This window comes from Peromyscus leucopus, chromosome X (genome assembly GCF_004664715.2).
Source record: "Peromyscus leucopus breed LL Stock chromosome X, UCI_PerLeu_2.1, whole genome shotgun sequence".
NCBI classification, from domain to species: Eukaryota; Metazoa; Chordata; class Mammalia; order Rodentia; family Cricetidae; genus Peromyscus; species Peromyscus leucopus.
The window spans coordinates 2338647-2399594 of NC_051083.1; the positions used below are offsets into that span (position 1 = coordinate 2338647).

General features: G+C 44.5%; 1 protein-coding gene across 1 annotated transcript; it reads right to left on the reverse strand.

Annotated features, from left to right (window-relative positions):
- Positions 1–27929: 27929 nt before the first annotated feature.
- Edem1 (ER degradation enhancing alpha-mannosidase like protein 1) lies at positions 27930–60368 on the reverse strand. Its single transcript, XM_028867582.2, has 12 exons — positions 59728–60368; positions 51156–51228; positions 46039–46142; positions 44649–44820; positions 42939–43122; positions 40924–41098; positions 38643–38763; positions 37953–38123; positions 36328–36401; positions 34725–34821; positions 32897–33100; positions 27930–31823 (listed from the first exon to the last, which is right to left on the reverse strand). Exons 1-12 carry the CDS (start codon positions 60207–60209, stop codon positions 31734–31736), a joined length of 1947 nt encoding a protein of 648 aa, XP_028723415.1. The 5' UTR covers positions 60210–60368; the 3' UTR covers positions 27930–31733.
- Positions 60369–60948: the final 580 nt, after the last annotated feature.

Sequence of the window (60948 nt, forward strand, 5' to 3'; positions counted from 1 at the left end):
CCTCCCCATTTCCTGAGCATCAGTTCAGGCCTGTAATTACAAAAATGTAGAATCTGGTACTTGAGAGTTTGCTTAAAGTTATTCCCAATTAAGGATGCTCTACTTGAAAGTTCTAGTGATGAAAACCCCACCTTAATACTGCTTTAGCCTTCTGTCACACTCGTTAAAATTACGATTCGTTCTATAAATGTGCCCTGCATGTGTATGATGTGCTTGGCCCTAGGTGTAACACAGAAAGCCAGAGAAGGGCCCTAGCATTGTACAATTATGGGTGTAACATGGAAAGACAGATGACAAACATGTGCATAGCACCCATGTAAGATCAGAGCAGAACGGTCTAAGGAGTAACGGGAAGGCGCCTTAGAGCCTTTCGCACATGAGGCGATCCAAGAAGTCCTCCTTAGGAAGCTGCCATTCAAGCTGAGATCGGAGAACAGACTAAACAGAGCAGAGAAGGATGTGAGGCAGGACAAGGGCCTTCTGTAGGGAAATGGGATCAACCTCCACTTGCACTGGGTCGCTCACTCTGGGCCAGCTGTTTCACCGCTTGTTTCCGTTCAGCCCACAACTCCCCAAGGAAGGTGCAGTCTTGCTAGGAGATAGCAGAGGCTCAGAGAGTTGGAGCAAATTAGTCAGGACCAACACTGCTTAATACTGAGTCATAACAGCACCTAGCTTTGTTCATCAAAATAACTCAACATCCAAACCAGGAAATAGACCAGACCAGAAAGCGGGGGTGAGGAGTAAGGCTTCCAGTCCAGAGAAAAGGCCAGCAGCCACTATGATAATTCTGGGTAAGTCTCTTCCCAAGGAGACTCACAGTAGCTACAATATGCTCTAGGATTGCCTTACACCAGGCACAGTGCCCAGCCCTTCACATGCATAATTCTCATGGTGTGCCACAGACCAACACTATAGTCTCTGCCTTCCTCTTCTTACTCATGACCTTCTCTTCCCTCTGCCATGTCAAGCACTCAAGGAAACTCCCATTTTTCTATCTTGACTCCTGACTCCAAAAGGGAGTGGCAAGTGTGATTACAAGCCTTGAACCTGTGATGTGTGGGCACCAGTTAAAGTGAATTAAACCTAAAGAAAACAGCAGCTGGCAGTGGAGATAAAGCCATGTCTTCAGGAATCCAGATGTGAGTGTCCTAGTGTGGTGATATATTTGTAATCTAAGAAATAAAGCTTGCCTGAAGATCAGAGGACAGAGCCAGCCACAGAGTTAGCATAGAGGTCAGGCAGTGGTGGCACACACCTTTAATCCTAGGACTCAGGAGGCAGAGGCAGAGACTCATCTGATATTCTGTGAGTTCAAGGCCCCATTGGGCTATATGAGATTAATCTAGTCTAAAAGAGAAACAGAGCCAGGCATTTGGTGGCACACACCTTTAACTCCAGCACTTGGGAGTCACACACCTTTAATCCCAGCACTAGGAAGATTGGGACAGGAAGAGATATGGCTGGGAGAATAATAATAAGAAAAGAAAGGAATATAAGGCAGGAGGAGACAGGAACTGGTTCTTTCAGGCTGAGGAGTTGGTGAGGTAAGAGGTGGTGGCTATGGCTTGCTCTGCTTCTCTGATCTTTCAGATTTTACCCTGATATCTGGCTTAGTTTTTTTTATTATTATTATAAGACCATTTAAAATCCATGCAACATCCTAGGAAATCTGGACTAGGTGTATTCTGTGTAATATGAGAAAACAGAACTGAAGCGAGGGAGCAAAGTAGAGGCAGTGGGTGCCCCACAGTTTCCCAGATGTGTCTTAACCCCAAGTTGTTCTAAGGGCTGGTTGTCAATATGAGCCTGTGTGATTCCCACTGGGGATGGATGCTGCCAAGAGTTTTCCCTCTGTCCCTTTTTATCAAGTCTATACTTTTAGATATATTGTGACTGGTATACCAGCTGTTCTGCTCACACAGGTAGACTTAACCACTAATGAGCAAAGAATGTTGTCAGCAGACAAATAGAACCCTAGGGGACCCTGATTGTCCCCAGTCAGGCAGAAAAAGATGCATCCGACATCACGGCCAGGGAAGAACTTTGAGTTTCTGTCTGCTGCTTTCTTTATTCCCTGAGGCTTTCCCTCGCTTAGATAACTTGCAGGTCAGTTCTCTCTACCCACTTTGGATTCCTATTTGCCTCCTTCCCTTTGACTCAAGGAAAGTCGGAAGCAGAAAGAATGGAAGGCCATGGCAAAATGGAGATGTGAACAAAACATTACCCCCAGATCAAATATTTATGCTGCAGCCCGTTTGCTGAATGATTGTAATATCATAGGCTAATAAATCAGCTGGGAAAGGGGGAGGAAAAGCGATCAATATAAATAGCATAATTTGCCTTTCGTCAGGGGCTGCTAGAAGCTTGATTTTTGTCATTGCTGTTATAAACCGAACAATGATCATTTCTGATGATATTTTTCTCATTTAAAAACACATTTTCTTTCCCTGCCCCAAGCCACTCAGAGGTGCCCTGCTAGTAGGTAGGATGCTGTGAGGGATGCATTGAATTTCTTACTTTGTGTCCTGTAAAAGGAAACGTGTAGTTGCTGAAGTTGTGTCTGTTTTTCAGTGGCTCCTGCTATTTTTATATGATTAAGAAATTGATTGAAACTCAAACAGGCAGGAGCGTTTCAAAGAACTATTTTCAAATTACAGATTTCAGTAAATGAGACATACAAAAAATTAACAGCAGCCAACTTGCCGTTATTTCTCATTCCTAGCCAACCATCTCCCTCGCTTCCCCCAAGTCCAAATGGGCAGCAAAGAAGAAATAAAATGTAGATAGAGAAGAACAATGCTCACGATCGTTTTCAAATAGAACCACAATTCTGTTGTTTCAATTTGGACTTTTTAGACTTTTGAAAGCCTTTTAGAGAAACCAGAAGAACCTATAACTCAGAGCATCAACGGCTGCTTTTCTTCCACCCCAAGCCCTTCTTTGTAAATTTTCACTTTTGCTTTTGGAACAGTTCATTCCCACAGGTGAAACTATCTCTGCCTAATGTCAGCATAGCAGTAGTTTCATTAGGTCCCTTAGGGAGGGAAGCAAAGATGAACCTTGGCTCATCAAAGCTTTGCTCCCTCCCTCCCCTTCCCCCTTGTTCCCTTACAGACCTTGTTGGGCACGGTTGATCTTTATGACTCCAAATTTGCTCAAGGAAAGTGATTTTTCAGAAGCAACATCTACATAAATTTATAGAGGAAAAATATAAAATACTAGTGAACTACAGCTCCCTCTAAACACCTCATACTGCCTCTGGGTTGTGCATATGAATGTGTATGTGCATGCACATGTACACTGTGTACATACACACACATTTACTTGTGTATAGCATGGTTTACAGGTCAGGGCTAGCAAGATGACTCAGCAGATAAAAGAGCTTGCAGCCAAGACTGATACCCTGAACTTGATCTCTGAACCCCATATGGTGGAAGGAGAGAACTGACTCTCAAAAATTGCCCTTTGACTTCTACAATAAACAAATAAACATTTTAAAAAATCAATTAAAAAGAAAAGAGATTGTGAGCCAAGCTTGGTGATCTATACCTGAAATCCTAGCACTTGAGGGGCAGAGGCAGGAGGACATTCACAAGTTCAAGGCCATCCTGGTCAATATATCGAGTTACGGGCCAGCCAAGAATATACAGTGTCTCAAAACTGAAAAATAATGGTGGCCCACGCCTTTCATCCCAGTACTCGGGAGGCAGGGGCAGGTAGATCTCTGTGAGTTTGAAGCCAGCCTGGTCTACAAAGTGAGTTCCAGGACAGGCTCCAAAGGTACACAGAGAAACCCTGTCTCAAAATAGCAACAACAAAAAAATTGAAAAATGATTATGTTTAACTTTCAACCTATATTTCATTCCTTCTCACTCCAGGTTCCTTGACCTTCTGGAAGGAGTAGCACCTCAGAACCTGCATTCTTGAGGATTCTATTTTTCATGTTTATTGTTATAACATTTGTGATGGTATATACAAAACCCAAACAAAATTAAACCAGAAAAAAAAAAGCCCTAGCATGGAGAGGTAAAGTGGGCATGGATTTGGCCCCTACTTTAGGAGGTATTGGCAATCGGGGGACTTGTATTTTAAGCAAACTCACCAGGTGGCTCCAAAGCTCTAACATTGGTGAAACAAGGCAACACTATCAAATGCTGGAGACAGAGCATTCAGTAAAGCTGTAGATGACATCATCATCGCTGTCAAGGAGACAGAGGCACTGGAGCACATCATGTCCCTGTCAGAAACGTGAGAGCTTCCAACTCTGTATGTAAACTGAATGTTTACCAAACGGCCTGTAGAGGGCTACGGCATAGATGAGACTCAGCTCCTGACAAAACCAGTAACTTGCAACAAGATACTATCAGAATATAATAAAAAAAAAATATGGGTGAACTTAGTCAAATTGGGGGGCACACCATCGCCAAATGTCCTCTTTCCTTCTTCTAAGTGACCTCATCCTCCTGCCTAAACCCATACTTCACACAAGTACATACCACACACCACATACATATATGTATGTATGCATATACACAGAAGCTCCCACCCTATATATACACCATATTCTTCCTACAGACACATCACACAGAGAGAAATTGCCAAATTTAGAAAATACTAAACACAGGACACCCAACTAAAAGAGTTTCAGGAAAACATATTTCAGACACACCTAAATAGTTTAACATCAATTTGACATAAGTTATAGTCATCTGAAAGAAGGGAAGGAACCTCAATAGAGAAAATGCCTCCATAAGATTTGGCTATAGCAAAGCCTGTAAGACACTTTCTTAATTAGTAATTGATGGGGAAGGCTGAGCCCATGGTGGGTGGTACCATCCCTGGGCTGGTGGTCACAGGTTCTATTAAAAAAAAAAAAACAGGATAAGCAAGCCATGGGGAACAAGCCAGTAAGCAGCACCCCTCCATGGCCTCTGCATCAGTCCTGGCTTCAGGTTCCTGCTCTGTTTGAGTTCCTGTCCTAACTTCCTTTAGTAATGAACAGTGATGTGGAAGTGGAAGCCAAATAAACCCTCTCCTCCCCAAGCTGCTTTGGTCATGGCGTTTCATCACAGCAGTGGTAACCCTAACTAAAACACAACCCTAAAAATAAACACTTTACCTGAAATTCTAATTTAAATAAGAATCCTATACTTTATTTGACGACTTCCACCTCTCTCTCTACTTGACCTTCATATTGACCTGCATACTGCATTGCTGGAAGCCCTACAAGCGAGGAGAGTTCTGAGTCACTACATTTTTTTTCCTTTCTGTATCATTTCTGTAAGTGTGTATAATATATGTGTACTGCATCTATAATTGGATATTTAAATGTTCAGAAATGTTTCGGATGTGTATTTAGTAGTGTTAAGCCACCAGCATTCCTGGGAACGTGCTCCCTCCAAAACCAATTTATGAGCTGACCCATAGAGCATCAGGGGTCTGAGTAAGTGCAGGAGATCACGGGAGAAAAAGAGGAGGGGCAAGAACAGAGGCACAAAAGAAAGGGCAACTGTGAACGGATGCTGAGGAAAGCAATCAGGGAAACACGGGCCGTGCTAAGGGCTTTGATGTTTTTATGAGGAAATTAATTACAATAATAGCTACCGGGATGATATTTTGATGTCACGTGTGTGTGCTGCAAAAGAGTCTCATGGTGGGAAGGGATGCCCTCCCCCAGATTCAGAGGGTATCTTTCCCTAATTTCTCTATAAAGATTTCACAGGAGCTAAAGGTTTCACAGGAGCGAACAATTGCCTCAGTTAGTACTTAAGATTAATTGTTACACGCTGGCTAGTGTGCTGATAGACTCAAGATTATCAACTCCCTGTGGGGAGCTCCCTATTAGAGACATAACAGTACTCAAGGAAATTTGGCCAACAGCAGGTCACCTGGGGTGTACTCTAATTCACACATTACAAGCTGTCACTCTTTATTCGGCCTAGATATTCTCACACCACATTCATGAGGCAGATGGAGGATTCTGTTTTCTAAACATGGCTTCACGTTGGTCTTCTACAGTGTATCTCCCCCATCAGTAGGTCAAGTCGAGGCCCCATGGTGGTAAATAAAAGCAACAGGGTTGAGCAGGGGTGGTGGAGATGGCATGGGAACCTGGGTCAAGAGAGACGAGGCAGTTTCTGCTTTGTTTCCTGGACCGCTTGCAGTACTCAGCCAGGACTTACGGAGTCTGGCTATCATGAAACCACCACATGGTGAGGAAACCAAGCTGCATTGAGAGGCCAGGGGTAGACGCAGAACTACCTTCAACCCGACACTAGAAACGTGCAGGGATGAACCTACCCCGTGGACTTCAGCCCTCTGAAATTGCATGGCTATCAACTGTTACGGCTTCTTAACTGAAAACTCTTGACATTCTACAGCAAAAACAAGCCATCGTCAGACAGACATGCCCAGTTTCCTTGCCCGAGACACACAAGGCCCAAGAGCACAAGTCACTAGGTATTGAAGTAACTTCTTATACAGTCACTGTGTCCAGAACAACACAGAATGTCACATGAATGTGCTAAGGTCTAACAAATTCTATCAAAGCCAGGAGAACTAAGTGGCAAACAGGTTGACTATCATCCTGAAATCTACCATACTGAGGGAATCTCCATCTCTGGCTTAAACAGTACTTTAAGATTAAACAATACCAATACATAACTTATGCAACCAAAACAACAACAAAAGGAAATTAGTACGAACTCATTTTTCCTACTCTACTGCAGCCCTCTTGGAAATATGAGACTCTGCTATGCTATGAACATTTCTGAACCTCGTGGCTTGCATAGCCCACTCAGCAAAGTAGACTAGACAGAAAAACCTGCACGTAAAATTGGACTACTGTCTTCCATGGAGAGCAGTCTGATGCCTTCCTGAGCTTTTTCCTAGGTAGACATTATGATGCCATGGTGTTAGCCAATCACAAGTCTCTTGGGCCTTACTTGGATGGCAGAGAATTTCCTTGCATGTCCGTATAACATGCAGAAGAACATTCATAGCAAGTAAGTATAGTTTTTTTCTTTCTTACAAATCAGTTCTATGTATAGTCAAAGTTTTTAAAAAGTAAAAACAGGACCACACTACACATACAGGTATGATTTCTAAATGATGGAATGTTCATCAGAGGCTTACACATGTTAAACACACTCTTATTTGAAGCCGACAAATATGCAGCCCATCTCTAAGAAGGGAAACAGGATCTATGGGGCCGTCTTGCAAAGATCATTAGGAAATGCCCCAAATCCATTAGTTTTATCTATTGCCCAGGTAATGAAAAGGCATGGCATACTATTGTCAATGGTCAAAACCTAGGCAAGGGGTGGGGAGGAATGTTTGCATATATTTAAATAAGCACTTGATAGAGTTTAATAAGGTCATCTCTATACCTTCATCCTTCATGAGTCTCACAATTTGTAACATTCATTACCCCCATGAAAAATACCTGAACCAATTGGAGCAATTGTACACTACTATTTAGAAACAAAATCAACAGTACTTAGTTTTTAATCGTGATATACATTCAACTGTTTGGATCTTAAATGTTCTCAAAAGGCCCATGCTTACAAGCTTAGAGTGACACTGTTAAGTTCTTTAGACTTTAAGAGGTGGAGTCGAACAAGATAATTTAGATCATGGGGCTGGGGTCTGATAAAATTGTAGGATCCCAGCCCTTTCCTCTCGCTCTTCACTTGCTGGCCTTGAGGTGAGCAGTTCTGCTACATGCTCCCACCATGGTATGCCTACTCTCCACTGACCTAAACATGACCTTTCTTCCCAGTCATGGAAGACATCTAAAACCATGTTTGGGGAAGTGCTGTACTATGTTCATTTAATCAGCAACTACTCCACTAACACTTTTTCCCTGAGTCTCCCTGCTTCCGGAATTCTTTCATCCTGCCTCTGTTTGCTTGCTTCACTAGGACATCTGCCACAGAGCTGTCAGGAAGTCAATGGAGGTGGAACTGGAACTGAGACCCGGTGCTCTTTCTGCAGCATCGGGCTGAGAGGCGGCCCGAGGACTCGGGTTGTGTAAATATAAGCCACTGGGGAACCTTCTGAAGTGCTGAGAAATATCTTGATCTTCGTACTGTTGATTTCTGTTACTCTGCACCATGCCACTGTCATCTTTTAACCACTGCATGGTTAGACCCCGGGATAAACCTTGCCTCCTCAGTCATGCTAAAAACAACAAGAATATTCTCTTCCTTCCCAGAAGTAGACAGTTCGGAGCAAATTTTATTTGGATTCTGGAAATGATTATCTTGTTGTTTATATTAAGTTGTCTATTGCTAATCCAAACACAGCAATTATATTTCAGATCTATTCTTTCTTCTTGGACTGCTGGGGGGGGTGGGGGGTGGGGGGAAGAGTTCTAAGCCACACCAAGAGTCACCAGCAAAGACTTCAATGATTTGTTAAGGATGTCTTGCAAGAGATCAGGAAGCAAAGCCAAGTGCCACAGATTTGCCATCCTGGCTCTGAACGAAGGTATGGTGGAAGCTACTAGTGTCTAGAAACAATAAGACCATTTTTAAAAGGCATGAAAGTCAGTCATAAATTAGCAGGGGAAATTTAAACAGATTCTTTTTTTGTGATATTGTTTTTTTGTGTACCATCAACCCTTGAGGAAAAAAAGTGTGAAAAATGAGTCTGCTTTATTACATTGCCAGGTCCTACAGCTGATTCCAGTGGGATTAGAGTTAATAAACCTCTGAGATGGAAGATTGAGTTGTATTTGCTGCAATCCCCATTTTATTTCGTTACAGATAATATGTACTCACCAAAAGTAACTTTATTATTCTTCAGACATCTTTTCTCTAACTCAGAATCGGACGATTCCATCTGTGAAATGTGTGTACTGCATGCCCTGTACCTTCAGGAATTGGGGAAAAAAAATCCCTGAGTGCTAGCATCCACCTCTCTGGGTGGAAATACATCTCCATCCCCATGACCAAATTAACATGAGCAAGTTAGTGACAGCTGTTTCCAAACACTCAGTCACTCCTTTACATTGAAGAAGGCTGGGTAATGAGGCAGCTGTGGACCTTGTTTGTTCAAGACACTAAGAAGCAGCCCTAGGTCCAACACTGACTTCTCTCCCCACACAGTCAGAGCCTTCCAGGTGCGTGATTTGCCCAGGCAATGCAGCCGTACACAAAGCATTTCAAGAGGCCTGGTTTCTAGACCAGCATCCAAGTGCCCTTTCTGTAACAATAAAAATATCCAATAAACTTACCTATCAGAGTTAAGGTGGCATAGCTCAGCTTGCCTAGCAAGTACAAGGCCCTGAGTTATAGCCTCGCTTTGGAAAAATAACTGAACAGTCCAGGACAGTAGCCACATGTCTCCTGGAAACTCATAATGTGGCCATGCCACAGAGGAAATAAAACTTTTCACTTGAATCTTAGTATAAATTTAAGTAGCTTGATCTGATGATGTAAGCTGTTTGCTGGACTGTGACCTGCCTCATGCAAAGGTCCATGTGTTAATCAGGAGAAGTAGGATTGTGACCTGTCACCCACAAGGAGCCGTAGCTGTCAGCAATAAATGTGGAAGCAGATGTTTTACTAGTTGAACTTTAAGGGCACTGTAGCTCTCAGGGAGGCAGGTGCAGGGAGATCCAACTGCATGCTTAGCAACAGTGGTGGTATTCCAGGCTGCTGAGTTTATGGGGGTGGTCATTTGTCAGGCAGCAATAGATCACTAACACAGACTGTTGTAGAGGTTGGAAGGGGAGGCAGAATCATTTACCTGGGTCATTACAAACTAGCTGTGAACATGATTTTTCATGAATGAGTCATAATCTCTTAACCTAGTTCCTCTGTGATCAGCAATTTCTGGCTGCATTTTTTATTTCCTGTGACGAATAATGCTACTTAGATTTACATATGAACTTTGATCTACACCAGTATTCACTCATTAATAAGTTTTGTTCTAGAAATAAACTTATCAGAATACTTATAAGTTTGTTTGTTTATTTGTTTGTTTGTTTGAAGTGGTGCTGGGGCTGAGAACCCCTGGATCCTTGTGTCCTTCAAGGTTGTCAGGGTTGCAGTGATGTGGTAGAGACTGTTCTTGCCTGGAGAAAGCACTTCCTGCCCCACCTCCTCCAGCCAGAAACTCATTTGTCCACGAACTTGCTCCCTCACCCCCATTCCTGTTTTGTGTATTATTAAAACCAAACCTTGTGAGTGTCTGGGCTGAGAAAATTTTACTTCTTTCTTGTTGAAATCGGTTTTCAAAATGATGGGTGTGGGTTTTTTTTTTTTTTAAGTGTAATGTAAATTAGCCTCAAAAATGACTGATTCCTCCCCCATTTTGAGAAAAGCGAAAGGGTTGCCCAAGGAAAGTGTCATCTATTTGCATACAATCTGAGTCAGAAAGAAAATCCTTATCAGTATTGTATGATATATGTCCTTAGCCAGTGCCAGGAAACAGGAATTTAACATAATGAATACCATCAACTCCATGAATGCAGTGTATTTGTATTTCATTGAGGAAAGGGGGGAAATGTCTCTCCTCAACCATCTGTTCTCATAAACAGAGAAAAAGCATAAAGAACAAAGCAGCCTCTTGTTCACCATTGGGAATTTAGTCACATATTTCTTAAACACAAATCATAAACACCGTTAGGCTACAGTAAGAGAAACTTAGGATTACTATTGTTGTTTATTGTTATTATTGTTCTCTAGGATCCACTCACCTCTTCTTGAACACTTGCATTAGGTTAAGGGCTACTGGACCTGCCTTGCAGACTCTCTCCTCTTGCTGCATGAACCCCTCAACCTGCCTTTTTCACAGAGACTCTTGCTGGCTCAGCCCAAAGGTGGCAGAGATGGGTAATGGATATGTGTTTCCTGGATTGAACATTATAGGCACTGTGTTTTAAGGAATGAAAATAGGGACCAACGAAAATGCAATCTAGAGATTCACCAAACTAAAACATCCAGCAGTAATGGCTTCAGGTGCTTGCAGTCCAAGTGACGCGGTCAGGACTCCCTCCCCTCCCCTGCACATCCTTGGGTGGGTTTCGCTCCTTGGGAAATCGAGTTCCTCACAGTGGTCCCTGGGAACCTCAAGGCTGAATCCTCACATCTGGATAACTCCACCAATTAGTCAGAGTTTTGTTTTTTTCTTTCCAATATCATGTCAGAAAAGTTATTGGCTGAATTTCCCTCAGGTACCTCATGCCCTCCCCTGAAGCATTTGTTGCTGGAGATAAACATTAAGGGGCCCTGGTACCATAGGCCTTTAATCCTAGCACTAGAGAGGCAGAGGCAGAGGCAGAGGCAGGTGGATCTGTGAGTTCCAGATCAGCCAGTGTTACACAGAGAAACCCTGTCTCGAAACCGCCTCAGAGAGACAGAGACAGAGAGATTTGGGTTTGACAGATCTTGGTCCTGTGCCTGCTCTCAACACAGTAGGTAAGCAAGATGGAACCTTTGGGACTGAAAGACACGGGGTGAAAATCAAAGTGTTCTTCGCAGTGCAAGGATTAAAACAAATACAGAAGCAGGCATTAGTTTCCTTAAGAAAACACAAATAGTTGCCTCTTCCCATTGTCTCCCTCACCCAACTCTCTATCCTCAGCCCCTGCTTATGCCCCAGACTCTGGCCATTATTTGTTACTATAGCGTGTGGTGGTTTGAATGAGAATGGCCCCATAGGCTCATGTATTTGAATATTGGGTCCTAAGTTAATAGGACTGGTTGGGGAAAATTAGGAGGTTGTTCCTTGCTGGAGAAAGCGTGTCACTAATGGTGGATTCTGAGGTTTCAAAAGCGCATGCCATTACCAGTTTAGCACTCTCCCTGACCCCCTCACCCCGCCTCAGGTTGTTGTGTCAACATGGGAGCTCTCAGTCACTGCTTCAGCACCATGCCTGTCTGCCTGCCTGCTGCCATGCTCCCCACCATGATGGTCATGAACTCTGACCCCCTGAAAACATGAGCTTCCAAATTAAAAGCTTTCTTTTCTAAGTCTCCTTGGCCATGGTGTTTTTTTCACAGCAATAGAAAAGTAACTAAGACATCGTGCTTGTTTATTTTTATTTATATTTTTTAAGTGTTTTCATTTTACATACCAATCCCGGTTCCCCCTCCCTCCCCTTCTCCTGCCTCCCCATCTCCCCCCATCCCACTCCCCATCCACTCCTCAGAGAGGGTAAGGCCTCCCTTGGGGAGTCAACAAGTCTGGCATTCTAAATTGAGGTAAAACCAAGCCCTCCCCCCTATGTCAAGGCTAAGCAAGGTATCCCACCCTAGGGAATGTGTTCCAAAAAGTCATTTCATGCACCCAGAATAAGTCCTGGTCCCACTGCCAGGAGCTCCCCAAACAGATCTAGCCACATAACTGTCACCCATATTCAGAGGACCTAGTTCAGTCTCATGCATGTTCCCCAGCTGACAGGCCAGAGTCCATGAGCTCCCACTAGCTTGGATCAGCTGTCTCTGTGGTTTTCCTCATCATGATCTTGACCTCACTTGCTCCTGTGATCCCTCCTCCCTCTCTTCAACTGAAGTCTAGGAGCTCAGCCCAGTGCTTGGTTGTGGACCACTGCCTCTGCTTCCATCAGTTACTGGATGTAGGTAGGTTCTATGATGGCACTAATCTGATTATAGGGGAAGGTAAGTTCAGTTTGTTTATTTTTTATGCAAAGGCATAATCATATCACCATGTTCCCACTACTCTTAAGAGTACCTGGCACAAAAAAAGTATTTGGTATCAGTAGAATAAAGGAGTCAGAAGTACCAACCTACCTTTATATTAATAGCACATAGTCTAGGCAACAAGATAAGGTTAGAGAGGAAAAATAAATGACCTCTTATCAGTATACCTAGTAGGTGCTTAATAAACACTCACTGTCCATGCACTCAGAAGAGTAGGGAGCAGCTCATCCTCACTCCTATCAGCTTAAAGCTGGAAGAGATTACAGTAGGCCCCCTTTATCACAGAGGACGGGTTCCAAACCCCCAGCAGATGCCTTAAACTGTGGACAGTACTACTGATCCTCATATGGACTCTACTCTTCCTATTCATGTCTCTGACAGCTTAACTTCCAAATTAGGAAAAGAAGTTAACAATCATAGTAAAACATGACAATCACAACAATATTCTATAGTAAACATAAAACTTATTAACTGCTTATCTCTGGAGTTTTCCATTTAGTATTTTTTGGATTTCAATTTACCCTAGGTAATGGAAAACTGGGATATGGAAACTGCAGACAAGGGGAACATAATAAATAGATCCCAAGGTACGTGGCACCTGGTGTAGAAGGGACCCTGACCCTCATGTTGGGGGAGCTGCCTCTCTATTTGGACTCAGCTTATCAGCTTTACTGCACAGGGCCTGGGTCTCATCTCCAGAGTTTCACATGCTTAAGTCTTGAGTGTGGCCCTTGAATGTGCACCTCCTACCAGTCCCCAAGTGGTGTGGCTGCTGCGTCAGAAGCCATATTGTAAGAGCCAAACTCTCCTGGGGAGACCGCATCTTCCTACAGTTATTTCAAAGCTGATACAGCAGCGACTGAACAGCAGAGTCCAGAGGACAGTACAGCAGGCAGCCACATTTGTAACCCTTGTTACATCAGTCCCTGGAGGTAAGCGTTGAGTGCTAGGATATGGTGACAGTCCCCTAGCAAACTCCCAATGCTGTCATCCACAAAGAAATCTCTGACCACCTCCACCAGTTCCCCGAAAGGCAGAGTCTGATTCCTGGCCATCAGGAACGTTTTCACAGCAACGCCCAGGGATTCAGATTAAAATCTGAGGACCACTGCCCAATCCCGCAGCCATAAAGAGCTCACAAATGCAAATTCTGTGAAGTAGCCTCAGACCCAGGAGCTGTAGCTATAGAGAGAGCAGATGGAAGGGTGATGGAGGAGGAGGTGGATTTACTAAGCACATCTATCTGCTGTGGTCCAGGCCCCTGAACATCACTAACAGAACCACCTCTCCAAACCTATGGGACAGGTACAATCAGCCCCATGTTCAGGTACAGACTGGAGACCTAGGGAGGATTACTGATCTGGGAAAGAGTCCAGATCAATCCCACAATTATTGATGCCGAATCTTGTCTTCCATCTGCTAAATTAGATCATGGAAACTGAAGACAGGCAGGAAGCAGTAGGAGGCCCCAGGAGGTACCAGACGCTTCTCTGGTGAAAGGCAACAGACTAGCAACGCTGTCCTCTTGGGGAACTCCCAATCAGACATCGTCTCTAAGTGCTGAGACAGTGGCTGCCTTCCAAGCTTTATCTAGAACTATGTATCTCAGATCCTCATCAAGCTGAAAACAACTTCCCAAATGAAAAGGAAACCACCCACCTAGACATAGAGAATCCTGGTGTGCTTTCCAAAGAACAAGCCCCCATTTCTCCTTTCTCTTTCTTACAGCTGGCGCTGAAATACCGCCACCTAACTAAACAGCATGTGGCCCTTCTCTACCACTCAGGATTACTCTCTGGAAAACGAAAGTGCTGAGCACTGGGACATTGTAGCAACTGGGTCACAAGACCTAAGACTTGGGGACTAAGACCCCAGACACACATGGTGTTTTCTCACTTTGGTCACTGTCCCTCATTTCTGTCAGCAACACACACCATGAGTTCCATACAGGATTCCAAAGGACCACGAAATTACATTTTTGCATTGTAGTTTTGTTGTTGTTGTGTTGGGTTTTTTTTTTTTTTTTTTTTTTTTTTTTTTTTTTGGTGGTGGTGGTGGTTTTGGGGGGGGCAGGGGTTCTTTGAGATAGAGTTTTGGTTTGTTGGTTTTGTTGTTGTTGGGGTTTTTTGTTTGTTTTGGGGGATTTTTTTTTTTTGTTATTTTCCCCCTACTATCTGTTCTAACTCTATTTTTTTAAAGGCCTCACTAGAAAAAGCAAAGCAAGTGGTCTCTTGTGGAAATGAACAGTATTTGCAACTGTATTTATAACCTAACACTGAACCACGGGATGTTTTTAAGGCCCATGGTGGAAAATGGCCCTTTTTCACAGTGGATAGCACTTCAAAGTTAAGGCCAAAAAACCTCAGGCTATATTTAGGAGCCTTTCCTCCGGGCCATGAAAACTTGGTTGTTATTGTTTTCTCATTTCCCCGCCAGCCCTCCTGCGCTGCACTCCTCAAATCACCCAGGTAAGCCTGAGGCAAATGTTCCGGGGACTCTGAGATTTCATGGTCCAGCAGGTCCCAATAGCACTGTACAGGCACATCGCTACATTTTCATTAAAAGCTGTTGTCATAAGGGAGCTACAATAATTAAACCCTCTCTACCCAGAGACCCACTCAGAAGTGCACCAGCAACCTATTGACAACTGTTCTTATTTGTTTGTGTCCCTGGAAGGCAAAGAATAAGGGCACAATAGAACTAACAGGCTTAGAGGGAACACAAAATACTGTGGATTTCTCCAGGGGATGGTGTGCCTTGCTTCCCAGCCCACCCCATTTCCTGGTGGATGTTTTTGCCATTGTTTACACTGGACCAGAACTAACTAAACCTACGGCTTATATTTCACAACTTGAGAAGCTGATATCATTACAATGTCAAAGTTCACTTACAAAATTGACCATCCACACTGTCTTAGTCAAGTCAAGTTGCTCCCACAGATTGTCAGGCTGCGTGGCTTACGCAATAAACTAGTTTCACTTGGTTCTGGAGGCTGCAAGTCTGAGACTAGCGTGCCAGCACCGTCCAGTTCTGGGGACAGTGTTTTCTCCTTTGCAGTTTGACCACTTCCCATTTTTAACTCTCAATCAGCAGCTGTAGGTGCCTCTTCCTTATAAAAGACACTAACCCCATCATGAGCGCTCACCTTCATTAATTTAATCAACTCCCAAAGGCCCACGTCCTAATTCCATCCCGAGGGTGGGATTTCAGCCTGTGATGGGAAGGAAGGGGCACAGCCTTCGGTCCATAGCACACACTGAGAGATGTGTTCATGTTGTAAAGAAAAACGATGACCTCTCACATAACCGCTACTCATGCTATACAAAATGTCCCTAGTACTTGCCTTAGAAGGTCCCCATGTGTTACTCCATGATCACACCTGCTCAAAAAAAGACCCTTTGTTTTGAGAATCTCTAGACAAACTGGGGTAAGCTGATAGTCATCAGTTGGAAGCTGAATGAATGGGAACTGGATAGAGGTCTCACAAAAGGAACTTTCTGGCTGGTTGACTTCTAGGTGCCTATCACCAGTGACCCTCACAGGGGCTGTTGCTTCCCCCAGCACCGGCCAACGGTCTGAGTCCAAAGCATCACTCTGGAGCTGCTAGACTCTGAGGGAGATGCTAGTCCACGTTATCATCTGGTTCTTCGGATGATAAGTACAATCTACTATACCACCACTCAGGACATGCTCATGTAAGTTTTACTTACAGGTTCTGGGCAAGGAGGGCTTCATATGTATTCATTTCTCCAGACAGGTTTTCTCTGTGTAGTCCTGGCTATCCTGGAACTCTCTAAGTGTGAGGTGAGGAATTAGGAAAGCTGGGCTGATGGAGAGGAAGTGGTGGGTGTGGGTACACAGCAAGCAGCCCTTCTCCAGGACAGCTGACAAGGATCAGGGCTCCTTGCTTGTGTAGCAAAGTCAGTTCAGGGGAAGCACTCACGAAGGGGCAGTGGGAACACCTAAGTGCTAGGCTTAGAGCTGCTTCTACATTCTTTTTACTATCATCACTGAAATACAGTATTTTCAGATTCTTGGCCTTATTAATAATATAAGGTATAGGTTCTGTTTCATGAAGTAGGCCCTTGATCCAATATAAAAGTGGCTGGTTACTGTGTAGTGTATTTTTAAGTCAACATGACAGGAGCTAAAGCCATTTGGGAAGAGACTCTCAACTGAGAAAATGCTTCCATAGAACATTTACCTGTAGGGCATTTTCTTGATTAGTGGTTGATGGGGGTGGGGAGGTCAGACCACTGTGGGGGATGCCACCCCTGAGCAGGTGGTCCTGGGTAGTATAAGAAAGTAGGTTGAGTAAGCCACGAAAAGCAATCCGACCAGAAACACTCTTCCATGGCCTCTCCTTCAGTTCCTGTCTCCAGGTTCCTGCCGTGACTTCTGTCAGTGATGGAATGTGACCTGAGAGATGTAAGCTGAAATAAACCCTCTCCTCCCCAGGTTCTTTGGTCATGATGTTTTATCACAGCAATAGAAACCCTGACTAGGACAGCTACTCCCCTAATATTTGAACCACTATTCCAACAGTGGGTGTATCTTTTGAGGGCAGGTCATTACCATAGCTCTCAGGGTTTATAACTGGGTGAGAATGATGATTACTTTTCTCCTCCTGTAGCATGAATAGCTCCTTCTAGCACTGTAAATGCTAGCCAGTAGGAATGGAGCTTCCAGTTGAGTACCGGCTAGATTTTTCCATGATCTATGCCATACATATGTGGTTTCTTCAGCAACAGGGCCTTACTGTCAAATTGTGAGGAATAACCAATAGTACTGGCAACAGCTTGCAGTGTTTGGGGGGGCTCTGTTGGGACCCTTTGGCTAATGACCTAGAATGATGGACCCAAGGGAAAAATCTAATACTATCATTCTGCTAAATGAACATAGCAATAAAACGACTCCCAATTACATATTGTTATCACCAAGATCGGTGCACCACTCAAACCTCAGCAGAGAAGCTTCTTCTTGCAAATGGTAATTAACACAACTAACTGAACAACATGCAAAGAGTGAGAGACTTTGGAGTGCCCAGTCCTGAATGAGATGTTTTTATCATAACCCAAGGCTCTGGTATGAGGCAGAAAATATTTAAGAGTCTACGGTGGTTTGGATGAGATTGCCCGCCCCTCATAGGATATATATATATTTGCATAGTCCCCAGTTGATGAACTGTGCCTTAGTTTAGGGTTACCATAGCTGTGACAAAATGACCAAAAGCAACTTGAAAATAAACAAGAGAGTTTATTTCATTCACAGTTCCATATAACAGTTTGTCATCTGTTGCTGGAGGGCTTCTCTCCAGGTTCCCCAAGCCCCACAGTCCCACAATCCACTTATAAAATAATCACTCAGATGCTTATATCACTTATAAACTGTATGGCCGTGGCAGGCTTCTTGCTAACTGTTCTTTTATCTTAAATTAACCCATTTTTATAAATCTATACCTTGCCACGTGGCTGGTGGCTTACCAGAGTCTTTACATGCTGCTTGTCCTGGCGGTGGCTGCAGTGTCTCTCCCCCTTCTTCCTGTTTCCCCAATTCTCCTCTCTCCTTGTCCTGCCTATACTTCCTGTCTGGTCACTGGCCATCAGTGTTTTATTTATATAGAACGATATCCACAGCAGTCATCAGAAGCAGTGAGCGCAGGAAGCTGAAGGCCGGAGCTGATGCAGAGGCCATAGAGGGGTGCTACTTACTGGCTTGCTCCCCATGGCTTGCTTAGCCGGCTTTCTTATAGAAGTCAGGACCACCTGCCCAGGGATGATACAACCCACAATAGGCTGGGCCCTCTCCCCATCAATCACTAATTAAGAAAAAGCTCTACAGTCTTGCCTACAGGTCAATATTATGGAGCCATTTTCTCAGTTGAGGCTCTCTCTTCTCTGATGACTTCTGACAAGTTGACATAAAATTAGCCAATACAAACTGCTTGGAAAGATTAGGAGGTGTGGCCTTGTTGGGGTATGTGTGGCTTTATTGGAAAAGAGTGTCACTGGGGCTGGGCTTTGAGGTTTCAAAACCCTATACAGGCTCAGGCTCAGGCTCAGGCTCAGGCTCAGGCTCAGGCTCAGGCTCTCCCTTTCCCTCTCCCTCTCTGCCTGCTGCTGGAGTGTCAGGGTATAAAGCTCTCAGCTACTTTTCCAGCACCATGACTGCCTACATGCCACCATGCCCTCTGCCATGATTATAATAGATTATAATAGCTTCTGGAACTGTAAGCAACCCCCACTGAATGCTTTCTGGGTCATGGCGTCTCTTCCCAGCAATAGAACACTAAGAGGCAGAAGTGGTGGACCATTTGAAGCAAACTATTTTTCGGACACAACAGGGCAGATGCTCATATGAACTCCCAGAGACTGTGACCGAAGGCACAAGGCCTGCCCAAACTCAAGCCAGACCAAATCTCAAAATGAAGGAGGGGAAGTGTGCACAAAGTCCCACCCCGAGCCATTAAAGCTATTCACAAATGATAGTTTTCTAGGAAAAGGAAAATCCATTTTCTTCGAAGGAGGGACCCTGGGTATATCAACCATACTCCAGGCCAGGCCCCATACTTAGGAGTAGTTAGCCAACACAAATCAGACTCAGTGTTTTTTTTAGTGGCTTTTTCCCTTTTTTTTTTTGAGAGAAAGAACAAAGTTGAGAGGGTAAGGAGGAGTTGATGGGAAAGAATCTGACAAATATATGCTGAATGAAATTCTCAAGGAATAAAAATACAATGTTTTCATTCATTTTTGAGAATTTCATACTTGCATACAATGCATTTTGACTATATTAACCTCCCATTCCTCCTCCTAATTCCTCCCAGGTTCACACCCACCCTGCTGCACTCTCCCAACTTTATATGTCCTTGTTGTTTGTTCCAAAAAACAAAGTTCAATGTGGGCTGCCCATATAATGTGGGACCAGCCACTAGAGCTCAATCAACCTATCAGGAGACACATTCTTAGAGAAAACTGATTCTCTCTCCTCCAGAAGTCATGAACTGTCAATAACCCCCTTCAGGGATGGGGACTCAGGAGTCCCTCCCCCTTCCATGTTGGAATGTTGGTCTTTTGCAGGCAGCCACCACCAGCATGGGACCTGTGGCTATCAGACAGAACTGGAAGTGGACCAGAGTGATGGAGCCCTACTTGTGGGGAAGATATGTTATGAGTATATTATGACAGAAATATCCAGATATTTTCATATCCTTCTATCATGTCAATTTATTGGATAGCAATAAATTCACAACCTATATCAGTTTCATCTAATTTTACAATTTGTCAAAAAAAAAAAAAAAGTCCTGATTTCACTTGAGGTTGGTCATTAGCATATGCAGGTTCTTTCATTCCAACGTGAATTACTAGCATTAACCCTCAGATCACACATCCACTTGCCATGGTAATATATAGGAGAAATATGTTGCAGAATGGCTAAGAAAGGGTTAGCTCAGTGGTAGAGTGCTTGCCTGGCAAGCTCAAGGCCCTGGGTTTGATCCTTAGCCTTAGCTCCAAAAAAAAAGATGTAAAGTTCAGAGAGGCTATTCTGAAGTCAGAAGCAGAAAGGTGACACAGAGACAAAGAGAGGTCTGTAGGGGACCAGACGAGACATCTTCTAAACTGCAGGTGCAGAGCTGTTTGGGCAGAGATGCCAGATGCAAGTCTGGGTGGCCGGGCATTAAGGTCGGTTTGAAGTGGACTGAGAGTCCCTGTCAGGAAAATTGGGCTCTAACTGGAGCTCAGGGACAGAGGCAGGACAATTTTCCTGGATGAGACTCATGGCAAGTGACTGAGAGACTAGTTATCAGGCCTGCCACATTCAGTCTTGGGGTAATTCTTTTATAGTCCCAGATGAGGGGACTTTTACGGGTCCTCTGGTGAGACTGATAAGCTCATTGTAGTTGGTGTTTCTGATATGATTTATTTTCAGTTGTCATTATTTATTGCCACAAATAAATTATCAGCATGTGCCTCCTGGTGTACTGGCAGCTGGTGGTTGCTTATTTGTGTAAAAATATGATGAAGAGATAGTCTTTATTGGCACTTACACTCCAAGTAACTCAGGTTCAGGCTGTTGATTTGTAACAAAGAGTAACCAACAGCTGCCTGTTCTCATGTGTTCCAAACGGAAATCAAGAAGTTAGTTTGGAGTCTGAGGACTGAGCACCAGGGGCTGGCTTTGAAATGAAGTGGGTCACACGGTAAACCTGAGCATGATCTCTGACCACAGAGTCAGAAGGCAAAAGGGGCCTGCAATCATACCCCCACAAAGAACGTAATACTTCCATCTTAGTGAGCCTGGAAGGACCTTCTGCAGGCTCAGGGCCCCTTCACTGCTCACCCACTCATCCTAGACAACTGTTATCCCAGACATTTACATGCCCACTTCGGCCAGACTTCTGCGCAACTACAACCTCCTCAGGGCTGCCAACCCTAGGCAAAGTATTTATCACCTGTCTGTCATGCTTTATTTTTTTCCTTCAGTTTTTTTTTTTTTTTTTTATTGTTTGAGAATTTCATACATGCATAGGATGTGTTTTGATCAAATCCACCTTCGGTTCCTCCCCTACCCCTTTACCATTTTCTCCTCTCAACTTCAGGTCCTTGGTTTTTAACAGCACTTAGTGCTACCAGCATGGGCACAGGGAGCCGGACCACCTGCTGGAGCATGAGGAGCCTCCCTGGGAACACATCCCCGAAGACTTTCTCCATCTGACAGTAGCCACCAAGAGCTCAACTACGGCTAATTGATGAACCCACATCCATGCTGGGTTTGTGCTGATCTGACCCTGCCAGGGCCTTGCACATGTAGTCACAGCTGCTCTGAGTTCATAGGTTCAGCAGCCCTGTCATGCCCAGCAAAGACTGTTGCAGGGCAGACATCCACTCACGCTGGCTCTTACACTCCTGCTCTACAGCTGAGGCTGACCTCGAACTTTGCCCCCTCCTGTGTGCTGGCACTGTAGCCTGCTTCGCTTTTCTTTACCCAGCGTTATCTCACCCATGTGCTCACCTCTCAGCTGTTTTCTGCTGCCCACCATCAAAAACATGACTCTGGTTGGTCAGACCAGACTTCAGTTTGTTTATCCCCTTTTCTGAGATCCCTGAAGATTCACGATTTAATTAATGAAATGAAATGATTAGCCAAACCATTTTTATTAAAAAAAAAAAGTCAGAGCAATATAGAATTATTGGAATTTACAACATTTTATGCCGATTTTTAGGAAAATTATGTCACATATAATTTTCCACATCTGTTTGTATCTCTAAGCAATAGATTTAGTTTGGTTGGGTTGTGAACGATGGATAAATGGATTATTACTTGCTCTTTATTCTGTAACATTCCAACGTAGACTGGTTGTTGACTTTTAATGTGCAGTGGGGTAATTTTTTCCCCCTTTGTGTGTATGTGTGTGTGCTGGTTTTGTTGTTTTGGTTTGAGCTGTTTTTGTTTTTTACTTTGACAAACAATGCTACTATGAATAGCCTTGTTATCACCCAATTTCTTACATCGAAAGGACAGAAAATGAATAGTGTTTTCTGTATAGAGCAGTAGTGCATATTTGAACCCTTGCAATCCACAAAGTCTTTGTACCACAAAAACAGCCATTGGCTATTTATGAGCCAAACAGCAAGATTGTGCTCCAATAAAACCTTAACAAAAACATTGGGTCTGGAGAGATGTAGTTAAAGCACTGGCTACTCTCATAGAAGACCCAGGTTTGATTTCCAGCACCTACATGGCCACTCACAACCATCTATAACAGTTAGAGGATCCACCCTCTTCTGACCTCCAAAGGCACCAGGAATGCATGTGGTACACATACATACATGCAAACAAAATATCTATGCACATAAAATAAAATCTAACAAAAAAATTAAATCTTAACAACAGCAACAACAACAACCAAAAAAAACCCCACAAAAAACAAACCATAGTCCTATGCACTGCCCCTGCTGAGCACGGCTTGTTTAAGCATGGAACTGCCAGTGACCCTCTTGGTAGCTGGAACAACCTAGCTGCTGGGTCAGAGGGCACATGGACATTCAACTTTGCATGATAATGCCAAATGTCCCACTGGCAACATATAAGCATTTATATACAGATATAGAATTCACTTGGAGGGGCTGGTCTTCTAATAAACAGAGATTTTTCCAGTATTCTTACATTTTAAAAATAATCACACAGGGCCAAAATACATGACTCAGCAGTTAAGAGCACTGGCCGCCCTTGCAGAGAACCTGGATTTAATCCCAAGTACCCACATAACAGCTTACAACTGTCTGTAACTCCAGTTCCCAGAGATCCTATGCCCTTTTCTGGCTTTCATGGGCACTGCCATGTATATGTATAGCGCAGACATGCATTCAGGCAAAACACACATATGCATAAAAAAATACTGCAGCATTTTTCATTTTTAGGTGTTTTTGGTTTTTTGTTTTGTTTTTTGGACACAGGGTTTCCCTGTGTGTAACCCTGGCTGTCCTGGAACTCACTCTGTAGACCAGCAGTTCTCAACCTGTGGGTCTTGGCCTCTAGCTCCAAAAATATTTACAATTCTTATATTTTTGGTTGTGAGCCTAGCCTTTAACGGCTGAGCTATCCCTCCAGCCCAATATTTATAATTCTTAACATTGGCAAAATTACAGTTGTGAAGTAGCAACAAAAATAATTTTATGGTTGGCAGTCCCCACAACCTGAGGAACTGTGTTAAAGTATCACAGCATTAGGAAGGGTGAGAACCACTGCTGTAGACTAGGCTGGCCTCAGACTTGGAGATCCATCTGCCTCTGCCTCCTGAGTGCTGGGATTAAAGTCGTGTGTGCTACCACCGCCTGGCATAAATTTTAAAAAGTTACATAATTACACATACATGTTGTTTTATATTCATTGCAATGCTAGCTCAATCCTGAAGATGTTTTTAATATAGAGAGCTTTCAATTTTGGGAAAGTCAATATACACGACAGAGTATTTGTCAAACTGTACATATTTGCAGCACTCGTAGTACGACCTCAAAGGATTATTCTAAATCAAGACCTTGTGAAATCCTGTTGTGAGAGAGAAATGGCAATACCCAATGCAAACGGAGAAAAAAAAAAGCTACCTAAAAATTCCCAATAATTCGTGGAAATACAGGCTTTAATAATTGAGGGTACTTAATAAGTTGTAATGGTTTTAAGATTTCAATAGATAATTTGAATGAGTAATTTAAGGGCTGGCAGTGCAGCTCAGTGGTAGAGTACATGCTGACCACACACACAGCCATGGGCTTATCTACTCCTCGCACCAAAAACTAAACAAAACAAAACCCCTCCACGGTTGTAACTTTCAATGCCACTGAGGGCTGGGGAGATGGCTCAGTGGTTGAGCACATATTGCTCTTACAGAGGGTTCAGAGCCTAGCATTCACATCAGGTGGCTCACAACAACCTCTAACTCCACCTCCAGTGGATCTGACACCCTCTTCTTTTTTTTTAATTAAGAAATTTTTTATTCATTTTACATACCAATCACAGATACCCCCTCTTCCCTCCTCCCGCCCCTCCAGCCTTACCCTCCAATCCACCTCCCGTTATTCCCTCCTACAAGAAGGTAAGGCCTCCCATGGGGAGTCAGCACAGCCTGGTATATTCAGTGGAAGCAGATCCAAGCCCCTCCCACTGCCTCAATGCGAGGTGTCCCACCATAGGCACTGGGCTCCAAAAAGCCAGCTCATGGACCAGGGATGGATCATGATCCTACTGCCAGGGGCCCCTTAAGCAGATCAAGCTACACAACTGTGTTGCTTATGCAGAGGTCCTAGTCCAGTGCTGTGGAGGCTCCACAGCATGCTGTGAAATTTAGACCAACACCTCTTCTGCTTTCTGCAGGCATCTGGCACCCACAGGTATATACACCCTACACAAAGACACATGTACAGATAATTAAACATAAATCATGAAGTTGGGTAGGTGGGGGGAATCTAGGAGGAGGTGAAGAGGGGATGTGATCAAAATATGTTGTATGCAAACAACTTCAAGCCAATAAACACCATTTTAATCTTAAAAAAATTTAAAGTCAACATTCATTAAAAAAAAAAAAATAGTATTGTCCAGATAGGTTTTTGAACAACAGAAGGTGATCCTTAAAACAAAAACGAAAAGACACAAAAGCCTTTCATAAGCAGGCTTTCAAGTTGTCAGGCCATGTTCTACAAGAACCTGATTGCTCACCATAGCCAGACCAGTTCCCTCAGGGCTGAGCTTCAAAATATGCCCAAGTCAAACATGCAAAGGTGGTGTTTGAGGATCCCTTCAAAGTGGGTTCTTCTGTGTGCTGTGCCAGTATAGACTCCCCAAAATACTCTTCCCATGCCCACAAAATCACACTGAACACTCCAAGTGAAGGTGAAAAGGTCTTTATTTTCTGACGCATCTAGTGCCCCGGCACCCCGTACTTAAATTCCTGAAGCCAAAAGCAGATCTGTCAGCCCAACCCAACCTCCTCCTCCTGACCCTCTGGGAAGGTATCCCCAGAATGAGACATGATGTGCTGTGTCCTCTGAGACTGTGGAGACAATTAACAATGGTTCCCAAAAGAACTTGAGGTCAATGGTCCAAACTGGTCCAAATGTTGACTACAGGGAAGATTATTTTCCCAGTGCATTCAGGGGCAGACACAGAAAAATAGAACTTACCTCCATCGCTGAGGTGTGTGTGGTAAGGCTGCTAACCTAATGTGCAAGCTACACACGACAGGTGGGTCCCACAAAGACTAGTGGCATGAGGGCACAGTTATCACCCGTCACCACTCGGGCCTCGTGTTCTAAGACAGAACAGTGTACTTCCCTGGGTACGTGGTAGAAACAACACAGGCAGAGATTTTAGATGCTGCCATGAGCACATCCTGACAAAATGGAGTACACTCTGCCCTCCTGAGACCCCGGGAGTAAGGTGTTATCAACAAGAAATTACACGAAGGTAAGAACTGAAACCAAGTCACACACTCAGAAGAGACAAGACAGAATTTCCAACCAGGCCTCTCCGAGGCCAGCCCACACCTCTCCCACAGGGCCTGTTTAAGTTGGGTATGATGGTGCATACCTGCAGCCTCAAGTACTTGGGAGACTGAGGCAGGAGGATCTCAAAAATAAAAATATAAAAAGAAACTTAAAATAAATCAGTGACAGAATACCTACTTAAAGCCCTGGGCTTCACCCAGGACCACACACACACTTTTAAATACACTCTAGGGGTCCTATAAGCTGGGCGAAGGCCCTTGCCTCCAAGCCTGACGTAAGCCTGAGTTCAACCCCTAGGACCCACACAGTGGAAGAACATGACAGGAAAATTGAAGCCATCCAGACTGCTCAGCCCTAAGTGGGGCATGGATACTTCTATACCCTCCCTCCAGGGAAAGGCTTGGGAAACAGTGGCCGAGAGGGGTGGGAGGGATATGACATGAACCCATAGCAGCAGTGAAGACCCGTACAAGACTGGCCATCAACACACCCCTCCCCAAGGAGCTACAGGCAGTTAATGGTGCTGGGGGAAGGAAGCCATATTTCTCAGTGATGTAGCCACTCCTAAGGCGCCCCTGAACCAGTATGTAATTCCTCACCCATGCTCATGAAAGCAACCCTAAGTACATTCAGTGACACACACACACACCCCAAAGTAGGAGCAGGGCTTGGGAAGAAGGGTTTAATGGGAAGGTAAAGGGGTTAAGGCGATGAAGGGAAGGTAAAGGAGATAGGGGGGTGATTGGTCAAAGAACTGTGTGTGAAACTGTAGTGAATCAAAAAAAAAAAAAAGAGTATGTCACAACCAGGCATGGTGGTGCATGGCTTTCTTTAATCCTAGCAAAGGGGAGGTAGGATCAACTGATCTGATCAAGTTCAAGACCAGTCTGGGCAACATGACGGAACACCCACACTGGGCTGCTCACAACTGCATGGACTCCAGTTTCAGGGAGAATCGGCAGTCTCTGGCCTCCACAGGCACCTGCACTCTCATGCACAGATCCACACATGTATCCATAATTAAAAATAATAAAAATAATCCTGCCTGGCTAGTGACAGTGCAAAGCTAGGACCCACAGTCCCTGGCTCTCAACCCTGATGTTCTGTCTTCACAAACAATTGCTCCATACCACTCAGTACTGGCTGGCCAAGGATGTATGCTCACAACGGAGTCAAGGAATCTTGGAAAAAATTGGATGACACCAGAGCCAGTATCCATGTCTTTTCATTTGTTGTCTCGATGAACTTGGAGCAGTGTGGTTTTATGAGGACAGTTACAAATCCATGGCACTTCATAAACACAGCCAGAACACCTTACAACGGTATAGCACTTAAAAAAAAGATTTTGTATGTATATGAGTGAGTGTGTGCTTGCAAGTGTTCATGTGCACATTTGTGTGAGTACCCTAAGAGGTCAGAAAAGGGTGCCTCATCCCCTAGAACTGAAGATACAGGAGGTTTTGAGGCACCTGATGTGGGTACTATGAACTGAACCCCAGTCCCCTAGAAGCCAAAGTGCTCTTAATCGCTGAGCCACCTCTCTGGTTAAGTTAGAGCTCTTTCATACAAGCAAATGCTTCCCATCTTAGGGCTCTGTCCTGACCCTGATGGTACTGCTCAGTCCTCAGTTTTTTCAGAATTGCCTGGGGCCCAAAGATGGAACACTGAAATGCCACAAAAGGCTCTGCTAACTTTACCAGCAGGAGCCTGAGAAAGCAGTGCAGGGAGGGAGGGCGGACCTCGATCACCTCTTCCAGTTTCCTGAAAACAGTGTTCCCTCTGTTCCCTCTATCACCAGCAAGGTGACCCTGTTTTGTTTTTAAAGACAGGTAGCCCAGGCTAGCCTCAAGCCTCTGGAGAGTAAGGATTACAAGGTTGCACCGTCACTGCTCAGCACCACTACTCCATCTTAACCACTGAGGAAGATATGGGGTGCCTTGCTTAGGACAACAGAGAACCAGTTCCAGATCACAGGTAACTAGCAACAAGATTGGGAAGGAACCACTGGAGAACACAGTAAGAGGGTAGCAATGGGACACGTGAAAGGGTCTTATCCACAAGTGAAGGACATTCTGCAAAGATAAAGCTGTGACAGACGACTGGAGAGAAATCTCACAAAGAAGCTACGCTCTTAAGGAAAACAAAACAAAAACTAAAGCATTTAGGCATCAAAACTTATGATTTCTCTAAATGAGTCCCACACCCCTCCCACTTCCTGCATAAAATATATTCAAATATTCAAAGGAGAAACACAGTGACAACTCAAAAAAAGAATCTTTTAATAAAAATTATTCATAAAAATCCTAATAAATTTCAAAGAGCAAGATATTCCTTAGTACATTTATAAAAGAACATTTGGTCCTTTTACAAAAATCTCCCTTTTAATTTAAATACATTTCTTATTTACAGATTAAACATGAAATATCATCTATGGTCGCCAAGCATATTGCACATCACAGAGACAGAGAAGCGTTTGTGCATCTCAGTAAGTTATCCCAGAGTTTCCAACTCTAGATTTTTTTTTTGTTTTGTAAAAACAAATTTACTTTTTGTGTATGTAATAAATAAAAATGCAGCTTGTGGTTTTCTATTTAACACTAAAACAAAATACCTTAAAAATATTATTTGTGTGCCTCTCAGAGAGAGGAAAGTAGTGGAGCAGGGTTTCACAGGTACTTGACGTCTTTAGGAGATTCACATCCAAATTCAAGAGGGACCATAACCCTGAGCCCTGCTGAATCGGGGCCACATGGCCCACACACATCACCTTCTGCAATTCACAAGGAGTCCCTGCCCCGCAGGGAAGAGGCACTAGAGGAGGTGCTGGACAGCTGGAACGGAAAAGCAAAGACCAGCACCTCCTTCTCAAGTCCTTGCTCAGCCACTCTGTGACTGAGGTGATCACTCAGGCCTAGCCTCTGACCAGCACTAAATGTGTACATGTCAAGAGAACAAGACCTCGGAGCCCTGAAGGAAAGGGATGTCTGATGGAGAGTCTACACGGTCCAAAGTGAAGAACTACAGCAGGCACTCATCCACTGGGCTAAGTGAGAAGAGGGATGGTTTTCTTCCTCAGGGGTGAGAGGAAAGGGAAGATGGGATGGAGACAACTGCATTTAATCAGACCAGTAAAATATGGCCACTCACCTGGGCAGGTACTATCCTCATATGTTTTCCCTCTAACACAGAAAACTATTTGGACATCATGTGCAGAGGCTGCAATCCAAGACAAGAAAAGCCCAGACATCATCAGAACTAGAAATTCAGTTACAGAAAGTAAGCTCTGGCAGATCAGGAAGAAACTGAAGGGAGGCTTTGGAAAACAAACCTATTTCTCACAACGGCCAAAGCAATCAGAGCCACCAAGCATTCCTTTGTCACCCCCTCTTCCAAGAGAATGGAGTGATTCTGTCAAGATAGTGGAGCAGCTAAGGCAAGCCTGCTGGTTGTAGGAGAACTGGGCTCCATCACATCTAACAATAAGGTAGATTGCTACACTTCAAACATGCTTGCCAAACTGGACATGAGACATTGGCTACTCCTGGGAACACAAGCATGGCCCAGCTCTACAGATGCTGCAAACATCCGTGAAGCTATCTGTTCACATTCTGGTTATTCCTGGAACAAAGCAGTGAATTAGAGAATTTCTACCCCTATGTCAGCACACAGACTAGAAGGAACACCAAACACACTGCAAGATATACACTGCAGTTGCTGACATTCTGATTTCTCAGAAAGCAAGCAAGTCAGCTTCAAATTTGACTCAAATAATGTTCTTTATATGACTGGCACCAGACAGTGTTCTTCATCTGGCCCCACAAATCACTGACTTCGGCCTGAGCAGTTTAGAAGTTCAATAACTAGGATTTATAGGTATTATCTTACCCCCAGCCTTTTCAACAGGTGAAAAGTCCAGTACCCAAAAGTCAAGAGGGTTTGAGACTCAATAAACTACATTGCATGTCTGCCTGTACCCCTGAGACGCACTGATAGCACTCAAGGCACCATGGTACTTACTTCCAGACACAGGTCACTATTCCAAGAGCACAGGGAGAAGAAATAACCCAGGCTAGCTCAAGAGGGATAGGTGAGGAACCCAGGTGAGAGAGGACTGTTGGGTGTTGACATACACTACACTCCTGCTGTCACAGAACCAGAGACATGGGGAAGACGGCAAAGGAGAGAAGCATGAAGAACACACTTCCTCCCCATAGGTCTTCATTGTCCCTAGTGGGTCATTCACAGTCACACGTGAATTTGCGAAGGTAAAAAGAGCAAAGGTAAAAAGGGTACACACACACACACAGACACACACAGACACACACAGACACACACAGACACACACACACACACACACACACACACACGCCTGTGCATGCATGTTTAACACTTTTACTAAATTAACAAACACATGTAAAATAGATCATTTTCTCAAAGAAAGCTTTCTATACAGTAGAAGAGACACTGTTGATACACAGAACAATGCTTGTGAAATCAAAAGAAAACAGAAGCATTTACTATTCTTAACAAATAAATAAAACCAATTGCATAGTGAGTGTTTAAAAGGTGACACATTCACTACTGAAACCCCCACTCTAAAAATGCCAAGGAACTGAATGGCATATCTATTTTCAAAACAGTAACATATTTTCAAGAAAGACTATAATTTCTCCCTTTTGACTAAAACCAAATGGTTCAGAGGCTTTCTTCCTGCCTATAGGAGACTGGAATGAACTAATTTTAAGTGTATAAACAGTATACAGGGAAGACAAAGATACATGAGGCTGGACCAGCTTTCTCATAGATTTCCTACCCTTTGCCCAGGATGCCTTTCAACATGTCACAATGCAAGGAAGCCAGGCGGGGGTCAGGCCCAGCTCTGCTTTTTAAGAACAGTCTGTCTAAATTCAGCAAGCTTTCTATTTCAGCTAAAGAAACAACAAAGAGCATCTTCTCATAATTTCCTCCTTTATGCCTAGCTGAAATCACAGGTTCAGAAGGCAAAGGTTGGCAAACTGATTTCCAGAATCTTCCTCATACCCACCCTGCTCTTTATTGGTCCCATCATATGGCAATACAAAACAAGCTGTCTAGAGCCACCAGTGGCTGTGACAGCCAATGGCTCCAACAAAACCCCTAAGGCACTAATCTAAAGCCTGTATCACAGAGAAATGGCTCAAGGATGTCAGAAAGTCATCTGATCATTTCTTTGTCCCTGATTAGCTAATTGGCACTACACATAAGCCAACAAGAACAGAAGTCTAACCCAAAGATGGTCAGCACTGAGCATCCTTGGTTATGAAACACGAGAGATGGAAGCTCACACAATCCTAAGGTTTTCCTCTCCCTAGAAGGCACCTGGTTCTGGAACCATAGGAGTTCTTCAGGTAAGTTGATGTTGAGAATAAATGCAAATTACAGCTCAAAAGATCTGTTAGTTAATCTCATAGATTCCAACCTAACTTTAGAGGCTGTCTGTCAGATTTCTGGCTAGACCATGACACTAAAACAAGTAACACTAAATTACTTTAGGATATAAAGAAACCAGGTGAATTTCCCCCACGTGATCCAAAATCACGGCTGGCTATCCTGGGGACAGCACGATGACCCCAGAAGAGAGAAAGGATGATACTTTCACTGCAGTAAGTAGTGATGCCGAGTAAACCTCAGGACCTTTGCACAGGAATTGCATTCCTGATCCTCTAGCAAAGAGGTAGCAATACTTCAGCACAGCAAGTGGAGGCAAAGCGAGGAGACTGGCAATCTGTGTATGGAGTTGGGAAGAACAATCCAAAGAGGCCGAATCCATTGTGCTTAAGAACATCAGCAATCACAAGAAGCTCCCACGTAGCTTCCCATTTCTAATTATATCCTTCAGAAAAATAGGGTATTTTATTAAAGAGAAGGGAAACACTAAGTGCAAGAATCACCCAGAGGTAAGAATTGGACAACAACTTCTACAGCGTCACAGACGCACAGACTCCACCCTTCCATCTTAGAGGGGATTTTGGTATGCTTGGGTTTGGTTTAATTAAGGTCTGGCCACACTGAGGCGAGCAGGTCAAATCAAGCCAACCATCTGGTCGATCTGGCGCATGTAGATGCTCTTTAAGGGCAGGGAGTATCTCCTCTCGTCAGGAACACGATTACACTGGAAAGACAAAAATAAGGGAGATGTGAGATTTGAGCTAGAAACCCAGGAAACTTGAATCCATGGAGTGACATGCTGAGACAGAGGCGGTCTGTGCATTAGAGGGGAGTGAACTGAACAGCATCCCTGGCCGTTCCCACCTAAGGCACCAGCAACAACATCCAGCCTCCATTTGTACCAAAAAAATAACTCCAGACACTGCCAATGTCCCTGAACAAATGACCCAACTCAACTATGCAGCAAGTTTGAAGCCAGTTAAGGCTACATGAGATCCTGTCTCAAAACACAAAACAATAACAAAAAGATGATTTAAAAAAGAGTGACTGCAAGCCAGGCAATGGTGGCTCATGACTTTAATCCCAGCACTCAGGAGGCAGAGGCAGGCAGATCTCTGTGAGTTTGAGGCCAGCCTGGGCTACATAGTGAGTTCCACGACAGGCTCCAAAGCTACACACAGAAACCCTGTCTCAAAAAACAAACAAACAAAAAGAATGACTGCTTTCCCTGTCCTACTGGTGGGTAGTAGGTAGTGTTCCCTGCGGACCCTCTCCTCACCCTCTGCCACTGGTCTGGCCCAAAGGGGTGTGTTCTGATGGACTACAGCAACACTATTCCTTGCCCTCTGCCTTCTGGTGGAAGCAGCCAAGGAGGTGCACCAGGAAGAGATCAGGAAGAGTCAGGCACAGTGACACACATCTGTAATTCTAGCACTGGGAATTAGAAAGAGGAGAACCAGAGGTTCAAGGCCAGCCTCCACTGCACAGTCCAAAGCTAGCTTGTGCTACAGGAGTAACTGAGACCTTGCATCAAAATACAATCACAATAGCCCACTCCACAGACATCAGATGAAGAGATGGGGGAGGGATCGCTCTCCACCTGCCCCTGCGGCCAGGACTGATACCCGCAGTGCTGGTCCCAGTTTCTCTACATCCTAGTACCACCTATGTAAATGGTTCCTTTATGGATTCTTGTCAAATTACACAATCTGAGTGTGTCATCTATCTCGTGTCAGAATGCTGAATGCCAAAGGAGTTAATGTTCTTTTTGCACATGCAATAGAAAAAGCAACTCACATTAGAACTGGAGTTAATGATTTTGAGCTCCTGAGACTTAGGCCTGTGCACAAACTTTTCCTCTTGGTCCCGCTCCCCATCTTCTGAGAAGAACTCCTTCCAAGGCAATTCCCGAAGGCGTTTGTCCACAGATATGATGTGGCCCTCTGTTGTAAACATGTATCTGGTTCCAGATTTGTGTACTGGATTCTCTTCGTCAAACAGCTAGACACAGAGAAAAAGAAGCAATAAGAAAACTGGGACTGGCCAGGCATGATGGCACACAGGTTTAATCTGCGCTCTAGGGAGGAAGAGGCAAGTAGATTTCTATGAGTCTGAGGCAAGCCTGGTCTACATAGTGAGTTCCAGGACAGCCATAACAGAAAGAAGGGGGTGGGGAGGGCAGAGAAGGCAGGGGAGGGAGAGGAGAGGAGAGAAATAGAGCTAAAATATGGCTCTAGTTCTTTCAAAGCACACCCAGCCCCTGGGGTCAATCCCCAGCACCACCTTTAAGAACAAACTTACACCTGGTAACTGGAGAACTTTTGAACTAATTCATAGCAAAGGGTTCTGAGCTTCTGGGGAACAGAACAGGATTAAGAGTCATTGGCTAACAGCTAGGATTCCCAGCTCAGGGCTGCAGTGAAATGTTTATTTTGTTTAAACTTGGATGCCTGGATGTGCCCCAGTCCTCACTCCCTGTGGAAAACCTGATTATCAGAAACCCCAGGGCCAGAACCCAAGCACAGGCAGTCTATAAGGGCTCCCCAGATAATTTTCACACCTCTCCCTGGAGTCTTCACACCTGAATCCTAGAACTAAGTACCCTCTGCCTCATATACCCCAGACCATAAGTGGAGATGCTGGAGGCAAGAACATAGACTTCACCCATCACCTTATCCAAAACTTGGCTTTGCACATTATCAGTGCAAGCTTTTGTCAATAATAAATTCTCAAGCTCATTCTTCTCAGTGTAAAAGAAGTCTTCACAATGGCCCCAGGGTCATTTATTTCTACCTAGCTAGGTCTCAGGACCAGTGAATTATGGGACACAACTATTATTACTGTTGCTGCCTCCACCTCCAAACACTCTGTGCCTTTCAAGTGTTGTTTGTATGTAGTCATGACAGAAGAGAGGCTATACACACATGTATACAGGCACTACACATGTCTGTGATGGAACACAGAAGCTGAAAGAGCACTGGACACGGCTCATTCAGCTATGTGGTCACCCCAGGACCTCAGCCAAGTTGGCTGGCCTCTCAGTGTAAGCTGTAGTTCCCAAAAGAGTAGAATGAAGAGTAACTATATAATCCCAAGGTCTCTCTCAGGTCCAGAAATTCTCCCCTCCCCACATGAACAAAGGCATGCCTGAAGATGTGCATGGGGACCAGGAAGCAGCTCTGCTGTAGGTCTGAGCCAACACCACATGTCAAGAGCTATGAACACCACTCCCAGACTGGGAGTGTAGCTCAGTGGTAAAATACCTGGCTGGCTTGCACAAGGCTCTGAGTTCAATGTCCAATACCCCAGGGGAAATAAAAAGGAAGAAAAACACTGCTTTCCTCTTCACAGAAGCCTCCAGATACCACCATCAAGCTGATTTTCTACCAGTCCTTACCTGCACTTCCCACAGTCTCTAACCATGACCTCATTTCTGTCTCCAGGAGGCTGACAACCAGGGAGGAAGACAGCACCCTTCTTTCTTCTTGACCAGGCTTGTAACTCTGGGAAAGTACATTCCCCAGCACAGAGCAGTGACTAGTAAATATTTGTCTGACAGAAGACTGCGTAAATGTTTGCTCTCTGCAGCACTAAATACCTCTGGTTAATCTTGCAACACACGTACCAGATACAAGTATTTACAGGTCTCACTGAGAAAGAAGCTCTCCATCCGGTCCTCTTTAGACTTGTCTATGACGTGATGCAGAGTGGCATACCCACACCTAAAAAAAAAGTTCAGTTAGCCCTGCTTCAGGATCTTCCCCTTGTGCTCATTACCTGCCAGAATATTCTATTATCAAGAGAATCAAGCTACTTCTCCAATACAACGTAAAAAATAACTATGCTAGATTGAGGGGCTGTTCCTTTTCTTTTTTCTTTTTTAGCATGAAATGTTTGCAAATTTACTTTAAAGCATGTTGGATTGCTTCTTATCAGGTTAGCTCCAAACTGGGGATGGAGGACAGTGGAGGGTGTTTATCAAAAGCCCAACATGGCACCATGAGAATAACTAAGAATAAATTTAGAAGGACTGATTTAAATTGTTCATTCCAATATTTGTAGAAATGAATCATTATTGGCATATCCTAAAACAGTATTTTCTATTATATACTTCTCAGTAATATACAAAAAAAGCAGGCTAAAAAATACAAGTATGTTTTTATGTGTATGCATATATACATACAACATATGCATAAATATAACAAACTGAAAAGATACTAAGCTTGGGTACTTCAGTGTTTACCATGGTGACCTATAGGTATAAATCACAAGAATCTTCCACTCTTACTATCTTCTGTACTAATTAAGTGCTTTAATGAATTACTGCCATAAAAATAAACTTCTCAAAAAGAACACAACTTGCTGAAATCTTACACGAAAGTGGGAGGTGGCATAAAAATGTAATTTCCACTATAATGGAGACATTCTACAGGAGCAAAAGGTAAACCATTTCTCTAACTAACATTAATAATCTGTACTACACATTTAAAATGCAAGTAACATTTCCTGGCTGGAGAGAAGACTCCCTGGCCATCAAACCTGATACCCTGAATTCAGTTCCCAGGACCCACCCAGTGTAAAGAGAGGAAAGAGTCCTGCAGGTTATCCTCTGACCTCCACTCCTGCACTGGGGCATGCATGTGGCAACCCTACACACAAACACACACGCACGCACGCACGATCGCACTAAATAAACATAATTTAAAAAAAATAATGAAGGGACTAGAGACGGCTCAACAGTTAAGAGCATGCCGTACCCTTGCTGAGGACCTCAGTTTGGTTCCCAGTGGCCACAATGGACAGCTCACAACCAACTTCAACTCTCTTACATAGACACACACTCACAGACATAATTAAAATATTAAAAAACAAACAAACAAAAAATAAAAAACTTGGGAGGGGGTAAAGAAATGCCTTAGGGGTTAAGAGTACTAGCTGCTCTTCCGGAGGGCCCACGTTTAATTCCCAGCACTCACATGGAAACCCACAAGCACCGGTAACCCAGTCACAGGGGATCCGATGCCCTCTCTGGCCTCCAAGGACACCAAGGACACACATGGTACAGACATATAAGCAGATAAAACATTCATACACATAAAATATATAAATAAAAAATTTAAATATAATATACATAACTAAATTTAATTTTTTTTAAATAGCATTTCTCCAGAACAACTCTCAGTCAATCATAAGCATTCAAACAATAAAAAGGAGTTTAGAAAACTGACTTGACTTTTGTGTATTTTTCCAGACTCTGCAGAATGTCCATTCCTACATGGAGGTAGAAGGGATTCTTGGTTGCCTAGACAGAAGACATGAGAATGTGATACAGGAAGGGCTTGGAAGATACTCCATCAGCACACATCATAATGACTACAGGGGTTCCCTGAGGAGTCAGGTCCCCAGGTAAAGGAGGGAACAGGGCCAGACTCACCTCATCTGACTAAGGCATTCGGTCTGCAAATACCTGTGATGGGTTTAACTGGACTCAGGGTCAGAAAATCTGCGCACAGGCAGAGCACTACATGGGCTCTATTGATACCTACCATGGTCAGAAAAGAAATAATGCCCACTACCCTCCAGGTACTTATCAGAGAACAAATCCTTCCATCTTGCCTCAGAACTCCCTAGAAACTTAAGATGCAAAGACAAGGTAAGAGGACTTTGTGTCATTCCAATTACTGCTCCGTGAGGCCAGTCAAGGGGATGCAGTCCTATAGGCTCTAACGAGACCTGAATTTCTCTTTCAGCTTTCCTGCAATCATCCAGGAAATCAGAGTTCAGGTCCTTACTCCTTCATCACATGCTCTCTGATTATGGGAGAAGATTCTCTGGGAAGATGAGACTTTTACCCCAGAACTTCTAATTCATGCCTACTGCCAACCTACAGCAACAAGAGGAAAGAGCAGCGTGTTGGCTGCCTCTAGGTTAAGAGCCTGGGATAGCCTTAGAGGAGAAACCTGTAAGTGGAAGATTCCTCTGGATTCTATGTCCATGGTGGACAAGGATGAGTTGACAATAAGACAGAGGCGTTAAAGCTACCGGCAATAGACTAAGCTGCCGATGAGCCCTTCAGCGGCGGAGGAGGGAGAGCTATGTCCTCAGAGCATGTGGGGCTTCACTTTACTCGAAGCTCAGAGAAATCACGTCTGAGATCAAGACAGTCTCGAAACCTTGTGAGGTCTCTTGAGATACGAGGGCTAACACCAGTTTCACTGAGCCCCCCCCCCCCCATACTATTTTTTCAAACTAGAAGCAGTGACTTCTAGTTCAGTATAAATTTCTTTAAATAACTCTGAAGCACAGAATGAATCCTACCATCAGAATCTCTAAGAATAGGGGTCCTTGCACACTGCAGTTTCCTGTCTCATACCTACTAAGCTCAGCAGAGCCAGCTTCCTGGGAAGTGTATGTACACAGAGCATGTGAAAAAGTTTGTGTACCAGGCTTCAGGTGTCAAGGAGACATTTGATAGTAACATTTCCTCTGTTATTACAGTAATTGGACAAAAAGGAATCCTCCTTTTAAAACATATATACACATACACAAAAAATCTTTTTGTGTCAATACTTTTATATAAACCAGAGAACTGGGAAAAAAAATATATTAGATTCCCCCGCCCCCAAGAGTTCTTTGGCCAAACAAATCTGGAAAACTGAAAGATAAAATCTTTCCTTGAATATTAAAAGAAAAATAAGACCACAGTAAAGCCAGGAATCTTTATAAAACGTGAGGTTAAAAGCATATTTGGCTGCAGACACTTTCTCCACCCTACAGACTCAAGAGAAGTGACCTCTAGCAGGACAGAAAGAGGCAGCAGGTCTATCACGTCACCGCTCAGTAAGCCCATCACCTGGTAGAGGAGATACGTGGACTCCACCAGCTCTGGTCTCAGCGGGTAGAAGAGAACGTCAGGGGCCTGGAGCTGCCAGTTATAGCGCTCAGGGAGGGCCCCGTACCGCTTCCATATGGCATAGTAGAAGGCGTGGAGGCAGATGGCGTCTTCCACATCCCCTATCAGAACCTACGGAGACAGCCCAGACAAATTCTCTAAACCACAGGCAGATCTGCAAGTCTAGGGACTGATTCACAGGGCATCAAGATACGCTATTAACCCTCCAAATCCAAAGGAATCAGAGAACGCTCAGGATAAAAAGGGAGAGGGGGATTTCCCAATAAAGGCTTATTCTTAATAAATGTGTGTGTGTGTGTGTGTGTGTGTGTGTGCGCGCGCACACTATAGTGTATGTACACATGTATTTGCTCATGTTATACACTTAGAGGCCAAAGTAGAACATCTGCTTTGTCACTCTTGACCTTATTCCCTGGAGCTAGGCTAGCAAGCAGCAAGCCCCTGCAGTGAACCTCCCATCTCTGTGTGCTGCCCACCCCCACCCCCAGCACTGGGATTATTAGGTGCATGCTGTACCACTTTTTAGGTGAGTGCTGAAGATTCAAACTCAGGTCTGCAGGTTCATCCAGCAAGCGCTCTTACCCACTGAGCCCCCTTCCCAGGCCTCCTCAACAAGTGAGTGCACCATACCTGCAGTCCAGGGAAGAAAGCCTGCAGAGAGTCAATCCAGGTGTTCATGAGCTGCCCACTGAACATGTTCACATTGACATAGAGTGGTGGGTCACCCTCTCCTTCATTGCAGGCTTCCCGGCTGTGGATCCAAAGAGCACAAGCCAAGGTGAAAAGGAAGCTTGCAGACAGAGCTCCAGCTCTATTCCTCTGGCAGTTTACTTCCCGGTGTTTCATTAACGCAAAATCAATGTTCACTTTTTCTTAACTCCTTCCTTAAACCTTTGGCAGTAAGACTGCCTGTACGTGCCTACACACAAACCTAGTTCTAAACGTAGTTCTAAATATCAAGCCTTTGGGGGTTGGGGATTTAGCTCAGTGGTAGAGCGCTTGCCTAGCAAGCGCAAGGCCCTAGGTTCAGTCCTCAGCTCTGGAAAAAAAAAAAAAAAAAAAGACAAAATAACAAAATTGAAAGCACTTTGACATTCGAGTTTGAGAACACTGACATGTAACAGAATTGGTCTGTGTTGGCCTTGACCCAAGCGGGGAAGCATACTTTATTCTCTTTGGAGTCTCTTCTCTGGTACAGAAAGAACACGGTCCTATAAAAAAAAAAAGGCCTGAGAGGATGCATCAAGGCAGGACCCTGAGAGCTTTCTCCTCAATTTAGTTCAGTATTTTGTAAAGCTAAAATGAACCAAGCATAGTAGTGAATGACTATAATTACACACAGAAGCTGAGGCAGGAGGATAGCAAGTCTTGAAAAGCAAAGAAGAACATACTTCAGCAAAAAATAGTAAAACTGCAATACAAAGAAAATTAGCATAATCTCTCCAGAACAATGGCATTCAAATCATGCAGCAATCCACATTTGCGGTTTATAAGGGTTGTCTGGCAAAACAACCAAAAGAGCTGTAGCAACAGCTACACTGAGCACCCACACCCAGGAAAAGAAAACAAAGAAAAGCAAAAATGACAGCTGCAGAAGTGTTATTATTATTATTATTATTATTATTATTATTATTATTATTATTGCAAGACTTTAAATTTTTTGTTTGTGCATTTGTGAGTGTCTGCATGTATGTTCAATCCTATGCGTGTGGGTGCCCAAAGAGCTCAGAAAAAGGTATCAAATACCCTGGAGCTGGAGTTAGGGGCTGTGAGCCACCACATATGGGCTTTGGGAACCAAACTTAGGTCCTCTGTGAAAGCGAGAGTTTTCTTAGTCTCTGAGCCATCTCTCCAGCCCCCAAAGCTCTCACAACAATGGTCCCTACAACAGCTGTTACAGAAATAAAGTCAAAAGCTCGTGAAACCAGAAGCTCAGTAGCTATTACTTGCATTAGTCGTTTAGTACACACGTGTACAGAGAAACGCCAGGGGAAGGGGGAGCTGGGGGCTGAGGCAGAAGACTGCAGCTTTGCACAGCTTGTCCATAGCCACAGTCTCTATGGACATTCGGAATGTACTGAAAAAAATAGCAAACAGTATTCTAAACAGACTTTGAGCAGGGGTAGGGGTCAGGGTAACTATCCATTATTTCATACTTAGGATAATTCTGGGGCTGGAGAAATGGTTCAGGGGTTAAGAGTACTTCATATGAGATCCTGGACCAAAATCAGTGACTCACCAGTTCCCAGATCTCTGGCCCTTAGGAACTGTGAGATATTTTAAGCTACCAGGTTTGGAGATACTATGCTACACAAGGACCAATTCCCAAATGACTAACAATCAATTAAGAGAGATGGTAGATAAAAACACAGACCCTGGAAGTTTATATTAAGAAAAATGGAGCCGGCAGGATAGCTCACAACTGTAATCCCAGCACACAAGAGGCTATTGCAAGAAGTGATGTGAATCACCTGCAGGCCATGGCAGTTAAAGAGTAAGAATAGGACCCTTGCCGTGTGGTGGAACACAGCTGTGATCCCACACTTGGGAAGCAGAAGCAGAGGAGTGCTGTAAATTCAAGTCCACATGAGTACCAGGCCAGACAGGGCTATCCAGAGACACTCCACCCCCAAAGTCTTTAAGTTGAAAGAAAGAAGACAGTAAGAAGGTTTGAGGGATGAAGATGTTTGCCATCAAGCCTGAAAACCCTGATTCCATCCCTGGGCTGACATGGTAAAGAACCAATTCCTGTAAATTGTCCCTCTGACCTCCACATGTGTGCCATGGCACACACACTGCTCTCCAAAAACAATAAATACACAGTAATAATAAAATAAATAAAAATGAAAGCAGAGCTGGGCAGGAACTGAACACACTGTATGGCAGTAGAAATGACATCAGAGACACACACCCTCTCCGCAGGTAGCTCTGGATACTCTGATAGGCGGCATTAAACATCTCTAGGTCTTCTTTTTCTCCAAAAAGAATGTAAGATTTCAAGAGGTATTCATAGAAGGAATCCAGCCCAGCACCCAAGCCACTCTGCTTTCCAACCCAGTGGCCTGTCTGGATGTTCACAACATTGCCTGTGGAAACAAACAAGGTACTTCAGGTCTCAACCATGGTGGGTGAGGGTGGGGGGTAAGGTCTTCCTACTTCCTACTTCCTACTTCCCACTGCTTCTCAGCATCCTTCTCCCTGGCAGGTATGAGGAATGGACAGGTGAGTTTCCATTTTTTGATTAGTCCTATCAGTAACTTGGGAAACAGAGAGATCATTCTATAGCACTCAGGTGTGTGTGCATATGTGCATGCATGTAATAGTCAATCACATATGAAAAATGGGGATAAACATTTAATGGAAAAAAAAATAGGCTTGATATTTTGCTTTCTGCAGAATGGTAATGCATTTCAATACCCAAAGGAGTATTCACAGTCTCACAGCCTTTTACCCCATATTCTCATTCCTTGTTTTTATAAGCACTATAAAAACAAAGAGAGCTGGGGATATAGATCAGTGGTGGAGTATCTGCCTAATACATATAAGGACCTGAGTTCTAACACCACAAAAACTAGCCAGGTATGGTAGTGCACAGGTGTAAAGGATGAGGAGTTTGACGTCATCATGGGCTGCACAGAAGTGGAAGCCAGCAGATGCTACACAGCAAAAATTTTATTAAAAAGGGAAAAACAATGAATAGCTTTTAAAACTGGTAACTATGAAAGTAAGGCAAGAATTTGGAAACATCAGAATGATCTGCCAAATGCATACAGCATGAAAACTTCGTTTCTCTTAGTACTGTGCTATAACTGGAGAGTCCCAAAAGTTACACATGGAAGACTAACAGGGCCTACAGAAAGTTAAGTGGCCAATCATGTTGAGACAAGGTCTCACTGTGCAGCCCAGGCTGGCCTCAAACTCACCTTAACTCCTGCTTCAGCCTCCAGAGTGTTATATTTACAGGTGTGTGTCACCACAGTCAGCCTGAGTGACTTTATTTCTACTGTTGCTATTCAATGTATAAAGTTTGTACATAAACCTCAGGAGGCAAAATTTACTTAATTTTTTTTTTTTTATAAATTATCCAATATGGTTCCAAAACAACCAAGTGATTTCCAGATGTCAAAAAGAAAATAAGTCCCCATAAGACAATTTTATGATGTTAAAAACCCATTTTAAAACAACATTGTGAGCCGGGCGGTGGTGGCGCACGCCTTTAATCCCAGCACTCGGGAGGCAGAGGCAGGCGGATCTTTGTGAGTTCGAGGCCAGCCTGGGCTACCAAGTGAGCTCCAGGAAAGGCGCAAAGCTAAACAGAGAAACCCTGTCTCGAAAAACCAAAAAAAAAAAAAAAAAAAAAAAAAAAAAAAAAAAACAACATTGTGAGTTAGCAAATATGGGTAGTTACTAAAGACAAATGTCATGATGAATACATAAAGGATATTATTCGTTATTATGTCTACTACCTAAGCTTAAACCTTTCCATAATAATTCTTAAATATTTTGACTAAATACTCTCAAGGGTGGGAAAATCTAATATATGTTTCAACTAGGCTTTCACCTAGATTTCTTTTCCCTTTTTTTAAAGAAGAAAGCCTCTCTACTGGAAATGCCAAATTCCTGTATTTTTAGAACCTTATATTGAAGCAATAAGTTTGCCTCTGAGACAGTTCTTTTGATGGCATTTCTATTAGCCATAGTTTCTGATGAAATAAAATATACCAAGGGATCCAAACCGAGGGGGCTGTAACAGCTGAACATTATCTTCCATCGGACCCTAAAACTTCACACCAAGCAAAAGGTCATGGGAAGAAACTGGACCCACAAAGCGCCAATGGCTGCTGCCGTAAAGTGCGGAGTCCAGAGCAAGAAGGAAAGGGGACCAAAGGCTACACAGACCCACTGATGGTACAAGGTGAGCCTCACCTAGCAATCCTGTATTGTTGCTCCGAAGGTTCCAGAGGGCTTTCACAGCTCGTCTGGCCACCCACTCAAAAGTGGAATCCCCCAGCAGCCGGCTCAGAATACCAAATTCCACCAGGAGAGAACCGGCGCCCGCTGTGCAGGTCTCATTATTGCTGTCAGGAGGAACACCCGTCTTCAGATTCACCTGCGATGGGAAGACTCAGTTGTATGGAAGGCCACATGATGTTGAGCAATTGCACCCCAGCACTCAGGAGGCCAAGGCAGAAGGGTTATAAGTTGGAGGCCAGCCTGGCTACAGAGCAAGTTCAAGGCCAGCGCCAGCTCATAGCAAGATCTCACTTCCAAAAAAAAAAAAAAAAAAAAAAAAAATTGTAGCAAAACTTAAGAAACCACAGTGCTGAAAAGTCACATCATAGATATAACACTCAGCTAACGAACCACACTCACTGCGACTCGGCTCACCAGTTGTCACGTTATACACAAGATGAGAGACAAGAGCAAACACTAAGAACATCGAGTCTCATCATTATTCATTAAACCATCTCTTTCTGCCAAGCATCCTTGCAGACTATAGAAGCATCAGGCTCTGGGTGTGTGGTGTCCCGCATAGGCTCATGTGTCTGACACTGGGTGCCCAGGCAGTGGGGCTGTTTGCTGAGGCTATGGAATCTTTAAGAACCTTTATGCCTTGCTAGAGGAAGTATATGGGGGGGGGGGCTTTGAGGGTTTATAGCCTCATCCTACTTCCTGTTCACTTTCTCTGCTTCCTCTGTGAAAGGTGATCAGTCGGCTTCCTGCTTCCCTAACATTTTAGACTCTCCCTTTAGAATCATAAGCTAAAACAAATTCTTCTGTTAAATTACTTTTGGTTTTGGTATTTCATCACAGCAACAGAAAAGTAACTAATACAGGGTTAGAGACAAATACAAGCTGTAATGGATTCTAGGCTAGTTTCTAAAGACTCACTCCTGCTCAGCAAACACAAACAACTGGCAGACTGGGAGAGAGGCAGAGGTTCAGCCACAGTATGACAGCCAATTTCATCATGGAGTTTCTGTGGTCTGGCATTTCTCACGATTACTGCAAATGCTGACACAATTCCCAGAAGAGTTATTTGGCTTGCTAAGTCAGATGCCAAATACACAATCTCACTCAGATCTTGTATCTAAATCAGCATCTAATTGTCTGGTCCTGCAGGCTTCACTTGCAGGCATGTAAAGTATTCAAATGAATATTCATGGAGCTCCCGCACACATGTAAGGATCTTTGGGAAACATATCCAAGTCAGAAATGAAGAAGCATTCTCCACACTAGCTAGTAATAGAAAATGCAAACCACACATGCACAGTGAACACAGTTCTTCACCTTGAAAGGCTAACTGCTATATTACTGTATGTCTAGAACACAGAAAGTACTCAGTAAAAGCTGAAAAGTTTTAAAAACTGACATTATGTTTAGGACCAAATCCTCTCTAAGGACATCACTCTCTTCTTATAGCCAGGCCTCATCCATTTTATAAGTTTTAATTCAGGAAAATTGTGAAGAGTGAACACAAAGGAACAAACCAGCCAGGTATGGTAACTCACACCTGCAATGCTAACGTCTGGAAAGTTGATGCAAGAAAATCACAAGTTCAAGGCCAGCTGGAGGTACATGGCACAAGATTACTTCTCAAAAACAGCAAAACAATGGAACAAAGCACTCACTTACCCGAGGATAGGGGATCCCTGTCTTGGTGTTTTCAAAAGCCGGCAGGAGCCGCACGGCCAGGTCATGGGCCATGTACAACAATTCATTATCATAATCCTCAATTGTCATGTCACCAAAGGGCTGTCTGGAGTCAGTTATTATTCTGTGAGCAGAAAGGAGGCTTCCCAGAACCCTGACACAGGAAGAAAAAAAATAATAATAAAAACACATTGCTACAAGTGCACAGAATCCAATTTACAAAGACAAAAGATGTCTTTATTTCTTCTCAGGCTCCAAGCTGCCTGGAGAAGAACCTGATTCAGTAGCTTCTGACAGTCCCCTCTGGCACTAAGTGACTGATTCTCAGTTCACTGCATTGCTAACAGGAAGATAGGGAATTATCCATTCGAGACAACCGAAGATGCCACCTAAAGCATTAACGAATTTGGTCATCTTAATCTTAGGACATCAAGAAAAGGAACTATGCTAACCAGGAAAGCACCCACTGGTTATTCTCAAAGGACATATTTCTTATTAGCATCAGTAAATTCCTATTGATTCATCTCACTTGGTAAAGAAACATTAGCCATATGAGAAATAGAATAAGATTCAGCAGAGCTAGGTAACTTCTACAGATCTGACTGCCTGGTGATTGATGAATTGTCCCAGTGCCTAGTAGACAAAGGAAATGATAAAATGAGAGATACTGAAAAAATCGAAGGCTACCCTCTTAGACTTATGTCCTTGGAGATACATAAATGTCCCATCTCAACTATCTAAAAAGGACTGCAACATTTTTCAAACAAGTCATTTATTTTTTTCTTGTTTTAGAATAAACAATTTCATAACTTCAATTTCAAGGTTCAGATTTAGAGCTGGACTGTTGTATAGCAATACATTTTTCAAAATATTTAAACAGGAAAAGAGCCAACATTTCACACTAAAGAAATCCAGGCACAAAACTGGGTATAGGCCATGATTCCACCATTCCTTAGCAAAGAGTGGGTGATAAGTGAGAACCATAAGAAGAAAAGACATCAAAAGAGCAAGCAGTGGTTTTTTTTGTGGGCGGAGAGATGCAAAACTCCATTTAAAAACATGAAGAGTATTCCTAAAGCAGTGAACAAGGAAACAAGAAAAGATATGAGTGGAATCACTAAAATTGCATTTGAAGGACATCTCTCTTCCATACTCACTAAAACATGTGTTTCTGTGCAGTCCAAAAAGTGACGATGTTCAAGCATCGAAAGTACAAGTTTTCATAAATACTAAACTAAAACGAACATGAATAATACACACGGAGTCCATACTGTTCATATGGACTCGGGCTGAAAAACCCTCAGGGTAATTAAGTCCCTTACCCCACCCCCCCACAAAAGCAGCCTTCAGTTCATTTCATATGCCACTTTACCTTATCGTAGCTTCAAAGACTTGGACGGTGGAATCCTTGTCAAACGAAACAGTGTTGATCACTAACTTGACTGCTTTCTGGAACTCGGTTGAATTTCCCATTATCTTTAAACAGAGGAACACAAACTGTTACAGCAGCCTGAAGTGACAGTCTAGCGGTGATCTGTGAGTCTGCACTGCCTGTAGCTCTGTCCCAGTGAAGAAAAACACTCAAAACGTAGAAGGCAGTCACTGCTCACATCACACTCCAGGACAAACGGCGAGCCTGCCTCCTACCACTCACTGAAGGATCCCATCTCCAAGTGGCACAACTGTGTGAATGAACACTCCCAGAATCGCTGTCGCCTCATCTTTCCACTCCCTTCTCCCGCAAGCTCTGAGCTGACTTTTACTTGCAAGGCAGAACAGTTTCTAAAAAGTTGTGGAGCGGGAGAAAATAAGTCAGAAAATTAAGTAACAAAAATATGATTCTATCTCTGTTCTCAAATAAACCCAAGACATCTGGAAAACTAGTTGACCTTGCTTGCCATCCAGATGTGGAAAGATTTTGAGAACTAATACTAAAAACATAGCATGAAACAAGTAACATTTAAGACAAACTGGAGTCTTGGAAAATGGTTCAGTGGGTCAAGGCACTTGCCATGCAAGCCTGATTGATGGCCTGAGTTCAGATCGCCTGAACCCCTGTAAAAAGCCAGGCACAGTTTGTCCTTTGACTTCCACACAAACGTGGTAGCACATGCTTGCCCTCACACACAAACATGTACACACTCGTACAGAAAAATAAATAAATGCTTAAAAAGTAAAAACACAACATACAAATTATTAGCTCTGTCCAATTTAACAATTAAGGTTCCTATGTGAGGTACATAGACACAATGCCATAGCATGCTATTTCCTTCAAAAAGGGCAAAACTGTCATAAAATGATGTAGGTTAACCTACATGGAAATGATTTGATTTCACCCAAATTTTTATAACCATTTTTCATAAGGACACAAACACATACACCAATAACTTGGTAAATAAATAAATCAAGAACAAATGACTCTTCAGACACTCGCTCTCTGGGGTGTGCCTTATTTCTCACTGTACCGGGCTGCCATGTGTTTCTCAAGTCATATTGTTTGCTTGGGTACAGAGCAGAAACAGGCTTTCTGTTTACAGTTCTTCCTTTTTAAAGGAACATGCAATCTTGCTCAGGTTGTACGCAATGGTCAGGGGACTGTTTTCCCGTGGGTTCCTGCAGCGTATCTGCAAACATCTGCTGAAAATGCTAACAAAACAAAAGCCACAACTTAAGAATACCTGAGAAATGAGCCAACACACTAACCCATTCAAGACCAGATATTCTGCAATGAAAAACCACAGAAATGGGTCTGTTTCCTCACAGATGTTCACCAAGAACAGTACCTAGTGCAGCTGCAAGGTTGATAGGATCTCAGATCAAGCTGGGGAAGGGGATGAAACCCAGGCAGTTACACCCTGTAAGTTGTCACATTAGACAGCCAGTGAGTACAAAGTAACCAGGGTACAATTCACCCCGGCCTGAGAAAGGCTGACTGGACAGAGGAAGGGCTTTGCAGAATCTTGAAAACACTGATATGCAGCTCGCACCTATAGTTCCAGCACTCTGCAGACTGAGGCATGAAGGTCACCAGTTGGAGTCTCTGACTTAACGACCAAAACAAAACAAATGATGAGGGATGTAGCTCAGTGGAAGAGCACTCACCTCACGTGTGCAAAGTCCTGGGGTCAATCTCCAAGTCCACCAAATAAATACATACATAAATACATACACACATACACACATACATGCCTGTAATCACATCATTTGCTGAGGCAAGAAGATCGCTGCAAGATTAAGGCCAGCCTATACCTTATTTTTGAGACAGGGTCTCAAATAAATAGGGCCACTAAGGTAGCTTAGTATATAAGAATACTTGCTACAAAGTTTGACCACGCTGGGCGTTGGTGGCGCACGCCTTTAATCCCAGCACTCGGGAGGCAGAGCCAGGCGGATCTCTGTGAGTTCGAGGCCAGCCTGGGCTACCAAGTGAGCTCCAGGAAAGGCGCAAAGCTACACAGAGAAACCCTGTCTCGAAAAACCAAAAAAAAAAAAAAAAAAAAAAAAAGTTTGACCACTTGAGTTTAATCCCCAGAACCCAAATAATAGGAGAGAACAGACTCCTGCAAGTTGTCCTATGACCTCCACCCACATGCAGTGACATGTGCGGGACACACACACACACACACACACACACACACACACACACACACTAAATATTTTTAATTAAATAATTTTTAAACCTCAACATAAAATTTTTAAAAATTAAATAAATAAAATGCTATTGTGTGAGTGGATCTCCAATAATCAGAATTTCTCCACCTTGAGAACAATACTATGTTAAGGGGCATACTGTTAGAATACATGTTGGACAAAATTGGATTAGTAAACGTTTACTTAAACAACCATCTGCAGTCCTACTATATACTACTTATTGTCAAGTGTGGAGGACAGAGTACGGAGGACTGAGAGAGTGTGCTTTCTTAAGCTGTACACACATCTCCTAACCCTCTTCCACAACGGGGGTGGGGGGGTGGGGGTGGGGTGGGGTGTGGAGAGAGGCTGAGTCAGTAGCTTTGGAGCATTAGCACTAATTACACTGCTCTTACTTGTCTGGGCACATTCTGACATGTGATGGTGGCTGACTTAATGGAGCAGCAATCACTTCAGAAGGAAGTACTGGGAGACTGAGCGTGCTCTGCAACTACAGCCGGGAAGGAAACCCAGCAGTCCGATTAGAACCAGGGCCCAGGCCTGTTTCTGCAATCTACACAGTGAAGATGCAGAACATACCTCCAGCTCTTCCCAAATCCTGCAACTTTGGTACAAGCAAACCACGAGACAATCACGGTGTAAAGTTAGCTACCTTTCCCTACTCCAACTCCTAACTGACAGCTTTAAACATTTCTTAGGAACATTTAAAGGAGCCAGATAAATTGTTAAACAGAGTACTTGACATAGGATCCAATAGTAAAGACTGTCTTGGACAAGGAAAACAGGGAAGTCTGTAAAATTACTTTTCCTAAGGAGACTGTAAAACACTGGAAACGTTCCTTGGAAACCAGACCCTACGATGCTAGGCCAAGAAGCACACAGACACAGCCTGACGCATGTCCAGCGTCAGGCTTATCGCCTTCAGGAGGGTTCTCCTGTTTATGCTGAAAGGCCTCTAGCTCCCCCCCCTCCCCCCGCCCCCGCCGGGGTCACTGAGGATGCCAAGATGTGAGAGGGTAAAGGCAGTATGCAAGTTGGCAAGCCACATCTGGAGTGAACAGGAGCCAAAACCAAGAAGCAGTAAATAACAGGGGTGTTCACAGAGAGGGCCTCATGCACGAGCAGGCACTGGGCACAGACACTCCTCCGAAGCCAGTAGCCAGAAGCATTTGGGGGTACCTTCTGACCCTGGGATCTTCTGGTTTTTACTCCTCAAGTATTGTAGTGTTATAAGCTAAAAAGAAGAATGGTGGATTTGTAATAGGGAGCTCACACAAAATTACCCTTCACAACGAACGCTTCAGGGAAGAGAGCCTCACAGCCACGGCCATGATGCTAAAGTCAGAGAGCAATTAGGAGAGGTAGGTGTGTGTGGTAGGATGGGGATCCTAAAAGGAGAGACAGCCCACTTGGTTCCAGAGAACAAACAGAGGTTCTGACTCACAGTTTTCAGGGCTATAGGCAAGTTTCCTGCCTCACAATTTAGTTTAGTCTGGTCTATGTATCAAAGGACACAGAGACAGGCACTTAATAGGCGGCTTTCTGGGAGAGAGACATAGAGGCTAGAAGGTCCCTGTGGTCTGAATGAGAAGTATCCCCCATAGGCTCATGTTCTGGAATACTTGGTCCCCAGTTGGTGGTGCTGTTTGGGGACCTTATGGAACCTATAGGAGTCTCACTGTAAGTGGATGAAAATGTGAACATCCAGCTTCCTGACCCTGTTGCCATGCCATGCCTTTCCCACCTTGGTGGGAACCATTAAGCCAAAATAAACTCTCTTTCCCTTACCTTGCGTTTGGCCCTGGTGTTTTATTACAGCAACAGAAAAGTAACCAATACAGCCTGTGATCTAACAGACTACAATAACTGAGTAACCAATACAGCCTGTGATCTAACAGACTACAGTAACTGAGGAACCAATACAGCCTGTGATCTAACAGACTACAGTAACTGAGGAACCAATACAGCCTGTGATCTAACAGACTACAGTAACTGAGGAACCAATACAGCCTGTGATCTAACAGACTATAGTAACTGAGGAACCAATACAGCCTGTGATCTAACAGACTATAGTAACTGAGGAACCAATACAGCCTGTGATCTAACAGACTATAGTAACTGAGGAACCAATACAGCCTGTGATCTAACAGACTACAGTAACTGAGGAACCAATACAGCCTGTGATCTAACAGACTACAGTAACTGAGGAACCAATACAGCCTGTGATCTAACAGACTACAGTAACTGAGGAACCAATACAGCCTGTGATCTAACAGACTACAGTAACTGAGGAACCAATACAACCTGTGATCTAACAGACTACAGTAACTGAGGAACCAATACAGCCTGTGATCTAACAGACTACAGTAACTAAGTAACCAATACAGTCCGTAACAGACTACAGTAACTAAGTAACCAATACAGCCTGTGATCTAACAGACTACAGTAACTAAGTAACCAATACAGTCCATGATCTAACCAACTACAGTAACTGAGTAACGAATAGAGTCTGTGATCTAACAGACTACAGTAACTAAGTAGTAACAAAAGTCTCCAGGCTCTGTTAGGATAGGATGACAAAGAAAAAAGTAGGTCCTCTAAAAACTAGCCATGTACTTCTTCTCTCCCTTTAAGGAGAGCCATATTTCCCCTCAGTTAACCTTTGATGCTTTTCTTGTCTTCCCATGAAGATCATTAAAATAAATAACACTCAACAAAGCCTTCTGAGTACAGCATTTCCTAGAATTCCCATTCCTGGGGGAAATGAAGAAATACAATAAACCCCCAAACACTTTATCTTAATTATCTTAATTAAAGAAGAAAAGGCTGAGTACTTACTGCAAGTGTATCCAAGGCATCAACAAGAGTCAGGGAGTAATTCCCTAGGACATCATTGATGTTCAGATTTGAACTGGAAAAGAAAGAATGAAAATTAAACAAAGGTACTTTACATTTAAAGTGAAAGAAGGGGGGAGGACGGGACACCCGCGGAAGGGGTGGGTGGAAACCACAAAACTAAACACCCATCAGGAATAAGACTGCTGGCAATGTTCAGGATCCAGAAATGGACTGTGGGTAAGCAGTAGGGTGCAGGCAGGCCTTGTGTCTCGAGAGCAGCAGTATCTATGTGTTCACAGGATTAGGAAGTCTAGGACAGCAGAGACATGGGTATAGGGTGGTAGTGAGACAAGCTCAAGGGGATGTCCAGAGATGGGCAAATCATTCACCCTCTAGACACACTATCACCATCAAGTAGCTTTAATACTGTCAGACTTCAAAACTCTTAATTTCACAATCATTAGGAACTGAAGGAGGGATCCTGTCATGTGACCTGATATTTCTTCACTGCTCAAACTATGACACACAATGAAAACTAATACATCCGGGAAGGCTAGACAACAGTGAAAATGACCTGGCAGAGCTGAAGAAATTCAGGTCACAGACTCCACTCACTCCCTTGTCCCTTTACCACAAAGCCAGAAAATAATTCCAGAGGCTGGAAAGGAAAAGAAACCGATAGTAAAAGAAGAAATAAGACAACGGCTTAAAGATCTCATTTACTAGAGACCAAAGTAAGAAAGCGCTACTTTCATTTCCAGCCACATCTAGCATCCTCATCTTCTCTGCATGCCACCTGCCCTTACATCATCCCAAAGGCTCCCTGTACCACTTCCTTCCTATGAAAGAAGTTTTAAGGGCAGTATCCCACGGTCCTGGATGGCTTGGTCTGCTGTACCTCTCTCAAAGGCCTATGGGGGTTGCTAAGATGACTCAGTAGGAAAAGGTGCTCGATGCTAATCCTCAGAACCTGAGTTCATCTCCAGGACTCACATGGTAGAAGGAGAACACTAACTCTCACAAGTTATCCTTCGCCTGTGCATTCCTGCGCGCGCGCGCGCGCACACACACACACACACACACACACACACACACACACAGTATAAAAATAAAATAAAATGCCTTCCTCTGGATACGGAAGACGGTTGTTTGGCTCAAACTGTTTGGGGGCACCCAGGCAGGGGGATCGGGATCTGTCCCTGGTCTATGGGCAGGCTTCTGGAATCCGGTGCCTGTGGTGTGACACCTTGCACAGCCTTGGTGCAGTGGGAAGGGGCTTAGACCTGCCTAGGCTCAGTGTGTTGGGCTCTGTTGACTCCCCATGGGACACCTCGATTTGAGGGATGTGGGAATGCGGGGTGGCTTGGGAAAGAGGGCTGGGGGTAGGAGGAGGGGGGAATCTGTGGATAGTGTGTAGAGCGAGTAGAAAATTTCCTAATAAAGAAAAATGAAAAGAAAATGCCTTTTGGGCTTCATTCAGAGTGAAATAAGAATTACATGAAGAAGCAGGCATAAACAGCTTCCACAACTGACCTTAGCTGAATCTTCCAATGACTCTATTGTGTGTGTGTGTTGAGCACTTAACATAGGACAAAGAATCTACAGCAAAAGACAGGTTCCCAGAGGGGGTTACTAGGAACCAAAGCCACCAACAGCATCACTGGAAAGCTGCATTTATTCCCTCTATTTGATTTCTCTTAAAGAAACTCACACGATGGAAAGGGTGCCCTCAGGGTGAGAGCTATAGATTCACACAGGTCTCCAAAGGCAGTGCCAAGCACACAGGAATTGCCAAGGGTTGGAGGAGGGTCAAAGCAGACATCCTCACGTTCAAGTGTCCTCAAGAACACTTGGCTGGGTTGAAATATTTAACTCCAGGGCTATGCTGCTCAGAAACAGAATGAGTTCCAAACACCCACGTCACCAGAAAGTGGTTGCCATATCATTTAGCATCCCACCTGAAACAAGTTAAGGAGAACTCCGTATCACCTGGCATCCTAATCTGTGGCCAGCGCCTCCTCCCTAGCTGCCCCCATTGCCTTTCCATGTCTACTGTGCCTTTTCTCTTAGTCCACACACAAAAGGGACCTAGTGTTCGACTCGTTAAGAGCTGGGGGCACAGCAACCAGCAGAATGCTTGCCTTGCAGGTTGAGATGCTGGATCTGACTCGCGGCAGCACAGACCTGCCTAAAACAACAAATCCTCAGTAACACGAGCAACAACTAGTAACTGTTGCCAGAGTGGATGTTTTTCATGTATCTGCAGTAACTGTGATAGTTCCACTCTAGTCAGAAAAATCCACTTAAAGATGTAGAATGTTCACCAGAACGTTTTGAATTCTTTTCTACCAAATTATCCCAACACTTAAGAGACTGGGGCAGGAGGAGAGTTCCTTGCTTACACAGCAAGATCATGTCTCCGAGTGGCAACATCTAGATTAACAAAAATGGGCTGAGTTTAAGTGTAAGAGCTAGTCAGTGGTAGGCCTGAGCTAATGGCCAAACAGTTTTAAATAATATTAGCCTGTGTGTGTTTATTTGGGTGTGAGCAGCTTCGGAAATGCAAGGAGGCGGGAGTTGGGTAGACACAGAATAACTTCAGCTACAATTAATAATATAAATTATCAAAGTATGGAGAAGAGGGTAGAGAATAAAGAAAAAATCAGATTCCATAAAACAAACGGTCCTAGCCCAACAACAAGACATTTTCCCGCTTCCAGTTGTCAGCCCATCATGCAGATAACAACACAGCTCTGCTCTTCAGACATGCTTATTGTAGTCCTGTCTCACTCACCTAGTAGCTCTTAGGGAAGTCAATCTTTCAGTGCAAGGCAGAAATCAAGGGACAAGTAGTCCCATGTAAGCAGCTGGTCCAATCACAACTCAGCTCCCTCCTAATTCCTCACTTGTGCATGAACTTTCTTTTCGTTTCTTTTTTTTTTTTTTTTTTTTTAGTTTTTCCAGACAGGCTTTCTCTGTGTAGCTTTGGAGCCTGTCCTGGATTTTGCTCTGTAGACCAGGCTGGCCTCAAACTTACAGAGATCCACCTGCCTCTGCCTCCTGAGTGCTGGGATTAAAGGCGTGCGCACCACCTCCTTCATGGCGATCATTCCACTGTGCCATTCTGAAGTTCTTACTACCTCTAAACAAACAAACAAAAGCCAAGGGGGAGGAGGAGGAAGGGGAAGAGGAGGAAGAGGGGGAAGAGGAGGAGGGAGACAACAAAGATGAAGACCAAAGCCTCTGCTAGAAAATCTCTAATTCCGTAGCTAATAAAATCACGAAGCATGTTGGAAAACAACACAAGAAACCGAGCTGCGCATACTCAACCTGCAACAGCTGTTTGCAAATCTTATCTTCTGTGTAGGCAGAGAGATAACATAACAAGCAGTCCCTGAGCACTCAAGGACTTAGTAATCCAAGAGAAGCAAAGGGGACAGGACTCAGTTCTCAGTCAAAATCTGGAATGGCGGCTCAAAGAACAGGAATCAAACCCATGAGCAAACCAAAGAGAATCACCTTCCATAGCTCAAGAAAGACCTGTGCCGGACTCTGAAAGATTTTTTTAAAAAAGGAATTCTGAAAGAGGCTGTGTGTGTGTGTGTGTGTGTGTGTGTGTGTGTGTGTGTGTGTGTGTGAAGGCACAGGCACTCCATGCATGGTAAGAGCCCTGAGTAGGATTTCAAGTATCCTGCTGTCTCTCTCCATCTTACTGCCTTGAGAGAGAGTCTCTCGCTGAACTTGGAGCTCACCCGGCAGTCAGCAGGTCCCAGCAATCCTCTTGTCTCCACCCCATGGGGTTGGGTTACAGACACAGGAGTGACCACGCCCAGCTTTTTACAGGCTTGTTAGGGACTCAGACTCAAGTCTTCATTCTCACACAGCAAACACTCTTACCACTGAGCCATCTTCTCGGCCCAGGAGGTGGCCATCTTAAGCTAGATTGCCTAGGAACAAACTAGGTGAGGAACCAATATTTGATCTGTTCATTGGGATTTTCCTTCTGTTTTAAAAATGTGGTTTGGGGGAGGGGGTGGAACCAAGCATAGTCATGGGCCCAAACCCCAAATGTATAGTTGCCTTTTTTGGATTACAGAAATATCTAAATTTACTCAAAGGTTTGAACTTGGATTCCACAACCCAACAGCAGGCAGGAGAGAGGCTGGCTGTTTTCCTAGGGTTGGAGACTTGTTTACTTCATGATAACACAGGCCCTGTGGCTCTCAAGATAAGCATCGGGAGGCTGGGACTAATGAGAAATGACACAGCCAGGTAATCACAGCACTGGAGAAGGTGGATCAGACTGATCAGGAGCCTAGGCCATCCTCGGCCATCTATTCAGTTAAGGGCCAGCCTGTGCTACATGTGACTCTGTCTCAAAAAGAGAGAGAGAGAGAGAGAGAGAGAGAGAAAGAGAGAGAGAGAGAGAGAGAGAGAGAGAGAGAGAGAGAAAGAGAGAGCACCTACATTTTGTTTTGTGATGTTTTAGGTACTATTCAATGGCAAGTTCATTCTTTTTTAAAATAATATTAGATAATGGCAATGAACGTATTTGAATTTTGAAATTGAAATATTTTCTGGGCATGGTAAAGGCACACCTTGTAATAATTCCAGGCCAAGGCAGGAGAATCCTAAGTTTGAGGACAGTGGTAGACTGCCCTAAAGCAATTTTTTGTTACTTTGTTTTTTGCAGCACTAACCTTGAATTAAGGGCCTCTGACATGCTAGGCAATGCTCTACCATTGAAATATATCCCCAGGCCTCAAAATAAAAGTGCATTTCATATGTGTGTATGTGCATGTACATGCATATGGAGACCAGAAGATCACCTGGAGCTCGAGTTACAGGTAGCTTTGAGTAGCGAGCACTTTTCACTACTGAGCCACATCTCCAGCCCCTCAAAGTCTAATTTTTAAAGGGCCAGGGATGTAGTTTAGTAGCAGATCACTTATCTGGAATGTGTGGGCCCTGGGTTCAATTCTCAGTATTAGGGGGGAAAATTAAGTCTTCTTATTATACTTTATTTGGGAAATGTAAACACTTCCTTCCTACTTGTTCAGAACCAGAATAACAGAGCACAGACCTGAAACTCTTAAAAATATCAGAGCACAAGAGGAACTGTATACTACAGAAGGTGGGTCAAAACAAAACAAGCCCAAACTAAGCTTCCTGTTTCTGGAGTTGGCCAGGGTGAGGGTCTGCTCAAGGCCACACAATCCCGGTGGTCTTTCACCATGTCAGAAACACAAAGGCGCGCCACCCGAAAGTCCAATGATACCATTCCTCACTATTACTAATGCTGTCAACCCGGTCAGAGACTCGACTTCAACTTATAGGAACTGCCACTGCATAACCAAAGCAAACCACAACACCTCCCCAGGCCTCTAAAACGGCCTATGCACCCCAAGATGCCACTTGGACCAACAATTTCAACCAACCACCATCACCTCACTTTGCTGAAGGGTCCCCATCCCATCCCCAAATGCTTCATAGAGTGCTTATGATTCATTACAAAAAAAAAAAGCATTGCCCGGTAACGCAGAGCCTGTAACTCCAGCTACTCAGGGGTGTGAATTAAGATGACAAATTCAAGGCCTGCTGAGCTGCAGGACAAGATGAAAGCCAGCCTGTTCAACTTAAAAAGACTGTCTCAAAATAGAAAGTGAAAAAGGAGCTGGGCGGTTAGCTCGATGGTGGACTACTTGCCTAGCATGCACAAGGCCCTAGGATAAGAGGCACTTAGCTGCTTCTGGTGAAACGCTCAGCTCTCATTCGAGCCCACAGAGTAACTAAAACAGGGTGGAAGCCTGCCGTTTCCATCTTCCTTCTGCGTCTGTCTCCTTGCCTTTGGGTCATCCTGCTTTTCTCTACCCATGGCCATGTGAATCATTCCAGGAGCGCCCGTGTAGATCCAGTGATTCACACCCTCTCTCATTCCTGTGAGACTGAAGGCATTGTCTTAAACCTGGACTTACCTTAGATTCCACATGATGAGAACAATTATCTATGATGGGGAGGCTGTCCTCTAAGCAGATCACCTTACAAGAACTAGATTTCGGTGAAGACAACTCGGAATGGATTATCACTGTGCGGGCCCATCTAGCAGGACCTGAGCTGAGACTGTAATGGCCAAAACCACAGCTTGACCGGGACTACTTAGTTAGCTATCTCGCACCCTCTGCCCCAATCCTTCCTCTACTTGAACCTAAGGCTCATGGCAGGATCCTGAAGCCCAACTCAGGGACAGATGGACCCCTTTATTTGTTCTTTTCCCAGGATGTCAATTCTCTTCTCTCTGCTTTGTGCCAGCCGTTTTCTCTTTAATTGGCACCTTGGGATGAGTGACCAAGCCTAGCTTAGCAGGACAGCTGGAGCCAGAGCTTTTCCTGTAATATTCTGGTTATGCTAGGAACCATCTTCATCATGGAAGAAGACAGACAGACAGACTGACAGAAGAAAGAAAGAGGAACAAAGGAAGGATAAAAAGAAGCGCATTAAGGAAGAGCCACTTTCTGAGGAAGTGCCACGTCATCAGCACAGCAGTGCCTAGTCCAGAAAAAAAAAGAAGAAAGACAAGGAAGCAATGAGGCTAACGGAAGGGAACCATCATTCTGTCACCTGGACACATGTCATACTTAAGATTCAGATGGAAGTGTATCAGAAATGTTCTATAAAATTTTCTAGGGAGGTTGAACCAACAGTCGTCATCTATAGCTTTTCAAACCTTTTTTGTGTCTGATTGTCAACTGTAAATCTTATTGGTACACAAATAAAAATACTATCTTTGTAAAATTAAAAAAAAAATTCAAAAAGGTACATACAAATTGCAACTGTGTAAAAATAAATCAATAAATAGAATGTGTTGCCATATGGACACAGACTGCCAGAAACAAGCTACTGAAAGTAACTAGTGGGATTTTTCTGCTTCCCCTCCCAGATTTAAAGAAATCTGTTCTCACACGATAAAGGGGAGGGGAGGGGAAGGGTGATGGAATTGAAGAAAACATAACCATAGATACAGAGTCTCTCCTCTATGTCTCTTTTGAGTGAGACAACTCATTCACTCCCTATAATCTAAAGAGGAAGTGTTACTTCAGGTAATTTTATAGTTTTCCCCCCAAAGAAACAGAGAAAAAGCAGAAAGAAAGAAGAGCTGAAATATAGCTCAGCTGTAAAGAGCTGTATAAGAGCCGTGTGTTCAATTCCCTGCACTCCTGAAAGAAAGCAGGAAAGACGGGGGTGGGGGGGGGGTTATAGGTACAAAAGCTGATATGGCTAAGCAAGACAAATAGTTCATGAGTCCAAGAACTATTCAAGGCCCAGTGCCTCTGTGTGGGATGCTCCCTTGCTATTAGCTCATCACCCTGCAAATTAAGACACAAATTTACACTTAACCAACCCACTTATATAGCTCTTTATGCGCTCTAAGAGTATTAGCTTTCCTTTAAAATTGTTAATGTATTGGGGGCGGGTGTGCATGGGTGTCACAGAGGTGTGCAGAGGTCAGAGGACAACTCGAGGAGTCTCCTCAGTGTGCTTGCTCTTTCTCCATCCTCCATGTGGGTCATGGAGGATCAAACTCAAGTCCTGAGCATAGTGCCAAGCGCCTTTACTGGCTGAGCCATCTCACCAGCCCTTAGCTTTTCTTTTAGAACCGAAGAATCCTCCACTGCTTCCCACCAGGACAAGGAAAATACACACGCCAGGTGTCCAAGGGTGCCCATGTGCCAAGACAATTAACAACCCAACTCTACTCCCATCTAAGGGGAGGAAAACACCAGTCACCAACCGGCCTAACTGGGTCGGTGGCAGCGCACACCTTTCAAGAGGAGGACCTTGGCTGGGTGTTCTGTTCTCTTGGACTTTGAAGTTGACTAGAGTAACCCTGGAACGCCACCTTCCCATACGTGGCTAGTAGGCTGGGAGTACTGCCTGACCTTCTGACAGCACCATCACCCCATCAGTGTTTACGATGGCACCAAGCAATGACAGTGTCAGTCAGTTCAGCGCCTAAGAAATCATTCTTCGAGGATCCAGATCGCAAATCTGGGCCAGGCAACGGCCATCCCTCCCAACTAGCTCTCCTCAGCCTAGGCAACGGCCCCTGGGAAAGAGGAAACGCTGGCCCCTGGGAAAGAGGAAACGCTAACCCCTCGCCATCCCCTGAGTCCAATTCACGGGATGGCCCCTTTCTCGGAACCCTTAATCTTTATATTAAAGATTGGGTGTGGCGTTCTGATCAGGAGTGGAGAGGGTTCGTTCTAAAGCTGCGTTTTCCAAAGGAAGCCTATAGCTAGCACTTAGATAATATGTCCATCTGGAGCAGCGGCGTGTCTTGCCACTGTGACTGTCCCTTCCGGTCTCTGGCCCTCAGTTTCCCCATCTGTAACAGAGAATGACAGGGACAGCTGTCCTGAAGTTTGGAGGTCCAGGAGAATCAAAAAGAATGTCAGTCCACAGGGCAGAGGGGAAGGGGAACTTTGGACTTCGGCGGACTCTAAAGACCCTGGTGTCCCCTCGGGGACCCGATGGGGCGGAAGGCGGCGCGCGGGGCGTCCGGAGGGCTACTCACGGGTCCCCGCGGTCGGGCCCCCGGCCACGGCAGTAGATGGGGTTGAGCTCGTCCTGCGGAAAGGCGTGGGCCATGTAGTTGTCGTAGCCGAAGACGAACATGCCCCGCGCCAGGTCGCGCATCTGGGCACGCAGTTGCGGCGGGAAGGCGCCGCTGTAGCGCCGCTCGTACTCGTCCGGGCCACAGCCACGGCCGCCCAGAGCGTAGCCCCAGTGCGCCGGGCCACACACGCCCGGCCCCGGCCCCCTCGGGGTCTCGAGCCGCCCCTCCGTCCCGTGCCTTGGCCGATGCAGCCAGGCCGGGCCTTCGGGAGGACCCACCGGCCCCGAGCCGTCGGGGCCCCTCAAGCGCTGGAAGCCGAAGCTGAGCGGAAAGCGCTGGTAGAAGCCCATGCTGGGCCCCAGCCCGAAGACCAGCCAGAGCACCGCGTGGAGGCCGAGGCGCAGCAGCACCAGCCCCAGGACGAGCGCTCGCCATTGCATGGTCGCGCGGCCGCCGCGGGCATTATTTTGAAGCTCCGGGCGCGTCCCCAGCCGACCGCCGCCCCGCGCGTCCGCCCGGGAGCCTGCTCACTTCCCCTTTAAGGAACTCCCTCGTGACGCACCAGGAACTGGCCCATTGTCCCCCGCCCTGCGGCCCGGCCCGGCCCGCCAGGCCCCACGTTCGCCCGCCGGCCGCCCAGGATTGGCCTGGCGCGGCCCGGCCTCGAGGGGCGCGGCCGGGGACTCCCTCCCGCTCTATAGGCCGCAGGGACAACAAGGCTCCGCCCCACCGCAGGACCACGCCCCCCTGGGCGGATCCGTGTCAGGTCCGGCTGGCGTGGCGAGCCTAGGTCGCTCTAGCTTTAGGGAGAGAACTTCCAACCAATAAGAGCGCAGCACGGGAGCACCCCGCGAGGTCACAGATGAGGCCCCTGACCCGCCCTTGCTCCGGTAAATGATGCCCCTGGGTGGAATGTTTATTGGTCTGAGGTTGGATGGCAGAAAGCCACCCCCAGGTCTAGGGTAGTTAAGGGCCTGGGCCCTTAGGCAAAGGAGGTATATCCAGGAAAGGGTTTTAACTTGAGTGGGAATAGGACCCCCTGTCTGGTTCAGGCTGTGCAATATCCCATCGGATTTTTTTTTTTTTTGACCGCCTTAACTCGAAGAATCGTTCTTGATACTTCTAAAATACTCCAAGATCCCATCCTATCCCAACAGGGCGGGAGGTGGGACTAAATGG

What these genes read in the sequence shown, in the direction of transcription:
- Edem1 (XM_028867582.2), bottom strand. Translation starts at nt 60,209, where the DNA reads ATGCAATGGCGAGCGCTCGTCCTGGGGCTGGTGCTGCTGCGCCTCGGC. An exon ending in CAGAGCTACCTGCGGAGAGG is followed by an intron (nt 38,764 to 40,923) that starts GTGTGTGTCTCT and finishes TTGGATCCACAG; the next exon opens with CCGGGAAGCCTGCAATGAAG. An exon ending in CCACGTATCTCCTCTACCAG is followed by an intron (nt 36,402 to 37,952) that starts GTGATGGGCTTA and finishes TCTTCTGTCTAG; the next exon opens with GCAACCAAGAATCCCTTCTA.